Here is a 72089-nt window from a genome sequence, read left to right on the forward strand (position 1 = left end):
TTCGACCTAGCAAGCATCAGTCGTCAGTCTGAATCTCAGCTGTTAACATGGTGAGACTGTTATCATTGCAACACCGTATTTCCGCATATGAAATTTATTTTAATTACGAGTCGGCTTGACGGGGACGCAATGAATTTGTTCAAAAATTTCCTGGTGAAGTGTCATCTTCATGAGCACAGATTCACGTCATCATCATCATCATCATTGATGGTCTGCCTATCGGCAGCTCTTCGATGAATTCTCCTCGCAGTTCTGTCTTCAGCCATTCTCTTTATAGCTTCTATTTACCTTCACACTGTCTACTAACTGATACCCCTTCCTTCCTCTCTTCAGTTTTCCTTATCTCTTCCCTTCCAATGCTTCAGTTATTAAACAATTTCGTCGCAAACAGTGTCCTAACCAGTTTTTCTTCCGTCTTTGAATGCATTCCAATATCGTTCTCCTTCCTTCACCCACTCTTTTTAATACTTCCTCATTCCTTACTTTTTCCTGCCAGCTCATTTTCTTCATTTTCCGCCAGATCCACATTTCAAATGCTTCAAGTATATTCATGTTATTGTAAATAAATTTGAAACTATTGGCGCAGTGGTCAATAAAAAGAAAATACATAAGGGCCGACGAGCAGTTTTAACAGAGCTAACGCTAGGTGGCATTGGTGCGAATCTTGAGCGGTAACCGAATAAATCACTCACAAAATCAGTACAGTAGAAGTCTGATAGTCCGGCACGTTCGCGACCGGCCCGGTGCCGGACTATCGGGCGGTACCTCTTACTAGTATATAGGTTAAGGCGTAACACTGTAGCTGTAACACGGCGTTTTGCAGTAAAATCTTTTTTGTTTTTTATGTCGTAAATGGTCGACGAGCCAATTTAAAATTCATTCAACAAAATATTTCTATTCTCACCTTCCTCCAGGCATTTGATGATTTCCAGTTTCTGGTTGATGGCCAGAGTTACGTGCTTACGTTTCTCTCCTGATTTGGAACTTGAAGAAGGTTTCGGTTTCGAGTACATTGTCACTGCTTAAATACCAAGAAAACTTCCACAACGCACTTTGATATGTAGGGATGTTCACTAAACTACTGCACTACTGTAATACGGATCCTAGATCGCAAGAAAAAACACTGTAGCTAAAAGTGCACGCAATCAAAACAATGTACTGAACCTGTGTGTTGTGACAGCCAACAATGCAGATTGTGTCTAACAATAGCAGACGCGTAGTGGGCACTTCCTTGTGATTTCGAACCGCGCCGTGCGCTTTAACCGTCACAAACTTAAAAAAAAATAACATAAAAAAATCCTGGTATGGTGCCGGACCATCGGGCGTTCCGAACTGCTGGATGCCAGACTAATGGAATTCTACTGTATAACAAGTAGGTGTTTCGGTTTCTTCTATACACAGAGCTACAAAGCTATTCCACATCAAACTGTACAGGTTTACACGAGCCCATTGTTTAAAACCTACTGATCCAGCCATAAGAGTGAGATATTGTGAGTGGCATCTTGCATCAATGAATGGTTGTTTATTCGAGCCTCAGCTTGTGTTTTTTTCGGATGAGGCCTGCTTTCATCTTAATGGTCGTGTGAACAGTCATAAGTAATACTAACGTTGTTTATTAAATCCCTCATCATGAAGGATGACACTTCCAGCATCTTTAATAAGGGATGATTTCATAAAGTTCGCATACACGCTTAAAGCAGGGCGGCTACGCGCGACGTGACTTGGGCTGAGGCAGCTGTTGTAGCCCAGAGTACAAACACCGTACGCTCGGTCTGGGTTTATAAGGGAGACCCTGTACTTTTTACCGAATAAGCATACAATGAATGTGAGTATTAAGATTGTTTTCCTCTTCCCCCTTCAACCGTAATTCCATTAGCAAAACAACTTCCAGGAAAAAAGCTACCCTCGGCTGTCTTGTTGACCTTTCCTCAGACCAAAATACCAAAATTATTATCAGTCCAAATTGCATGCAGGACCAAATTACACGGACTTCTCCTAATTGGTACCCCACTTCCCTCCGCAAATTGGAATATTTTTTTCCGTCCCTATTTAATTATGTGTCTGACTTGGATTCTAAAATACAGGGTGTTTCAAAAATTAGGGGCATAATTGACATGGATCGAATGTTTCCTGATCGACGGATAGGTAGAGGTGGCCCGATTGCTTGGTCTCCAGGCTCACCTGATCTGAACCCTCTCGTTTTCTAGTTGTAGGGCCATTTAAAATCATCGGTGTATTCGTCTCCGGTTCCTGCTGTGGAAATCAATCGGAATCGAACTGTGGCATCGCGTGGGGACATACGCAATACTCCTGAAGTTTGGGATCGTGTTCGCAGATCAATGAGACATCGATGTGAGGTCTGTATTCAAGAAGGAGGTGGGCATTTTGAACTTCTTCTGTAATGACAATGAGTTGCGGAAGAAAAACTTTCCGGCGAAGTTCAGTGTTGTGAACTCCATAACTCGGAAATGAAGCATTTCCGGACACATGTTGTAATGCACTATTTTGATTGTCTACATGTAACAAATACACACCTGAAATTATGCCCCCTATTTTTGAAACACCCTGTATATCATACGCAACGACATTCTATTCCTTCTGGTGTGAGAATTATATTCTTGGGGGAGATTCATAAAGGTTTTGCTTGTTTTGCCACGTGCTTTTCGCCAAACAATTATTTATAATTGTATTGAACAGTCTCTTCGTTGACCCTCCTTCAAAATACGTCTCTTACAAAAAAGAATATGCGCACAAAACCATATAAAAATGGAATTCGCTATATTTTTTTTCAAGAAATCTGTTACGGCGACTACACTTCTGTAGAAGCTGACGGATCAAAAGTTATTGAACTACAAACCAGAATTTTAGCACATGGTATCGTGATTGAAATTTATAGCTTTTATTATAGGCTAACTTTTATTTCTGCGAGACGTGACATAATTATCCCGAAAGTTTCCATTCTTAATTAATTTGGCCTTATACCCGGTAGCTCAAAACAATACACTAGCGCCATCAGATTAATGCATCTTTTAAAAAATAATATCGTTCCTTTCTCCTGTCACTGTCGGAATTTAGACATATTTCAGGTAAATCATATATCGGTATTTTTACCGCAAAATTATAATTTATTGATCAAATAAGTGAAAATTAACATGAAGTAAACTAAATCAATTATTTTACTACCTGATAACCTTTCTTTCTTTAATCTGTTAACCGTCCAGGGTCGTTTATTCCCGTAGACTCAGCGAGAGATTCCACCTCTACCGCCTCAAAGGCAGTGTCCTGAGGCGTGAAACTTTGTGTCTGAGGAATACAACTGAGGAGGAGGACCATTATCTCGTCCATGCGGCCGCACCTGCTATACTGAACAGGGGCCTTGCGGGGCCGTGCTAAGATTGAAAGTGATAGTCAGGAAAGAGAAATGGAAGCGGCCGTGGTCTTAAGTTAGGTACCATCCTGGCATTTGCCTGGAGAAGTGGGAAACCACGGAAAACCACTTCGAGGATGGATAATGTCGGAATCGAAACACTCTCTACTTTGTTGACCACCCGACGGTGAGTTGATCCGGTTCCTACCCTCCTACCACTTTTCAAATTTCGAGGCAGGACCGTAAATTGAACCCAAGCCTGCGGGATTTGCAGCTTATCACACTAATCACTACACGACAGAGGCGAACTACATGATAATCACCCGAATTTAAACGAAATTACACCATAGGAAAAATTTAAATGTTTTTACGATGCTAAGTGTTCTTTAGAAGAATAGTCTTGTTTCAGAACATGTTCTCATCACTTGACCACACGACTGAATCATCACTGCTTCAGTACCTCCTGGTAAAAGACACGTGCGTCTTATCCTTAATCAATCTGCGAATATGTTCCATTTTATTTCTGCTTATCTTCACTTTTCCTTCTTTGTAAACCGTGTTCATGGTTTTAGGAAATTCCGGTACCATACGTCATTTCTTGTTGTATGTTGGGTATTCAGCTCAAAGGATGGTCTGATCTTTCACAGCTCTAGAAAAAGTTGTCATAGACAGCCTAGACGTCACTGAAGAGGCATAAGAGGGAAATGAGGAGTGAAGTAGTTCCCCGTTGTTTTCCTCACCCAGCCAGATGTTGTTATTAAATATAAGTGTGCCACGCCCACTGAAATGCTTGCACCAACCGACCCTATGAGCGATATTTTCACAACATTTAGAACTACCTGCATAAGGAACGGCATTACTAGCATCACTCATACCTCGGTCACTTTCGTACTTTCAAAGGCAAGGTTGAGACTGAGACAGGGCAATGAAAGTAACAAATTTATTCAAGCCCTCACCAGAAGACATAGCGCACTATAAACTCTACATCTCGCCAGCAAAGGCACCAAGTTAAATGAATAATTAATTCAACCGTATATGAAAGTGTAAGGTACGTACAATGTCAGGTTTTGTTGAGTCATACACGTGTTGTATGGAGAAGCTTTGCTTTACATTTCGGGGTACATCCCAGTGTGCTGTTTCTCTGGGCAGTAATTTTTTCTTGTAATAACAAGTGTCACAATCAGTCTTAGTTACCACCTTACGGTGGAGTCACTGAAAAAATTCCTTTCTCTTCATGTTGATGAAAGTTGATATGAATTTTCTTCCCTTAGAATACGACACACCGCCCGATTCAGTAATTCTCTTCTCAAAGTGTCCTGTTTCCCTTATCAATGGAATAGGCCATGAATTCTGCAGGGTGGTAGATGCGACTCTCGTAGTTGGTTTTAAATTAACAAACTACGCTACCTCACACTATACTAGTGGAAGCATGTGAAGCACTGTTTACCGCGTCAGTGTTGGAAATGCACGATTTATAATGTGTTCACATACCTGCAAGTTACCACATACTCGTATATCCTCACTGTTTGCCGTGGTTAGCGTCGGATTCGCCTAGAATTTAACAGCAGAAATAAAGCACAGTTTGCTATGTAGAGTTCAAACATTTCATCTCTGCTACATTACGAGCGCTAGGAAGTGCAAATAAGTGTCTGGGCTATGTTTGGTTTGCACTTCGTTCTTTCCGCTTGTTCGGTATGTTTCTTTTACGCAAATAACCTAAGATCCCATGGTTTATCTATAACTTATTACGATTAATGAAGACCATCCATGACAGATACACAACATCTACACTTCAGATTGACAATACATCGTATTGTAAAGTAAAATACATCTTTCCTCTGCATAGCATCACTGCTTATACATATTTACTGAACAAATCAACGACTTTCCGCAATAACGGATTGCCACAAAGGACAAAGTAAAGCGTATCAGGATACAGAATGTTTTATCGTATAGAAGTATAGCGGTAATAAAGTATTTTTAAAATTATGGAAGTCTGAACAAATGAGCTCTCAGGATGTGTACGGATCCACGTATGATGGTGGTAATGATTCTTTCTGTTACCGGAATATCATGGATTAGAGAGGTGTAAGAAGGTTCCAGGGTGAATGGGCGAATAAGGAAATGACCAGAGCATAAGTTAAAGCACTAAATTTTGAAATATTGTTTCTTTCCTTTTTTTTTTTTTTACAAGTTGCTTTACGTCACACCGACACAGATAGGTCTTACTCCGACGATGGGACAGGAAAGGGCTAGCAGTAGGAAGGAAGCGGCCGTGTCCTTAATTAACGTACAACCCCAGCATTTGCCTGGTGTGAAAGTGGGAAACCACGGAAAACCATCTACAGGGCCGCCGACAGTGGGGCTCGAACCCACTATCTCCCGAATACTGGATACTGGCCGCACTTAAGCGACTCCAGCTATCGAGCTCGGTATTATTTTAAAATTTGATTGATAGAAGATTAGAAACAAGTAACAGTTAAATAGAATAAGAAATCAGCTCGTCAGCTATGATAACAACAGCGGACTTAAAGTCCAAAAATCAGCTACAATAACTGGAAAGAGTTATCAACAAGATAATATACATGGTGTGAGCATAATAGCTCTGAACAGGTACACTATTATAAGAGCATGTTTGCTCCACTAATTTACATCCTAGGCGACTGAGCTCAAAAAGTTACTACAGTCCAGCTTCTCAGAGGCACAGACTTCTTTCAAAATTATGCCTGATAAACTTCAAATACTGTGTTCAGTTACTTCTGCTCACCAGTCTTACACACTCGTCTATCAATAGTTACGATTTAAACAGTGGGCAATGAGTGCCCATGCTAAATGGCTTTGATGTAAAAATAAAAGTTTTAACACGATCGGCCATGAACAAAGGCCAAGATGCGAAACATTTGCACTCCCTTCAGAAAAACTCTTAAAACCCTAAATGGGCTTATGGCCCGAATTTGCAGAGGCTAAGCCTGTACTACAGAGGGGTGACTAAACGAGGAAATTTAAATGCCGAAAGAGTGTGAAGAATTTAGGGGTTTAGAAAATTTTAGTCACCCCATACCAAGTTGAAAGGGAATCAAGAGAGGGTGATCGCTCTTTGTTTCCTTAATTTACATATTTCTCAGCAGGTATTTGGACCAAGTTCTCAGACTTGCCGAAAATCTACATTTAAAACCTTAAATTAGAACTTTACATAAAATTTAAAAAGTTTGAAACTTTCTCCTCAAGCTATCTGCCCGGAGCTATTACATGTTAAAGAAATGTTTGTCATTACGTTGAGTAGTTAGGCCTTCCGAACGCCACCCTGGATCCCCTGCCTCCTAATCACGCCGCACTCACTAGACTGGAGGGATGAAGACGACAATACGGCCCTAAAGCGCCGGTTTTTGTAGCATTTCTGAGGGGAAATTTCTAGAACTCTTTCCAGACAGGCAGGATGGCTGTACACACCCCCAGTTTTAATTGTCTACAGAAATATACACGAAATCCCTGATTGGTCAATAACTAAGAAAGAGGGAAGCCAGAGGAGTGTTGACAACTCTGGCACATGAACAAAACAATCTTCGCAAACTTATGGTCTGAGAGCTAATTCGAAGTCCACTCAGCCTACGTGATTATAATTGAGAAGCTGTCTGACGTTGAGATAGCGGCCCCGGTCTCGAAAGCCACCACACGACACCTCGACCCTTCCAGGCTGTAATGCCACGGGGTCGGTCCGTCGGTCGGTCGGTCGGTCGGTCGGTCGGTTGGTTGGTTGGTTGGTTGGTTGGTTGGTTGGTTGGTTGGTTGGTTGGTTGGTTGGTTGGTTGGTTGGTTGGTTGGTTGGTTGGTTGGTTGGTTGGTTGGTTGGTTGGTTGGTTGGTTGGTTGGTTGGTTGGTTGGTTGGTTGGTTGGTTGGTTGGTTGGTTGGTTGGTTGGTTGGTTGGTTGGTTGGTTGGTTGGTTGGTTGGTTGGTTGGTTGGTTGGTTGGTTGGTTGGTTGGTTGGTTGGTTGGTTGGTTGGTTGGTTGGTTGGTTGGTTGGTTGGTTGGTTGGTTGGTTGGTTGGTTGGTTGGTTGGTTGGTTGGTTGGTTGGTTGGTTGGTTGGTTGGTTGGTTGGTTGGTTGGTTGGTTGGTTGGTTGGTTGGTTGGTTGGTTGGTTGGTTGGTTGGTTGGTTGGTTGGTTGGTTGGTTGGTTGGTTGGTTGGTTGGTTGGTTGGTTGGTTGGTTGGTTGGTTGGTTGGTTGGTTGGTTGGTTGGTTGGTTGGTTGGTTGGTTGGTTGGTTGGTTGGTTGGTTGGTTGGTTGGTTGGTTGGTTGGTTGGTTGGTTGGTTGGTTGGTTGGTTGGTTGGTTGGTTGGTTGGTTGGTTGGTTGGTTGGTTGGTTGGTTGGTTGGTTGGTTGGTTGGTTGGTTGGTTGGTTGGTTGGTTGGTTGGTTGGTTGGTTGGTTGGTTGGTTGGTTGGTTGGTTGGTTGGTTGGTTGGTTGGTTGGTTGGTTGGTTGGTTGGTTGGTTGGTTGGTTGGTTGGTTGGTTGGTTGGTTGGTTGGTTGGTTGGTTGGTTGGTTGGTTGGTTGGTTGGTTGGTTGGTTGGTTGGTTGGTTGGTTGGTTGGTTGGTTGGTTGGTTGGTTGGTTGGTTGGTTGGTTGGTTGGTTGGTTGGTTGGTTGGTTGGTTGGTTGGTTGGTTGGTTGGTTGGTTGGTTGGTTGGTTGGTTGGTTGGTTGGTTGGTTGGTTGGTTGGTTGGTTGGTTGGTTGGTTGGTTGGTTGGTTGGTTGGTTGGTTGGTTGGTTGGTTGGTTGGTTGGTTGGTTGGTTGGTTGGTTGGTTGGTTGGTTGGTTGGTTGGTTGGTTGGTTGGTTGGTTGGTTGGTTGGTTGGTTGGTTGGTTGGTTGGTTGGTTGGTTGGTTGGTTGGTTGGTTGGTTGGTTGGTTGGTTGGTTGGTTGGTTGGTTGGTTGGTTGGTTGGTTGGTTGGTTGGTTGGTTGGTTGGTTGGTTGGTTGGTTGGTTGGTTGGTTGGTTGGTTGGTTGGTTGGTTGGTTGGTTGGTTGGTTGGTTGGTTGGTTGGTTGGTTGGTTGGTTGGTTGGTTGGTTGGTTGGTTGGTTGGTTGGTTGGTTGGTTGGTTGGTTGGTTGGTTGGTTCGTTGGTTGGTTGGTTGGTTGGTTGGTTGGTTGGTTGGTTGGTTGGTTGGTTGGTTGGTTGGTTGGTTGGTTGGTTGGTTTATAAAGTATGTATAACACGTTGGGAACGCTACCCGTGGAAGTACGAGCGTATTATTTCATTACTGCTGACGGAGTTGGGCGAAGCTACGATGTCACTGTAGCTAAACGTTGTAGCCGCCGTTTCGGCGTGCTGTGACTTCACCAGAGCACTGTTGGATGCTTCTATTAGCATGTCATGAGCATAAGTCGAGAGCTTTTTTTTGAAGGCATTGAAAACACAGCCACGTTCCTACATAGCCTGTGGCTGCATCATCTTTCACTCTCAGCTTTGAAATGACCGGGAAAGTACGTGAGTGCGGACAGGAAGAGGGTGTTTCCGAGAGGCAGGATTGTTTGTGTCTTTCTTGTGAACATTTAACATGTCTAATTTAAGTGTACGAAATGTACACAATGAACACATGTTGGACGGCGGGAAAGCATATTACTGGTTGTAAACAAGGATACCTGTGCGAATTGACCAATAAGGCTAGAGTCTGTATTAGTATACTTTAGTAGATACGCCCCGAGTATTTGTCATATTCCAAAATATTAACATAGCTGTGTCAGAATGTTTCACGTGCGTGAAAATTATCTTAATGCATTTGTATCGTCGGTGCAGGATATTTCGTGATTTCCTTACAAAGAATTGATTTTTGCAATTATTGTTAATCAATATAACCAATCTTTCTATTATCAGGAAATGGAAGAATATTTCACGTTCCACCATTTTTAAAGGCCGTACGAACATTTTAATGGGCTGCCATGCAGGTGTTTATGCCACGCCCACCTAACACTGATGGCACTTAATCGCACATTTTCGCGGTATTTGGTCCTTTCCGTTTGAATTTGGCAGTGCTATGGTGACAGCGCTTTACGATGTTCCATTGTCTACCTCATCTTATTTAAAAAATAACAGGTGCATCCGAAACTTCAGACGCCTTTTTCTGAGTACTTCGTTCCTGCGAAAAGCTCGATGTGTTGTCTGATTGATATGAACGTTTCTGGAGTTGTAGCAATATCTTCAAGTAATAAAACATACTTACTGTATAAAGAATTTTATTTATTGATTGTAAGTAACGTTACATGCATTTGATTACGACATTATATTACTTGTCTATGAAATTGGCAAACCAGTAATTCAAAAAATTCTAGTCTGATACATACTTGAGGGGAAATACATTTTAATTAAGTTATGTTTAGTCTATATATGTATGTAAATACCATTATTAAATTTTTAAGTCATAGAAACCAAAATTGTGTCTCAGGAAACGTTTTTTAGAGACTCATAACTAATTATCAATAAATAATAATTGATGAGGATTGAAACTTAGTATAATGGGTATAACGTTCTTCATGAATGTGATCACAAAATGACATGCTAATTTCTGCAAAATTGTAGAAGCTGAAAATTTCAGTCATCGATCCCCTTAATACTGATCACGTCTCCCAGCCACATATTGATATGCAACCCACCAGAACAATTTTCGTTGAGTTCATTTTCTTATGCGCCCGTGTAAAGTAAAATGAACCTTAAATACATCATACTCAGGGAGCGGGTAAATATGTTATGACCGGGCTAGTTGGCCGTGCGCGTAGAGGTGCGCGGCTGTAAGCTTGCATCCGGGAGATAGTAGGTTCGAATCCCACTATCGGCAGCCCTGAAGATGGTTTTCCGTGGTTTCCCATTTTCACACCAAGCAAATGCTGGGGATGTACCTTAATTAAGGCCACGGCCGCTTCCTTCCAACTCCTAGGCCTTTCCTATCCCATCGTCGCCATAAGACCTATCTGTGTCGGTGCGACGTTAAGCCCCTAGCAAAAAAAAAAATATGTTATGTAAACATTTATTCCTACTGTGCGGTACAATAAGATAGTGGGTTCGAACCCCACTCTCGGCAGCCCTGAGGGTGGTTTTTCGTGGTTTCCCATTTTCACACCAAGCAAATGCTGGGGCTGTAACTTAATTAAGGCCACGGCTCTTCCTTCCAACTCCTAGGCCTTTCCTACCCCATCGTCACCATAAGACCTATCTGTGTCGGTGCGACGTAACACAAGTTGATATTAGACAAAGGCACTCATTACTATTGGAGGCAAATTGTACCCAAAAATTCAATTGAAATAAAATATATAAATCTATTTTCGTAAGGCATATCGACACCAGTAACTTAGTATTCCGCCATATACGAGGAAAAACCACTTAGCAACTGGTGGATTACGAAATTGATGAGCTAAATTTAAAAAAAAAAAAAATAGATTCGAACAGAGCTGTATCGGCGACATGAAGTTGAGTTTTGATAATTATTGCCGAAATAATGTATCTAATTAGAATGGTTTTCAAATGTGTCCACCACTGAGCCAGTAAATATACTAGGTTGTGGCTAAAAATGGGCGGAACTTGCCTCACAATGCTCGTTCATCTTGACTTAGTGACGCTGTCTATAAGGTTTTGGAGACTCGGCATTTGTGAATTTGAAACTTTTAGGAATTCTGGCAAGGTGCTCTAAACTTTCAAATGTATTTTCGATCATTTTAATGCCATTCGTTGTTTTTATTTCGCGACATTTTGCGAAATAAATAATTTTTTAGTTTTGGCTTTTAGAAAATTCATGGAGACACTAGACGAAAATTGCAATAGAAGCAGAAGTCACGTCACGTGCCCGCGATCCAGCCGGTAGTTCCCCAGTCTCTCTTGCTTAGACCTTCCAGGAACTGTTGATGGGGGCCCCAAAGGAATTGATATCACATCATCACGATACTATAGGTTTGTACAGGGTGAAATTCTGAACGTGTTATCAAAATCTCATTTGGGTATAAAGTATTTTACATAACTTTGAACTATATCGTCTTTCCATCTGTCTTGGTTTGTTTACCCTCCAAGGTTGGTTTTCCCTCTGACTCGGCGAGGGATCCCACCTCTACCGCCTCAGGGGCAGTGTACTGGAGCGTGAGGCTTTGGGTCGGGGATATAACTGGAGAGTAGGACCAGTACGTCGCCCAGGCGGCCTCACCAGCTATGCTGAACAGAGGCCTTGTGGAGGAGATGGGAAGATTAGAAGGGACAGACAAGGAATAGGTAAGGATGCGGCCGTCGCCTTAAGTTAGGTACCATCCCGGCATTTGCCAGGTGATAAAGTGGGAAACCACGGAAAACCACTTTCCGAGGCTGAGTGGATCCCGTTCATGCTCTCGTACCACTGTTCAAATATCGTGGTATAGCCTGGAATCAAACCTGGGCTACGGGGGTGAGGCGGTGGCTGCTAATCGTATTAACCACTACACCACAGAGAACTATACATTTCGGTAGAATTCTACAGTGCATCTTCGGGTAAGTGGTGCGAGCAACTCAAGACATATTTCAGCAAATAAAATTGATCATACGTCAAACTGTTTAATTTTTTTTGTTCGGGTCTACAATGGACCACGTTGAGCGTCATCGATTTGTGGTTCTTCTCCTTTCGATCAGCCCAGAAATCCTTCATCCTTTCGGAATGGGCTTCTTTACGTTCTTGCGAACAGGTGTTGCGGTCCGTTTTCTATTCATGTGATCTTGGTTGATCTCGGAATCCAGTAATTTCGTTGATGGTTTTTCTATTATAATTTCTATTATATACTGCATCCTTCCGTATTGCCCCCATTTTTCCCGAGCTAAGCCCAGCCATCGAGCGAGGAATCCCAAGGTGGACCGTTCGATCGTTGGCTATCACTTTCTAGAGGCATTTAAGGGTTGTTAAGGATTGATGACCAAGCAGGATAAAAAGAAATATTAAAACAACACTCTGACATTTATTCACATAAGCAGACAAACAGATGAAATATTCTTGCTAGTTTCTTTTTAATACAACAGAGAACTTTCATAATATTGGATTTCTTCCTCGATTTAGAGTGACACGTGTTCATATCTCCAGCCTTACTGTGCTGTAATGAAACCAAAGAAGTAATTAGGCCACTTGCCTTTTCAAACCAAACATTTGACTGAAAGAATTAAATAAATTAACTTGGAACTTGAAAAAAGATGATTAACAGCAGTCTTGTTAGCGAAGGTTTTCAATAAATATGTTTAAAGCTTTGCCAATTTAAAGTAGTCTCAACACGTGGTTTTAAGATGTATTCAACTGAATTTGTCATTTACAGTATTTAATGTTAGTCAATGACACCAACATGAATTTCAGTAAAAAATGAAAATTGTTTCCAAAATTCTCAAAATTAATTAATTATTATTCTGATTATTATTATTATTATTATTATTTTCTTGTCATTCGATTAACCTGTTTCATTGTCACACGATCGTGTTCTTATTAATTTTCCATTGCATCATTTACCTAATGATCATCATTACCATTTCAGAGTAATTATTCTTAATTAATAATTAATGACTTATTTTCACAATGTTTCAAAGCAATCATGCGTCTAATGAATTTCTACCTCTGATCTTTGCATTTCATTCCTATTCAAATTAATCTTAAAGTATTTCAGATTTTTAGAAATTTACATTACCAACGTGTGAGCTAGTTAAATAAATTTTATTTACAAATCGAGTGCCTTCATAAAGTAACGAGATGATCTTTCCTTTTAAATCTCGCTAATTAAGAAAATAAATTCCTTCCTAGTCTTCCTTGACTTAACTTAATTAAACTTTCCCTTAAGGGCATAAAATTATTTCTTAAGGCGACCCACAACGATGAGTGTGATCTGCGTCACAGCGAGTGCGTGACCAGATCAAAATTAAATGAAATCAACATGGCACAAGAGAAATATACACATTTACACACACACATTCACACTAGGGAAACGCGTTTTTATGTACACTATTTACATCGAATCCTGATTTGGCAAATTTATTCATGATTTTTATTGGTGGTCGGGACGCGTAATGTCCAGCAGAAATAATCCGTGTACTGAAATTCTCCTTCATCACTGGTGGCTAGTGATCGAAGTCATGGGTATCACTTGGTAGAAACACATTTCACATATCAACGCAAGTTCATCTAATTCATGAAATTATAATGGAAGATTCTAGTAAAATCCATAAGCACTACCATCATGTGGGCTACAGGTTGAATTTACCGCAAGCGTGAGCCTTACTCGTATTATTTTTACTTCCTACTTGCGAAATACACTCGCAACACGTGCTCCAATAATTATAATCTATCTTGCGCTCCAAATACACAAGAATAAATCAAATATCACCACTAATTCATCATTTACTCAATTATACAACAAATATCCCTCAGGATTGGCCATATTCCAGACCCTTCATGAACAGAGCACATTCCATCTCACATTTAGGAACTCTACAGTAGTTTTACGGCTCACGAGCGTTTACTTCTGTTTTACCCGATCTTTAGTCAATATTATTATTATTTAAGTGATTATTACATCTACTGATCCTCATGGAATATCGTAAAATTAGACGACTTTATCATAAAAACAACAAGTGATCTTAAAAGACACTAGGTTCGACCCTATTCACTCAAAATGTACACGCAAATTTTCCGTCCGGTAGCTTTCAATATTACAAGTAAAGTAGATTTATCGTGTGGTCAGTGATTATTAAACATGAAGCTCCTTAAGCATGGGAAGTCATTCAAAGACAACCTACATGTCTACTCTAATAGATCCAAAATTTCATTCACACGTACCTAGTCTACCACGACACCTTAAGAAGTAGAAAAATGAAATATTTCTAACTACAGCAATCTAATAGATCTATGACTTAAGAAGAAAGACCTCTAGTTGTACAAAAGGTAAGACAGATAAATTAAATTAAAAAGGTACTCAAGTTTTGGTGGTGTTCGATTCCCGTCGACAGTCAATTATTTCAACATACTCCGGCCAGTCTCCTTCCAATTACCAGAGACGCCTTACATTTTTACAGCTCCATGGAGGCTCTGCGACAGGTGTTCCTCGATGAAATTGTGTTGCCGGTGGTTGAGGAATTCTTCATCTTGAAGCGTTCAATTCTAAGACGTCTTCCGTAGATTGCTGGTCACAAGCTGTAACTGAGATGACAAAATTAAGCATTTTGCACAAGCACACGCAGAATATAAACAGCTCGTCTACACTGTCACACTTAACTTGGCTCCTAGGCGTTTTTATTCCACAGAATTCACTAATTATCAGACTAAATTCTGGTAGAACGGGCGTCGACTTGACTTGAAAATTTTCCTTCCACGTGGTCCGGTAATGTGATGTCTCACACAGCGAAGAATATATTCAGAGAGCTTCAGAACAGGAGAACAAGCATTAAGAGAACAAGCATTAAGAGAACTATTCACTCGAAGCAAGGCCTTTTATCTAATTAGCCAGGGAGGCGTGTTCTTCAGCGAGAACGGTAATTGGCTGATGGTCTCCTTTAATTTGCGCAGACTATTCCAGAAACAAGCTGGGTTGTGCGCGTGCGAAGGCAGTCACGTGGTTTGATCCGACCTTGGCACAGTCTCGGTGACGTATCTCACCCCTCTGAACGACAAAAAAAACCTCGTTCTCGGCTCGCCACTACTTCCCAGATGACATGCTGCGGTTTTAAGCAGACAATAAAACTTTTGCTTTCCACTTGTTAAAATATTCGTAAGATCGCCAATTTTCACGGGGACAGTATGTCCTTTTCTTCCATGCCCTCCTTGAGTCCTATAAGCCAATTAACTTGTATCTTCCCGCTCTCCATGTAATACAGAATTCTCTTAGCTCTTCTCTCTGATGGCATTCCTTTAATGTGTCCGTAGACTCTAAGTCTTATCTTTTTAAACGAAGTTGTCGTTTTCTCTGTCTTTTTGTATATTTTCACAGTCGGACGCAGTAGAAATTCCTGTCCCACTTTCCTAGGCCCTAGCATTTTCCTCAAGATATTTTCTCCATGTTTTCTAGTGAGCCCTTCCTCTTCAGTGAAATGCATTCGATCGCATACAAACTTCCTGGCTTTATCACAGTGTTTTAATGCCTGAGTTATGCAGTGATTGAGATAGACTTTTTTGTATACAATTCGGCATAGCTGATATGTTCTTTCTATCTTTCTTTCCTTCTCCTGTAACATATGCCTGGTAGAACTGTTATGCACTCACCTAGATATTTAAACTTCTGTAATCTGTTAATTGATTCATGCTTAGTGACAATAATCTCTGTTAAGTATTATTATTATTATTATTGTTATTATTATTATTATTATTATTATTATTATTATTATTATTATTATTATTATTATAATCGAGCGAGTTGGCCATGCGGTTAGAGGTGCGAAGCTGTGAGTTTGCATTGTAGATATGGTGTTCCATGTTTTCCCATTTTCCCATTCCTTAACGCGAAGGCCATTTCCTTCCAACTTCTAGCCCTTTTCTATTCCATCGTCATCATTGGACCTATCTGTGTCGGTGTGACGTAAAGCAACTTGTAAAAGAAACATATTATTTTTATTACTACTATTATTATTATTATTATTACTATTACTATTACTATTATTATCACTACTATTATTAAATTTAAGATAACATAACTGATAACTCTTTCAACTTTCAACCAAATTCGTCTGATCCAACCCAAATAGGCAAATTATTTGACTACGCTAGACAAATACTTCCTACGTAACCCTGCGGTTAAGATAAGACCAGTTGGAAGGTTGGTAGGATAGACGAGCTTCCGTAGTAGTAGTAGTAGTAGTAGTAGTAGTAGTAGTAATTCGGCAGTTATCATTTAGCCATTAAAGCTTCCTTTAGGCATATGTCCTTTCTAAATATGTTCAATCAATCAATCAATCAATCAATCAATCAATCAATCAATCAATCAATCAATCAATCAATCAATCAATCAATCAATCAATCAATCAATCAATCAATCAATCAATCAATCAATCAATCAATCAATCAATCAATCAATCAATCACCACTGATCAGCACTTAGGACAGTCACCCAGGCCGCAGTTTTCCTATCCCTTGTGTTCCTAGTCTTAAATGACTGCAAACAATTTGAAAATTTATTTAAAATCTCTCTTGGTAAATTATTCCAATCCCTACCTTCCCTTCCTATAAACGAATATTCGCCCTCATTTTTTCTCTTGAATTTCAACTTTATTTTCATATTGTGATCATTCCTACATTTAAAATCATCATTCAAACTTATTCCTCCACTAATGTCATTCCATGCCATCTCTTCACTGACAGTTTGTAACATACCAACATACCACTTAATCGAGTAGCTCGTCTCCTTTCTCCAAAGTCTTCCCAGCCGAAGCTACAACCTTTTGCAACGCTACTCTCTTGTCGGAAATCACCCGGACCAAATCGAGCTTCTTTCCTTCGGTGTTATTCCAGTTCTCGAATCAAGTAATCCTGGTGAGGGTCCCATAAACTGGAACCATACTCTATTTGTTTGTGTTGAACGTGGTTTTATATAACTGCTCAGGAAAGAAAATAGACGCCTTCGAAATGTGGTGTTGTAGAAGAATGCTTGAGTTCAAATCGGATCACTTACGATGAGGTATTTTACCGAGTAGATGTGAAGAGAACGATTTGGTGGTATTTAGCTCGAGTTGGAGTTAGATTGGTTAGTAAGATCTGACACGTGAAAAACTTCTTCATTTAGCTTTCCAGGGAGACCTATGGGAAAATATTTCCCCAGGGAGACGAAGAGATCATTATGACAAGCAGAATAAGAAGGATATACTCTAGAACGTGCTACATCTATAGCGATGAAGAGTTTGGAGAACTGCAACAAAACAGGCCAACCGGCCAATACAACATGTTACTATTAGAAATTTATTTTGCATTATACACTTCTCCAAATTGATCTTCGCATATTTTCCAAATTTTTCCCATTGCGATTTTCTCATCGCAAGGATCCAAGATTTGCTGAACAAAACCTTGAGTTTTTCAACATCAGAACTAATCTCGTGTTGTTATCAAACTCATGTTCCTCCACGGTGCCACTAGATTCTATGGTTAGTTCCAAGATTTTGTCCCAAATGGAGGCAGCTGTTACTATTCAGCATTCAGAAGTTAAAAATCACTGTCCTTAATGCGAAACCTCATGAATTTGGGTTGTTGTCGGCATTGTTGGCTCCGAAAGACGGAAACCAAAGCAGCTGACTATTGCGTACTTGAAGCAATTGCTACTCTTCGCTAGAAAACGCAAGCAAAATCCAATTTTTAATATTCACATGTGTAGCTTTTGATTTTTCTTCAATCATTTGCTTCCTAGATATAGCTATTGCTGGAAGTCAGTTACCTCGAACAATTGGCTCATTTCTCTGGACATGATAATATGCTTTTGGGCTTTAGCAGTGTCAAGAAAAGGAGGTGAAATTCTTGACGTTTCTTGTTACATCGTATGTGCGTTGCGATTAAACATCTTAATTGGAGCTTAGAAGGTGTGGTCAGTTCCCGTTTGGAATTTCTAGCGCATGTGCCATCTGGTGGCGAAAGACACTTACTATAGACCACGGCCGACTGGATCCCTCACTGCTCTCGAGCGACGCATCAACGATATGTAGTTGGTCTTGGATAAAGTATTCTTAAATTCAGTCCTTCATTACTGGAGATGTCTTCCTCGTGAACAGTCGAGATATTCTTCTGAAGAGGCGGAGAAATGTTATCTGCTAAACGTAAAGGATTTCACCTTGTTATACTTTATTTTTCCTTCTTAATCTGCTTACTCTCCACGGTTGATTTTTCACTCGGACTCAGCAAGGGATCCCACCTCTTCCGCCACAGGGGCAGTATCCTGGAGTGCAAGACTGAGTCGGGAGGATACAACTGGAAAGGGAGTTAGTATCTCGCCCAGGCGGACTCACCTGCTACGGTGAACAGGGACCATGTGGAGCGGGATGAGAAGATTGGAAAGGATAGGCAATGAAGAGGGAAGGAAGAGGCCGTGGCCTTATGTTAGGTACCATCACGGCATTTACTGGAGGAGGAGTGGGAAACCACGGAAAACCAGTTCGAGGATGGCTAAGGTAGAAATCGAACCCCCATCTACTCAGTTGACCTCCCGAGGCTGAGTGGATCCCGTTCCAGCCATCACACCATTTCTCAAATTTCGGAGCACAGCCGAGAATCGAGCCCGAGCCTCCCAGGGTGACAGCCAATCACACTAACCACTACACCACAAAGGCGGGCCCTTGTTTTCTTGACATAGGAGAAGCCCAAAAGCTTATTTGGTATCTACAATTACGGAACGTGAAAGCGTCAATCTAAAAATGCTTCACTTTTATTCATCGGGAGCGGCATACATGAGTGTTTACCAAAATCATGCGCTTCTCTAAACGTTACCCCGTAGCGCTGCTTTGATATTCCTGGCCTTATGCCCCGCCAATGACATCTTCAATAGACCAGGGGGGGAAATGTCGCTCAAACCACACCAGCGAGAGTCGTGAGATTTCCAATGAAAACCTGAGAATTCTGTATTACAGTTTCTTGTGAACTCCACGTGGAGTGACATGCTGCGTTACCAAATCGTGTTGTCTTGTTTCATATTACTCTAATCATCCAATGAAAACCTGAGAACGCTGGATGACAGTTTCTTGTCAACTCCGCGTGGAGTGACACGCTGCGTTGCCAAAACTTTCTGTCTTGTTTCATATCGCTGTAATCATCCAGTAAAAACCTAGGAATGCTGGATGACAGTTTCTTGTCAACTCCACGTGGAGTGACACGCTGGGTTGCCAAATCTGTTGTCTTGTTTCATATCGCCATAATCATCCAGTGAAAACCAGGGAATGCTGGATGACAGTTTCTTGTCAACTCCGGGGGGAGTGATACGCTGGGTTGCCACATCGTGTTGTCTTGTTTCATACGGCTATAATCATCCAATGAAAACCTGAGAACGCTGGATGACAGTTTCTTGTCTACTCCGGGGGGAGTGATACGCTGGGTTGTCACATCGTGTTGTCTTGTTTCATACAGCTATTATCATCCAATGAAAACCTGAGAACGTTGTATGACAGTTTCTTGTGAACTCCGCGTGGAATGACACGCAGGGTTGCCAAATCTCGTTGTCTTGTTTCATATTGTGCTAGTTCACTTGAGAACATGAGTGGTGATTAGCTGCACTACTGAAAGAAAACTGACAACACCGCTTTCCATTCCACTCGCTTCTAGGCAGCCGTTTGAGGTGATGGTTGTTAACCCGTAGAGAAGCATGATAATACGGGATATCGTAGGTGAGTACAGACAGCTGGCATGATACACTCTGAAGACTGGCAAGTTGAGTCTGGAGGCCAGGCTGTCTGGATTGGGAATAATGGAGTGGATGGTTTGGAGGACTACCTCATACGTATCCACCAACTGATGACAACAAACACAAGTCCCCATGTCGGAGTTGCAGAATTATATTCCGTAGAGAAACAATGACTTAACTTCGACTTGCGGAGAGGGTGCTCTAACTCATCATGACTTTGAATATTTACTGATTAAACACAGACTGAAACTTCCGAAATTTTGACAAGTGCTTGAACGCTGTTGCCATTCAAGCCGACGTGGATGTTTTCGTTGTGTACATAGCAGCAGGCATTAACATCAGTGTAACAGGTCCCTGGTAGCCCATGTTGACATACCGTAGGCTCCACAGGGACATTATTAAACAAGATCTGCCCAGCAGCTCCAGTTTCTCTTCCTACAAACTTTCATTCCATTTGAACAATACGCGGGTTCATTCTCCATGTAAACTGAAACCAGAAAACTTACCGGAGGTAAAGTTTATAAGGTAAGAACCATTTTAGCCACACTTCCACTGATATATGATGATGATGCTTGTTGTTTCAAGGGGTCTAACATCGAAGGTCATCGGCGCCTAATCCACTGAGATAAACATGTGGTAAATTTGCTCTTTACAAACGACATTGAGCCTTTTACAAATGTAAAACAAGTTCATTTTCTCCTCACCAAACTTTACCTACGAGTGAAATTGAATTCGCTGCCCTATAAATGGGAACCTCAACAGCTTTATAAAATAACATCGCGAAAGAATTCACGACTTGAATTTAGCAACGGATAGTACAATAAAAATTAAATAATTCTGCTCATCATAAATAAAAAATACAAAAATTCTAGAGGAACATCGAAAACGAACAAATACTGATATAAAATTCATGATCTCTGAAGGAGAATATGTTGCTTTAGCTGAACGGCTTAAATGCCCAACTTCCACTAAATGCCGGTGAATCATTTGGACGATTTTCTTTTACAATTGTCTTTACGTCCCACCGATACAGAAGTTTTATGGCGACGATGGGATAGGAAAGGCCTAGGAGTGGGAAGGAAGCGGCCGTGTCCTTAATTAAGGTACAGCCCCACCATTTGCCTGGTTTGAAAATGGGAAACCACGGAAAACCATCTTCAGGGCTGCCGACAGTGGGGCTGGAACCCACTATCTCCCGGATGCAAGCTCACAGCTGCACGCCCCTAACCGCACGGTCAACTCGCCCGGTTGTCGAAATTTCTTCTCACCCGAAAAATCCCATGACGTCTGCAAGGGTCCAGCAAATTATAGTGGATTGAGTGGCTCATATGGTAGAGCGAGGGCTTTCTAACCTCAAATCAGTGGGCTCGATCCCAACTCAGACAGGTGGTATTATAAGGTGCTCAAATACGCCAGCCTTGTCTCATTAAAAGAACTCGTACGATATAAAATTCCGACACTTCAGCCTCTCCGAAAATCGTTAAAGTAGTGTGTGGGGCATAAGACAAGTATTCAACACAAAATCAAGAAGTTGGTCTCGATCGACGCCTTTTAACACCTGGAAATGCCGGTAATTTTAAATATGTTTTGGCTATGTGTGTAACGTAACGCGACAAAATGTGTAACGGAAGTGTAACCATCAACTGTGTACGTATTGATCTAAGGTATGGATGAATGATCAATGTTACCTAGCAACCGTGCTGGTTGCCATCTGAAATTAGCTGCCGTTGATGGATGGCCATGAACGGGAGACTTAATTATGATCATTTGATTTTCACAACGGGAAAAATGATTTCTCTTCACGAGGTATTTGACAAGCAACTGTGACATAACTGATCAATTTCTTTGCCTTTTACTTTTTGGCTGTTATGTCAATTTTTCTTTCTTTGACCTTGGCGGAGTCATTTTCCCGTAGTGCTCCCCCACAACAATCATGATCTGGCCAAAATGAGCTTTGATCATCTGTGCATTCATACAAAACTAAGGGAACAGAATGGAGAATGAAGTATTCTGCTAATTATCAGCACCTTCACCATCTAGGCTGCCTTATTAGAGAAGTTAGCCCATTAGCCTTACTCAAATTTGTGCGTGTTATGGAGAGGGATGTTTTATTGCACATAAAATGTACTTCGTACAATATTTCTTCGCAAGAAGGCATTGGATATTACAGTACTGGGACTTCTATGTTTCGTAAGAGAACAAAATCGGATAAAGAAAATGTAAAGCAATTTTTCTGGATAAAGAATTTAATTGCGTGAGAGCTGTAACCGGTTCCACCCTACTGCCGCTCCCTATGTGAAAACGAAACTCGGTAGCGCATTTTGCGACTCGCGATGCATTAGACAAGTTTAAAAGCTGTTATCTTCACACTGTTTGGGAAAAATGACGCCAGAAAACTTTTGTACAACTACATTAAGAAAAATAAAGTTGCTTAATTAAATGTGCTTGATATCCCAATATCCTTCTATTCTCAACATAGCGGGGTCGATCCGGCTTAAGTAGAGGGCAACTCCATATCAGTACCTAATGGAACGTTAAAGAATTCATGTGAGATAGTCCCGGCATCTCTTAAAACTACAACCATCGAAGAAATGTTACACAAGCAATATTGGTATAAAACAGTTCCGTCGGTAGAACATTGGTAGAGTGGTGAACTTTTTATTATTGTTAGATAACATTATGCATGGAACTTGTGCGGCGTGAACAGTTTTGCCAATGCTTCGTGTTTAAAGATTCTCACTCATGTAAACGAACTACACTTTCAACACATATAGCGTAAATTACTAGTATTTAGGTGCCAAAAATAATGCTATATGATTTATTCTCATAAACCAAGGGGAAGTTCGAAAATTCCTTAGTTAAACGATCTTAAATTTAATTTTCTCAAATTTGATCGCTGGGCTATGAGCATCTAATCAACTAAGGGGCTTATCGGAAAATCAAAGTTAGTAAAAAACTCAAGCTCTGTGGGAAACATAAAAAGCCTGTTTGCCACCTCCATACGGCAATAAAGAATCAATCAATCAATCAATCAATCAATCAATCAATCAATCAATCAATCAATCAATCAATGACCTGCATTTGCGGCTCTCGGTCAGGTGGCAGATTCCCTATCAATTGTTTACCTTGCCTTTCTTGAATATTTTCAAAAACTTGGACATTTTTTGAACATTTTTGTTGATAAATTTTTCCAACCCTTTATTCCTTGTTTTATAAATATACATACAATTTGCTCCAATTCATCCTCTTAAATTCCAATTCTTCATATTATGACCTTTCCGACGTTTAAAAGCTCTGTTCTGTTAGTGGCATTCCACGCCATTTCTCCACTGAGAGCTCGGAACATACCACTTAGTCTAGCAGCTTGTCTCCTTACTCCCAAGTCTTCCCAGCCCAACGTTTGCAACATTTTCGTAACACTACTTTTTTGTTAGAAAACACCGGAATAAGTCGTGCTGCTTTTCTTTGGATCATTTCCATTTATCGAATCAAGAAGTTCTGGTGTGGTCCCTTACACTAAAACAATACTCTAACTGTGGGCTTACCAGAGACTTACACGCCCTCTCCTTTACATTCTTACTACAGCCCCAAAATAACCTCATAACCATCCGTCTTTACAGTCAGTGTTCGTGCGTTCTTACATTTTGACACCATAGTTTCGCCCAACAGTGAATGTTGCATATAGGGCTGTAACACATGAGATAGCACGTTTGTTCAAGGATATATATTAAGCACTGCCCATGTAGTAATGCTGTTATTACAAAAAAAAATACTTTGAATAAAAGGAGAAAGAAAGGAAACACTTTTCCATTTGCAAAAATCAAACGATCATGGCCATCCATCAACGGCTGCTAATTTCAGATGGCCACCGGCCTTAAGACATGGCCTGCACGGCTGCTAGGCAACACTGTCTAACTATCCATCTGTACCTTACATCACCGCCTGCACGGATGCTATGGTTACGCTTCCATCACACATTTTGTCGCGTCACTATACAAAAAGTTTTGGATGAGCCCCAGTCCCAGCCATAAAGAATATTTATGTCAAAATGCCATTTTCTTGATCTGTCTATAGTTTAATTTGCGTTTTGCCGGATGATGGTGGTGGTGATCACTGCCTTAAGAGGAATTACAACTGAGCAACCATACTCGCTTAACACTAATCAGAAGGAAAGTTGAAAAGGTCTGACACTTGGAAGAAATAAGTTATCGGGAAAATGAAGAGAAAGGCCACGAAGGGCGTGAAAGTAAAAAGGGCCTCACTAATCTAATGCCACTGTGGTCGCAAGAGAACAAGAGTTGACCAACGGAGGTCACGAAAGAAAGAAAAATATGAGGAACATGACACAAGTGGAAGCAATGCCAGACTCAGCTAGGGGAACTGTGGTCGCCAGCCAACGCTCTCACGTTCAGAGCCGGTGGTCCCCCTTTTACGAAGGGCAAGGGATACGTGGATGTATTCTACCAGCCCCACCCACGAGATATTTTTTGCCGGAATTCTATTATTCCTCCAAGTGTGCGGCTTTACGCTACTAGGTGGCAGCACTAACTAACCCTCGATTCTGCTTATAATCTAGATACTGTCCTGGAATGATGTGCCGTATCTCGGCAGACGTCACGTTACTAGGCAATAATTGAGGAGTGTCTCTTCAAACGTTGCTATTTCCACCTTAAGGTAGTTGTGGTAAAAGCGCAAGAAATATAAAATAAAAGCTACATGGAACGTACCCATGATCGGGTTTCGTACAACTTTTAAGGAAATAGAGTCGATATTGGTTATAACGACACTGAAGGGATAGTCAATCAACGGTTATTATAGCCGATAGTCGCACAAACCGGGATTTTTGTTCTGTTGCTAAATTTATCATATCTGTAAATTGCACGCTGCAGATTTACATGGTTAATTAACAGAATTAAGTTAAATCTTTAAAAAACGTAACTGAAAGAAGTACTTTATTTATAGAACAGTATTCGTGAAGAGGGACTACGAGGAACTTCACTTGAAGAAGGGCCGGCTCCATGGCTGAGTGGTTAGCATTCTGGCCTTTGGTCAAAGGGGTCCCGGGTTGGATTCCAGGCAGGGTCGGGAATTCTAACGATAATGGGTTAATTCCCCTGGCACGGGGAATAGGTACATGTGCCGTCTTTGCCAACATTTCATCCTGATTACGACGTGCAGGTCGCCTAATTGTGTCAAATTAAAAAGACCTGCAACACGCCTCTCCGGAGGCCACACGGCATTTATTTACTTGAAGAGTAGGTCCATTGATCGGCACATAATTAGTTCTTTGCTGCTTAAATAACGTAAGTTTAGGTTCTTCAATATCTTTGTGCTCAGATATTGTGGCACGCTTGATTTTAAAATAATTTTACTTGAAAAGAGACTGGAGTTTCTCTCTGACCTTTCAGATTATAGAAATCATTCAATGTGATACTTACGTTTGTTTCCCAACTTTTGAAACGCATTATTATGTGTGACTTTTTTTTACAATATTAAAACACTTTCCTTTTACTTTGCGACTTCTTCACAGCGATGCTTGCCCTGACTATTGAACAGGCAAGAGTGATTTTAAGCCTGCAATACTAAGCGTTGGTAAAGCCTCCGTGGCTCAGGCGGCAGCGTGCCGGCCTCCCACCGCTGGGTCCCGTGGTTCAAATCCCGGTCGCTCCATGTGATATTTGTGCTGGAAAAAGCGAAGGTAGGGCAGGTTTTCCTCGGGGTACTTCGGTTTTTTTTCTGTCATATGTAATTCCAGCAACACTCTCCAGTATCATCACGTTTCATCTGCCATTCATTAATTTCTCCCCCAGACGAGTGCGATAGGCTTCGGCAGCCGGCACATTTCCTATCCTTGCCGCTAGATGGGGCTTCATTCATTCGATTTCTGACCCGGTCGAATGACTGGAAACAGACTCTGTATTTTCAGAAATGAGCGTTATATTATGGTCAGCAATCCGCAAATACGTAACAAACAAAAATCAACAGTGGACATTATAGGCGACACATTTCTCCGTAAAAGTGATCAAAATACGTTTTATACGATGTTTTGTAATAAGCGATGTCGTATAAAGCGGGATTTTAAATACAGTGCTTATATAGGATTTAGACGGGACTGTTAGATTCCGCCGTTATATAGAATACGTCGTTAAAAGTGATGTCGCAATAAACGGTTTGAACTGTGCATCTTTCTGGTCCGAATTGCTCAATGCAATCGATAATATTCAACTACTGTAATGCATGTGGACGAATTACTGAACAGAAATTCCTCAATTTGAAACTTCTTGGAGAACTTGGCATGCACCGTATGAGACCACGGTACATACTTGAGAAGCTGTGAAGCGAGGTATCTAAGGACTTTCACCCAGTTCTCGGGCGTTACAATGGACCACCTGCTACCTACAAGAGTAGGACACTGCTAATTCTATTTGGAGCACACTTCCACTCCGACAAGAACTTCCTCGTGTCTCCGCACATAATCGAGTTAGAGCGGCGAGGCTAGTTACCGCCTGGACCGGGGAGACAAGTGACGGGAATCGGTAAGCGTGTTGTGATTTTATGGCTCAATATTGCTTTTCTTTAGCGCCACTGCAAATAGGGAATATAGCCACGCGAACGCACCTCAGAGAATCAATCCCCAACCTTGAAGATACATGAAATATAATAATCAATTTATCAGAAAATTAAAAAGGAATTTCACGTCCATAGAGTAACGTGAAGTTAGCCAAACTCATTGGCTGAATGGTCAGCGTTGAGGCCAGAAGGTACCGGGTTCGATTCCCGGCCGGGTTGGCAATTTTAATCTCGTCTGATTAATTCTTCTGCTACGGAGACTGGGTGTTTGTGTTTGCCCAACACTTTTCTCTTCACATTCAGACAACACGATACCAACCACCACAGATACACGCAACAGTAATTACATTCCTCCATATAGAGATGACGTCAGGAAGGGCATTCGTAAAACAGGGACAAATCCACATATGCGGCAAGTTTGCAACCGCAACCCCACAGATGTGGGAAAAGCGGTAAATGAAATGGCGTATGGCTTTTAGTGCCGGGAGTGTCCGAGGACAAGCTCGGCTCGCCAGGTACAGGTCTTTCGATTTGACACCCGTAGGTGACCTGCGCGTCGTGATGAGGATGAAATGATGATGAAAGCGACACATACACCCAGCCCTAGTGCCAGTGAAATTAACCAATGATGGTTAAAATTCCCGACCCTGCCGGGAATCGAACCCGGGACCACTGTGACCAAAGGCCAGCACGCTAACTATTTAGCCATGGAGCCGGACGGAAAAGCAGTAGAAGAAAAAGAGTAATGTGAATCTGTCTGAAGGTCTCATTTTACATTTCTAGGATGAATGCAGGTTTTTCAGTCACTCAAGGAAAGAATAAGCGCAATTTAGTGTATAAATTACTCCTAGGTGTACTTTTCTTAGAAATAACTGAACCTTGTTATGGTTATCTACAGGGTTTGTGTATAATAATAATAATAATAATAATAATAATAATAATAATAATAATAATAATAATAATAATAATAATAATAATAATATTGATTTCACGACACACTAACTACTCTTACGGTTTCAATGATGAAAACACTTCAAAACAGACAAATAATACGAAACGCGTAAAATTAAGCAATTTTCTCAATATAGCCGAAAGTCGAATGGCTAAAGGGCCTAGAAAGGTTTCAAATTTTGATTCTTGGATGGCTCTATCAAAGTATAAAAACAAATTTCGAAAATCACTCCCGGCCTAAATGCAGTTCCGGAAAATTCGCCTGTTTCTTCACTCGTTTCCTTCTTGATTCAAATCCTAGCCACAGTAACTTATTTACATAATTTTGTCTGCACTGCGTTCCTTGGTTCAATACCCTCAGGTGTTCTTTGATTTTTACAAATGCCCACACCGAATGTAGTGAAAAGGGCTTTCTGCATTGACCAACATTAGCGCTCATAGTGGAAGAAAAAGGCAAACTGCTAATCTAAAAGACCGAATAACAAAGGAATAAATATAGAAAATATTCTCGCACTTAATTTTAATTATTTAAAATTCGTAGCTCTTATTCCTAGGACGTTTTCAATACTGAGTTCCATGCATGAACAGCTAGAGCTGTGAATTTTTTTGGAGACGCCGAAGTGCCGGAATTTTGTATCGCAGGAGTTCTTTAACGTGCCAGTAAATCTACCGAAATGAGGCTGACGCATTTGAGCACCTCCAAATACCGCCGGACCGAGCCAAGCTGAGGTCAGAAGGCCAGCTCTCTACTGGCAGAGCCACTCAGCGCGGTACAAACGGTAGGGAGGATACCAAGGTATGAATAGCCTATGACAAACAGAGTAGAGTAGATGTTGGATGTTGTAGATACGTAGAAATTAAAAGGTTGACACAGGTTAGGGTGGCATTGCCGGCTGCTTCAAACCACTCTATGGGCTGATGACTCAAACAACATTATTGAAAGACATTTATGATCATTTGATCTCCCCAAAGGGAAATTTGATACCATTTTATTTCGTACTTATACCCAGCGAGTTGGCCGTGCAGTTATGGTTCACAGCTATGAGTTTACATTCGGAAGATACTGTGTTCGAACCCCACTGTCGGCACTCCTGAAGATGGTTTTCCGTGGTTTCCCATTTTCACACCAGGCATATGCGGGAGCTGTACGTTAATTAAGGCCGCGGCCGCTTCCTTCCCACTCCTGGCCCTTTCCTATCCCATCTTCGCCGTAAACCTACTTGTGTCGTTGCGATGTAAAGCCAATTGTAAAAAGATATCGTATATTATGTGAATATTGAATAAAATGAAGGAAAGAAGAACGAGGTACTTAATAGAATAAACTCCAGCTCCTTGGCTGGAGATTTTGAGATGCCTACTTGATTCCTCCGCGATTGGGGATTCCTTGACACGGCATAAACCCAAAAGCGCATATCATGTCTACAAGAACGGGCCGTGAAAGCGTCAATGTCAATATTATCTTCTATTTTCTAGGAGAAACTATATCGTCTACTAAAATAATACATAGTTCTGCCAAGGCAATATTACTAACTCATACATCTAAACGCCCTTTTCCTACGTCATTGTCACCGTTATCGCATATTCTGAGCCGCAGGTCACTTTTTGGTGGCAAATAGAAATACCTGCACCAGGCGAGCACAAACATGTCCTTGAACACTTCTTATTTTCCTTTTTCTACCACTTTTCCACACACCTGTGGGGTTACGGGTGCGAACTGTACCACACATGTAGATTTGGTCATGTTTAACGGCCGGATGCCCCTTCCGACGCCAAACCTATATGGAGGGATGTAATCACTATTGCGTGTTTCTGTGGTTGTTGGCAGTGCAGTGTGTTGTCTGAATATGAAGAGGAAAGTGTTGGGACAAACACAAACTCTTAGTCCCCGGGCCAGAAGAATTAATCAGGGGCGATTAAAATTCCCGACCCGGCCGGGAATCGAACCCGGGACCCTCTGAACTGATGTCCTCAATGCTGCGCGTTCAGCCAATGAGTCAAACGTGTCCTTGAATACTCCCGGCGATAAAACCAACACCCCTCTACCGGCGCAACAGCCCCGAAGGGCCTTGGCCTACCAAGCGACTGCTGCACAATCCAGCGGCCTGCAGATTATGAGGTGTCGTGTGGTCAACACGACGGGTCCTAGACCGGGGCCCCTATCTCACAGTAAGATAGCTCCTCAACTGTAATCTGGTAGGCTGAGTGGACCTCAGAATGAGGTGAAGTTCCCTTACCTGGCCGAGAATTGAACCTGGGGCCTCCGGGTAACAGGAAGACACATTACCCGTACAGCGCGGGGCCAAACACCGTACGATATAATACCATGAAAAGCACTGAAAAAGACTGAAGAGATTATGAGAGTGTTGAGCTTGGTTCCAGGGCAGTTATACACATAGCCGTTCACTTCATTTGATTACGAGTCAGCTCGGTGGATGACAAGATAAAGTACCTGCATTGAGAAAGAGTGAAGGAAGCAGTAACACAAGAAGTGTAAATGAAAGTTCAATGAGACAGAGATAGATTGGAGCTTGTATATCGGAAACGTTCTCCCAAATCAGAACATTGGTCTCTAAGATATTAGAATTCTCACTCCTACGCGTGCATTATTCACGATATTGGATGCCGGTGATGCATGAGCAATATTCGGTCAGCGCAGATTTCACCAATAAAACGAGACGAGAAAAATGAGAGCGCGTCATTTCCAGATCGAGGCACAATATACCGAACGTAAATGGTCCTACATAAACATACGCGAATTCAAAAAAAAAAAAAAAAAAAGTTCAAATTCGAAACTCAAAGAATATGTCGAAATAAGTAAAAACTGTCCGCCTCTGTGGTGTAGTGGTTAGCGTGATTAGCTGCCACCCCCGGAGGTCCGGGTTCGATTCCAGGCTCTGCCACGAAAATTTGAAAAGTGGTACGAGGGCTGGAACGGGGTCCACTCAGCCTCGGGAGGTCAACTGAGTAGAGGTGGGTTCGATTCCCACCTCAGCCATCCTGGAAGTGGTTTTCTGTGCTTTCCCACTTCTCCTCCAGGCGAATGCCGGGATGGTACCTAACTTAAGGCCACGGCCGCTTCCTTCCCTCTTCCTTGTCTATCCCTTCCAATCTTCCCATCCCTCCACAAGGCCCCTGTTCAGCATAGCAGGTGAGGCCGCCTGGGCGAGGTGCTGGTCATTCTCCCCAGTTGTATCCCCCGACCAAGAGTCTGAAGCTCCAGGACACTGCCCTTGAGGCGGTAGAGGTGGGATCCCTCGCTGAGTCCGAGGGAAAAGCCGAACCTGGAGGGTAAACAGATGATGATGATGATGATGATGATGAAGTAAAAACTACCGTGATTCGGAATATTTGACACTTCTCCATTTACAATAAATAAAGTTGATGCCTCGCGTAATAAGAACTCGGCACTGAATAAGTTGAACCGGAACGTTTTCGTTTGTGTACTTGGGGGAGATTGGTGACAAAGAACGAACGTGCTGAATAAGACGTCAAAAGGTGACTTAAAACATTGCGTTACGGATAGGTTTTAATGCGATGATGTAATAGGAAAGGACTATGAGTGGAAAGGACAGGACTGCGCCCTTAATTAATGCACAGCCCTAACGTTTTCTGGTGTTGAATTGGGAAAACACGGAAAATTATCTTCAGGGCTGCTACAGTGGGGTTCGAACCCACCATCTCCCTAATGCAAGAGGTTAGTTAAAGTAGTTAATGAAGATTTTTTCAGCCTTATCATTACGACTGTTGTGATTTTTGAGTACCCTAGAACCACGACAGGACCGATGACCTAGATGGTAAGCCCCTTTAAAAAACAATCATCATCATTATCATCATCATCAGAACCACGACAGAGTCATATACAACCCATCTCTCAATATTTTGTGATACTAATGGACGGATAAGTGGCTGCCTGGCCGAGGCGGTAAAGGCGTACTCGGTTCGCCAGGAAGGACGTGGGTTCGAATCCCCGTCCGGAAGTCGTAAAATATAAGACATTAGATTTCCACTTCCGGAGGTGCATGTGGCCCTGATGTTCACTCAGCCTGCACGAAAAATGAGTACCAGGTTAATTCCTGGGGGCAAAGGCGGCCGGGCGTAGAGCTAACCACTCTACCCCATCAAGTGCCGAGGTTACGAACAGTGGAAGCCTTTACCTTCCACCACTCCCAGGGCCTTTATGGCCTGTACGGAGATGGCTTTGCTTTTAATGGACGGGTAATGACGGTGGTAACCAACTAATAGACAGTTACATTTACAGCAAGTTTTATTTTAAATTGAACACAGAGGGTATTATTATATCCTTAATGTAATGTTTCCCGCTTCTGACACTGTAAATAAATAAATATTGCTTAATGTCACTTGAAATTCACACATAATAAACTTTGGCTGTGCGTATCACTTGGGATAATGGTGCGCATGTTTGCTACCCTCAATGCTGAATTCAATCAATCAATCAATCAATCAATCAATCAATCAATCAATCAATCAATCAATCAATCAATCAATCAATCAATCAATCAATCAATACTGCTCTGCATTTAGGGAAGTCGCCCAGGTGGCAGATTCCCTATCTGTTGCTTTCCTAGCCTTTTCCTAAATGATTTCAAAGAAATTGGAAATTTATTGAACGTCTCCCTTGGTAAGTTATTCCAATCCCTAACTCCCATTCCTATAAATGAATATTTGCCCCAGTTTGTCCTCTTGAATTCCAACTTTATCTTCATATTGTGATCTTTCCTACTTTTATAAACGCCATTCAAACTTATTCGTCTACTAATGTCATTCCACGCCATCTCTCCGCTGACAGCTTGGAACATACCACTTAGTCGAGCAGATCTTCTTCTTTCTCTCAATTCTTCCCAACCCAAACTTTGCAACATTTTTGTAACGCTACTCTTTTGTCGGAAATCATCCAGAACAAATCGAGCTGCTTTTCTTTGGATTTTTTCCAGTTCTTGAATCAGGTAATCCTGGTGAGGGTCCCATACACTGGAACCATACTCTAGTTGGGGTCTAACCAGAGACTTATATGCCCTCTCCTTTACATCCTTACTACAACCCCTAAACACCCTCATAACCATGTGCAGATCTCTGTACCCTTTATTTACAATCACATTTATGTGATTACCCCAATGAAGATCTTTCCTTATATTAACACCTAGATACTTACAATGATCCCCAAAAGGAACTTTCACCCCATCAACGCAGTAATTAAAACTGAGAGGACTTTTCCTATTTGTGAAACTCACAACCTGACTTTTAACCCCGTTTATCAACATACCATTGCCTGCTGTCCATCTCACAACATTTTCGAGGTCACGTTGCAGTTGCTCACAATCTTGTAACTTATTTATCACTCTGTAGAGAATAACATCATCCGCAAGAAGCCTTACCTCCGATTACACTCCTTTACTCATATCATTTATATATATAAGAAAACATAAAGGTCCGATAATACTGCCTTGAGGAATTCCCCTCTTAATTATTACAGGGTCAGATAAAGCTTCACCTACTCTAATTCTCTGAGATCTATTTTCTAGAAATATAGCAACCCATTAAGTCACTCTTTTGTCTAGTCCGATTGCACTCATTTTTGCCAGTACTCTCCCATGATCCATCCTATCAAATGCTTTAGACAGGTCAATCGCGATACAGTCCATTTGACCTCCAGAATCCAAGATATCTGCTGTATCTTGCTGGAATCCTACAAGTTGAGCTTCAGTGGAATAACCTTTCCTAAAACCGAATTGCCTTCGATCGAACCAGTTATAAATTTCACAAATATGTCTAATATAATCAGAAAGAATGCCTTCCCAAAGCTTATATACAATGCATGTCAAACTTACTGGCCTGTAATTTTCAGCTTTATGTCCATCACCCTTTCCGTGATACACAGGAGCTACTATAGCAACTCTCCATTCATCCGGTATAGCTCCTCCGACCAAACAATAATCAAATAAGTACTTCAGATATGGTACTATATCCCAACCCATTGTCTTTGGTATATCCCCAGAAATCTGATCAATTCCAGCCGCTTTTCTAGTTTTCAACTTTTGTAACTTATTGTAAATGTCATCGTTATCATATGTAAATTTTATTACTTCTTTTTCCTTAGTCTCCTCCTCTATCTGGACATTATCCTTGTAACCAACGATCTTTACATACTGCTGACTGAATACTTCTGCCTTTTGAAGATCCTCACATACACACTCCCCTTCTTCATTAATGATTCCTGAAATGTCCTTCTTGGAACCTGTTTCTGCCTTAAAATACCTATACATACCCTTCCGTTTTTCACTAACATTTGTATGACTGCCAATTATGCTTGCCATCATGTTATCCTTAGCTGCCTTCTTTGCTAGATTCAATTTTCTAGTAAGTTGCTTCAATTTCTCCTTACTTCCACAGCCATTTCTAACCCTATTTCTTTCCAGTCTGCACCTCCTTCTTAGTTTCTTTATTTCTCTATATAATAAGGTGGATCTTTACCATACCTTACCACCCTTAACCTGTTTTCGCAATCCTCAACAATTTCTTTAACCCCATCCCAGTGTCTGTTTACATTTTTATTTACCGAAGATGGAAGGCCATTGCCATCTATTCACACGATTGTACACAACGATACCGCAAGACTGAATACCTGTTACATCAAAAAATGTTCAAGTAGCATCCACCTAGCACACCCGTTCAGACTGTCCGACTAGTTGCCTGAACGGTCAGCGTACTGGCCTCCGGTTCACAGGGTCCCGGGTTCGATTCCCGGCCGGGTCGGCGATTTTAACCTTGGTTAATTCCAACGGCACGGGGGCTGGGTGTATGTGTTGTCTTCATCATCATTTCATTCTCATCACGACGCGCAGGTCGCCTACGGGAGTCAAATAGAAAGACCTGCATCTGGCGAGCCGAACCTGTCCTGGGATATCCCGGCACTAAAAGCCATACGACATATCATTTTTTTTTTCACCTGTTCAGACTTAACTAAGAAGTGTCGCAAATCTCCCAGGGACATTGTTGTCAGCAGAACACATGAATGAGGTTTTAGAATTCCAGTGAATCAAGGATAAACAAAAGCTTGAACTTACACTGAAGTGCTCTAATACGAAAGGGATGTAAAATTTGGTCCAGTCTACGTTCTTATACTGAGAGTCAACTCAAGACCTTAGCGGTCCCTTTGATGTTAGTCAGACTTCTGGTTGGTGAAAAGGCTTCCGCAGCGCCAAATAGTTCCCTAGGTTTGTTACTTGTTCCTGAAGTCAGGAGCTTTCTTCAGTTTGGTTAGATATTCTGGTGAACTGACTTGATGAATTAAAATTTTTGCCCTGTATAAATATGGAAAATATGTCACAGGTTGCATGTTATTCGTGTTCGTTACCAACTCTTATGTTTCATACGTAGATGGCTATGAATAGTTATTATTCTCAGTGGTGTATGTAGCAAAATAATAATTATTTAATATGATATTGATATCTTATTGCACTGTGAACTTAGTAAGTATGTTCGAGTTCATTCCACTGCTGATAAGTTCGCATAATATGTGCGACGTTGAAGATGGATCCAAGAAAACTGTTGGCAATACTGGCTGCAATAGCGTATTCAGTATTCATAATGGCTGCCAGCTGTGAGTAAGACGTGTGTGATGCTGTGACGCTTGAGTCTCCTGTGAAATACTTTAAAGCTAACAAAAGTGGAGAAAAATAAAGTAGAAAATCTAAACCAAATTGTTTTAAACGTTTACAGTAGCCTACGAGGTTAGAATCCACTGTGGACTGTGGAAGACGTGAAAAACACCGCGCAGCTGATCGGCGTTTCTGTGTACAGTGTTTACGCCGCTCACTTGGAATTTAAACTCCACGGAAAATCCAAGTCTCCAGCGAAAGATCGATGTGTCAGCTTAGCACTCGCCGTAGATAAAACAGGAAGGGCCTTAACACGGTATGGGATTAGGATCCTTGGCTTATTCGGTGATAATAATAATAATAATAATAATAATAATAATAATAATAATAATAATAATAATAATAATAATAATAATAATAATAATAATAATAATAATAATAATAATAATAATAATGTGTACTTTATATTTGTAACCGCCCTCTACCTGCAGAAATGTTGTCATGAGAGGATCATGAGTTCGTTTTTACCTTCCGAATGACGAGACTACAATATTTATAACATTCCTGGAAGCACTGTATTCTGAAATCCCACTCACGGGTGGGTTTTTGAGCATTTTTAACTGAGAAACTGCCACTGACAGTCGTTGCACGAGAGCGGAATCGTATACTTATGTTGTAAGTCTCCATGTGCCTCACACAAATTGCATTATGAAATAAAAATAAATCTTGCTTTTCTTGCCTCGGTATTCGTCAGTAATCTGTAGGTTTTACATGGTCAATAAAGGAATAAATAGGTACAGCTATGTGCAAGGAAGTGATTTCGTTTGATGCTTCTCTATTTCAGAATGAAGTACTGTACTTGTCAGATGGACGCACGGCGTTAATGATAAGCTGGTTGTGGCGGAGATGGAAAACGTTGACGAGACGGGAAGGGGGAACAGCGGACGTGCTCACATGCGGAAGGATACTTTTCCTAAGCTCTTGACTTGAATTTCAGTATAGTACATTTAGACATTTTCGTGAGATATTCATCTCATGAAAAAAACAAAAATACTTGTCTTTGGCCTTTATATAAAAATTAAGTTATCAGAAGGAAATCATACTTGAGGGGTTCGGCCGTGAAACCTGTTAACTGATGAAATTAAAAATGGTAGAAATGAGCAATTCAAAGTTTACGAAATTATATTATAAATTCAAAATAATTACACAGTAAAAGGAACCCAATACTATTTTAAGTACGCACAAATAAAATTTCTGAGATGTTCGTATTGTGTTAAATATTTTTTCAGAGATTTTAGAGATACATTTTCAAGATAGATTTGTTTCTTAATAACTTTTACACGAATACAACATTTCCTCTTTTTCACATAACATTATAATATGAGGTTGATGCAATATGTAGTGGGATACAAAAATAAGATGATTTTGTCATTGAGGTAATGCAAATTCGGTATAATTAAGCTAGTGCTTGTATCTTTATTCACTATCACTAGAGTCTTCATTGTCTACACTGCTGGAACACTTCAGGTTGTAATAGTACTGGTGATGAACAGGAGGAATCCATTGCGGGCATGACCTGACGTCTTTAAGCTTCATGGCATTAATGGAACCAGGATCTGTATATTTGTGAGGTAATTCACTTGTAGGAAATTTTACACTGGAAGGACGACCTCACTAAAATAGGTACTTTATGCAGAGAGGGTCAGTGGATCATTAACATCCAGTACTAATTTTACAGCAGTACTGATAGTAAATGAAAGGCTTTCTGTAGTTACTTGTCCTTGATGAAATTGCCCTCCCAAAGATGCAAATAACTTGAAATTTTCTCTTTCCATTCCTTTGACAATAAATGGGGGTTTCATTTGCGATTTTTGGAGATATGTTATCCACTCATCTGGAGAGTACACGTTATTCACTCGTGATCAAACGAATTTCTCTATGATGCCGAAGTCTCGGTCACATGGTAGCATAGTATGACCTACATGAGGAAACACATCTATATATATAAAATAAGAGTTTTGTCTGTGCATAACTCAGAATTTAAAAAGGATGGTATTTCTGTATCAGTCGTGTCCATAGTAACAAGGAAATGCACTTTTTAATTTTCCGTAATGTCTGTCTGTCTGTCTGTCTGTCTGTCTGTCTGTCTGTCTGTCTGTCTGTCTGTCTGTCTGTTTGTCTGTCTGTCTGTCTGTCTGTCTGTCTGTCTGTCTGTCTGTCTGTACACGCATCACGAGAAAACTGCTGAGGGGAATTTAATGAAAATCGGTATGCAAAGTCGGGGAATAGGTCGCTACAATTTAGGTCATAAATAATTTTATTCGCGCTGAGCGAAATGGTAGTTTAGGGGAAGGCATAAAATTTAATTCTCAAATATTTATGTTATTAATGGCCGTATCTTAATAAAAATTGGTATGCAAAGTCGGGAAATAGGTCGCTACAATCTAGGTCATAAATAATTTTATTCGCGCTGAGAGAAATGGTAGTTTAGGGGAAGGCCTGAAATTTAATTCTCAAATATTTATGTCATTAGTAGTCATATCTTAATGAAAATTGGTACCCAAAGTCGGAGGCTAAGTCGCTACAATCTAGGCTATAAATAATTGTATTCACGCTGAGAGAAATGGTAGTTCAGGGAAGGCCTAACATTTCATTCTCAAATATTTATGTTATTAGTGGTCCTATCTTAATGAGAATCAGTATTCGAAGTCGAGGAATAAGACGTTATAATCTAGGCCATAAATAATTTTCTTCGCGCTGAAAGAAATGGTAGTTTAGGGGAAACCCTAAAATTGAATTCTCAAATATTTTTGTTATCAGAGGTCGTATCGATAAATACCACATAAATAAAGTCATATGGTATTAATTTGACGATCATTTATGTCTTATAAATTGTTACTGACTATGATCACAGAGATATTCATGAATTTGGATTTTTGTTACTAAGTCCATATCAGCGCCGAGTCACGAGAACATGGATAAGCAGAATTTAATGAAAATCGGCGTGTTAAGTCGGAGAATTAGGAACTACTCTCTACGCTATAATAATTTTATAAATCGTCGCCATAAGACCTATCTGTGTCGGTGCGACGTAAAACAAATAGCAAAAAAAAAAATATTATAAGACGTCCTAATTTCACAGATGCCTTTGCTGGCGAGATGTGGTGTTTACAGTGCACTATGTATTTTGGTATGGGCTATATCAAATTTGTTACTTTCATTGACCTGTCACAGTCTCATCCTTGGCTTTGACGATATGAAAGTGACTGAGGTATGAGTGATGCTAGTAATACCATTCCTTATGCAGCCAGTCCCTGTTATGAATGGTGTGAAAATATCGCTCATAGGGTCAGTTGGTGCATACATTTCAGTGGGCTTGGCAGACTGATATGTAAGAGCAACTGCTGGCTCGGTGAGGAAAGCAACGGGAAACTACCTCACTCCTCGTTTCCCTAGTACGCCTCTTCAGTGACGCCTAGGCTATTTATGACAGCTGTTGGCGAAGCTGCAGAGGATCAAACCAGCCTTCGGGCTGATTACCCAACATACATACATACATACATACAATTTCACAGAGTCGAAAGAAATCTAAATATGAAGGCCTGCAATAGAGAAAGCTCATAAAATTGATCAACAATAACATTACATTGAACAGTGTTTGTTGTGATGTGCTTTGTGCCTTCTGTTGCCACTCATCTCCGATAGATAGGATTACTGCTGCACATCGAGTATTTCTTTTATTCGCTTTACAGCTGGTGTGAAAATGGGAAACCAAGGAATATCATCTTCAGGGCTGCCGACAGTGGAGTTTGAATCCACTATCTCCTGGATGCAAGCTCACATCTGCGTGCCCCGAAACACACGGCCAACTCGCCCAGTCGTACCGAGTGTAACAGCGTGCCTGAATATTGGCGGGGAGTTAGATAACTTTCTTCTTTAGCATGCCATTCCTCTGGTTCATAAATTTTCTGATACTACTTGTACTAACACACTGGTTATTCATAGCATTCGAGCTATTCAATCCCTACCCTGAGGCACTGATTGGAATGAACAGAGTGCATATTTCACGGAACAATAGCACAGGAGTGTTCGCGGCAGTCGGCGGCCTGGTCATTCCAGCTCTGGAACTTTGGACTGTTAGATCGGCACTGTAGTACTGTTCGTTAAAAGTGAGAAACTGTGCTGTTTTTCATTTTATCGAGAATTTTATATAACATTGCTTTTAATCGCTACGTTCCTACTGAAGTTTTTGTAATGACCTATGCTGACTTTAGTTAGGAAATTCCGTAGCGAAGCACGGGTACATCAGCTAGTGTTCTATACAAGTGAAACGCCCTTTTGACAGTAATTGCATCCAAAAGGCTACGATTGTCCAGTATTTTCTGGCTGCAGCAGTTGTCTGATACATAAAAACGTGTGTCACCTTTGATATCATACACTTCAGAATATTTATTTAGCCCACTAGCTATCTCACCAGCACAACGCTTTGCTGTTGATACATCCGACGGGAAGAAATATCCCTGTTGAGGATTGCAGTTATGAACACTCAAGTTTGTAGCACCAGAGTTTACGCTTGTATAAGCAAGGCACAGTTGTTAATTGTGGAGTGGGTACGGCTTGCTAGAGATCAAACGTTATCACGTGGGTACCACTGTCGGTATTCAAACGTTTCACAGCTTCTTTCAATGCATTCTGCCCGGCCTGTGCCTTCCTAGATGCAACTCATGTAGTCTGGTAACAGAGGTAATCTCTTCTCCATTACTATGAAGGTGTGCTTCTTTCAAGGAAATATTGTACTTGTCACAAATTGCACATGCATCACTTTCTGAACTCGGAAAATTGATGTTGTATTCCTGATTGAAAATTCTGCGAAAATTATCACTAGATACAAAATTAGTACGCTTTGTGGTACATGACTGCGACATTCTTTATAGAGGGATTCTATTGAGTATTCAATGCTAGTGTACTCGCGATCATAGGTGTCCCTCCTACTGTAATGTCTTTTGTAGCGTGGAATTTTGTCAATCAAGTTCTACACGTTCTCAATATTTTCAATATTGTATTTACGAATATGAAATTAATGCCTTCCCTTCATGTCATTAGCGGAACTTAAATCACCTCAGTAACTGTTTTACAATGTATTCAATGTGTCCTCTACTTGATGAGAGACCATGCACTGAAAGAAATGCTTTCTTGCATATGCAAATATCAGTACCTCAATATTATAATAATTTCGTGTGGCTATTTCTAGCCGAGTGCAGCCCTTGTAAGGCAGACCCTCCGATGAGGGTGGTGGCATCTGCCATGGGTAGGTAACTGCGTGTTATTGTGGTGCAGGATAGTGTTATGTGTGGTGTGTGAGTTGCAGGGATGTTGGAGACGGCACAAACACCCAGCCCCCGGGCCATTGGAATTAACCAATGATGGTTAAAATCCCCGACCCGGCCGGAAATCGAACCCGAGACCCTCTGAACCGAAGGTCAGTACGCTGACCGTTCAGCCAACGAGTCGGACAGTGCCTCAATATTGTACGGAGCACACTAATGTTTAAGTGTGTCTAGATTGAATCTTCTTGAATCAATCAATCAATCAATCAATCAATCAATCAATCAATCAATCAATCAATCAATCAATCAATCAATCAATCAATCAATCAATCAATAGTGATCTGCATTTAGGGCAGCTGCCCAGGTGGCAGATTCTCTATCTGTTGTTTCCTAGCCTTTTCTTAAATGATTTCCAAGAAATTGGGAATTTATTGAACATCTCCCATGGTAAGTTATTCCAATCCCTAACTCCCCTTCCTATAAACGAATATTTGCCCCAATTTGTCCTCTTGAATTCAAACTTCATCTTCATATTGTTATCTTTCCTACTTTTAAAGACATTACTCAAACTTATTCGTGTACTAATGACATTCCACGCCACATCTCCACTGACAGATCGGAACATACCACTTAGTCGAGTAGCTCATCTTCTTTCTCTCAAGTCTTCCGAGCCCAAACTTTGCAACATTTTTGTAACGCTATTCTTTTGTCAGAAATCACCCAGAACAAATCGAGCTGCTTTTCTTTGGATTTTTTCCAGTTCATGCATCAAGTAATCCTGGTGAGGGTCCCATACACTGGAATCATACTCTAGTTGGGGTCTTACCAGAGACGTAGTATATATGCCATCTCCTTTACATCCTTACTACAACCCCTATACACCCTCATAGCCATGTGCAGAGATCTTTACCCTTTATTTACAATCCCATTAATGTGATTACCCCAATGAAGATCTTTCCTTATATAACACATTTCATATTTTTGAAACTCTCAACCTGACTTCTAACTCCATTTATCATCATACCATTGCCTGTTGTCCATATCACAACATTTTCGAGGTCATTTTTCAGTTGCTCACAATCTTGTAACTTATTTATTACTTTATACATAATAACATCATCTGCAAAAAGCCTTATCTCTGATTCCACTTCTTTAATCATATCATTTATATATACAAGAAAATATAAAGGTCCAAAAATACTGCCTTGAGGAATTTCCCTCTTAATTATTACAGGGTCAGACAAAGCTTCGCTTACTCTCATTCTCTGAGTTCTATTTCCTAGGAATATAGCAACCCATTCAGTCACTCTTTTGTCTAGTCCAACTGCACTCATTTTTGCCCGTAGTCTCCCATGATCCACCCTATCAAATGCTTTAGACAGTTCAATCTCGGTACAGTCCATTTGTCCTCCTGAATCCAAGATATATGCAACAACTTGCTGGAAACCTACAAGTTGAGCTTCAGTGGAATAACCTTTCCTGAACCCGAACTGCCTTCTATTGAACCAATTATTTGGCAAACATATCTAATATAATCAGAAAGAACGCCTTCCCAAAGCATACATGTAACGCATGTCAAACTTACTGGCCTGAAATTTTCAGCTTTATGTCTATCACTCTTTTCTTTATACACAGGGGCTACTATAGAAAGTCTCCATTCTTTGTTTTGCGCGACAAATTTTGAGTGCGAAGGCGCCCTGTTATGTAAGAATTTTGAATATCATTACTTTGAAGATTACAGAAGGTATTAAACAGTTTTTGACGATGTCTTTCTGGGATTCATACAAAGAATTTTTTGAGGATAATGCCAGTCTGGTCCCAGTGCTCTTAGGCACTACATCACCCTTCCATCTGTATTTCTTGTAACATTTTCCCAGAACCTTCCGTTCTTTAGTAATATGCTGAAAGGTTTTTGCCTGTCTTTTTCTTCCTACTCTTCTTTCTGTTCAACTGACCCCGGAGACACTAAAAATGAGTAAGGAAAAATTTCCATTATTATTATTATTATTATTGGAGACACAGGGAGGGGCCAAGAGAAAATTCCTGCTAATTCCCGACTACCCCCTTTACAGTATATTGACATCGTTATCACGTTTTCATTCCCCACCCTGAAGGGGTGGGGCGGGCCCCTTAGAGAGTAACGCTCTCGCTCGGGCCGGGAGATGCGAAGAGAGCGGTGCGATGTGTCTGAATGAAGAGGGTGGGTAAAGCGATGTGAATATTTATTAGGAAGAGAAGATGGGTTCTCTTGGTTATGAAGATGGGAAGAAATGGACGTTTATACAGGAGTGCTTAAAGGGAAGTTGCGGGGAACGGTGAGGTGGTAAAGTGTGGAGGCGATTTGATACAGTATTGTTGTGAGTTGTCGGAGATGTTCAAGGGTTGGCGGCGGTAGGACGGAAATATTAAATGGGGGAGATGGTGGACGGACGTTGTGGGGTGGTTGGAAAGGAGGCTGGTCAGGCCGGGTGCGGCGACGTGGTGTGGTGAGGAGATGTCTTGATTGTGGAGGGGAACGAGAGGGTTCGACGTTATGGAGACGACCGTAGATGGGGGCACCGGTGGCGATGAGATGGTCGACGGCTGTTGCAGTGGGTAGCTGTAGGCGCACTAAGTATGTTGGGCCGGTGGAGTTGAAGATCCGAAACGCCCTCCGGACTGGTATGGCGTGAAGGCGTAGCTGACGTTGGACTTCTGTTACGGAGATGAGTGGGTCGACACCGCGAACGACGCAACTGAAGACTGTGTTGGTATCTGATGTTGATGTCGGTGATGCTGGTTGACGGGCGGCCAATGCTGATGCGGCTGGAGTTGACTGTGTCGTAGATGGTGGCTGTGCAGACGAAGAGACAGGTGGTGAACTGCGGCGCAAAAAGCGAGGAGGTGGCACACTGATCAGAGGAAAAGTTCGTGGCACGGAGAAAGATGAGGACATAAGTGGTGTAGGATGGGAACACGTGATAGTCGTCAGAGGGTGGGAGGAAAAGGTGAGGGCGGAAGTCGTTGTGGTGGTAGTGGTGGTGGTCGTCATTGTTGAGCGTAATAGGGAGGCTGACATCCAACTAGGAGTCGGCCGTTATGCTGATTCAGGTCGGCGGGCGCTGTTATTATAGATGTGAAGAAGCCACCCGGCCGATCAAAAGACACTGGAGGTGCTGCTACGAAGATACGTCCACTTACAGTGAGGTTTTGAGAGTTGCGCAGGTCTCCTATATTGACACACTGCCATCGCCGGTAATCAATCCTAGGTCCGCAGTCACGGTGGAGGAGTATCCAAGCAATTTTTACGTCAGCATGGTAAGACAGTCTCTACCATGTGTGAAACGTTTACTGTGTTCTATAATAATAATAATAATAATAATAATAATAATAATAATAATAATAATAATAATAATAATAATAATAATAATAATAATATATTTAGGATGAAAAGGTGTATTAACAGGTAATATACATTGACGTTTATGAAGTACCAGGAGAATGCATACGTCTTTCCCGGTTTCGCTAAGAGATGGTGCCAGTGAACAGTACGCAGCGTTTGAATTTGACACATATGCCAGTTTGTTTGTCTGATATTATCCTACCAACACACACTAGCTTCTGTGTTGTATCGTTCAGTGATCATGTTGACGTTTGTGCTTGAAAAGGAACATTCGCGGCACGTATTGCTTTTCTTATTTAATCAAAAGAAAGGCTGTGGAAAGTCATCTTTTGCTGGTAGAAACATATGGTAAACACGGTCCATCGATTAGAACATGTGAGACATGGTTTCGACAATTTACCCTGGGTCCCGGCTTGTTGTGACGGTGCCCTTACGCCAGATTCATTCACTCTTTTCCCCCTCTGGTGTGTACGACACACACCCCCTAGATTATAACTTTTCCACCACTTCTTTCCTCTATAAGGCCTAAGAGCTCCTTAGTTGAGCTGATGGCCCGCCCCTCCTCGTTTGAGGATAGGAATGAAATAACTTGTTTTCGCTTCGCTTCGACAATTTAAACATGGTGATTTCAATGTGAAAGTCAGTGAGCGTTCTAGTTGACCACAAAAGTGCAAAGACGAGCAATTTCGGCCGTTACTAGATGATGACCCAATTCAAACTTAAGAGCAATTGGCACAAGCATTAAATGTGTCACAAAAAACAATCATCAGACGTTTACGAGCAACGGTGAATGGATCCCACACGATTTGAATGAACGAACAAAGGAAAATCGCAAAGTCACTTGTGAAATGCTGCTTCAATGCCACGAAAGAAAATCTTTCTGTACCGAACTGTGACGGGCAACGAAAAATGGATTTATTTTGAAAATCTGAAGAGGGAAAAATCGTGGCTGTCACCTGGCGAAGCTGGGTCCTCATCTCCAAGGCCATATCGCATCGGCAAGAAGACCATGCTTGTGTATTATGAACCCTTGAAGTCCGACGAAACCGTTAAAGCACAACGCTATCGCCAAAAAAACATTAATTTAAATCGCACATTGATCGAACTACGACCGGAATGGGCCAGAAGACATGGCAAAGGCGATTTTGTTACACGACACAGCGATACCAGTGAAAGCCATCTTGAAATCGCTTGGATGGGACATCCTTCCGCACCCGCTGTAATGTCCCGACTTGGCGCCATCTGACTATCACCTGTTCGCATAAATTAGGCATGCGCTCGCAGTGCAGCACTTTAGCAATTTCGAGGAATTTGGAAAATGACTCGACAAACGGTTTGCCGCAAAAGACAAGCACTCTTTCCGGCATGGTATCCATAACTTACCTGAAAGTTTGACGAAGTGAGTAGAAGCCGATGGCCAATTTTTAAATAAAAAGTAAATGCATTTTCTTTGAAAATTACGTCTTTCTTTACCACAAAAACCGGGAAAAACGTATGCATACACCTGGTAAAACATGTTAAGAGCAGTATTTAACATTTTGTATTAATAAGAAGGTAATGCAGAAGGTAATGGAGGAGTTTTCCCCTAGAAGGTTTGATGAGACCCTTGTGTAGGAAATAACACATAAATTCATCAGCTGCTGCCTTGCAGTGAGGTAGGGGACTGCCAAAGGCTAAGGGAGAATACCCCTGACAGAAAATCCCCAGCAGTGTTAGGCTTAGCAAGTCAACTGAAGGGTTATATCGATTGCTTTCAACTACAAAACGAGCCTCGGAACGCAAAGAAAATACCGGATAGACACGTCTTCTCAAACATCTGCAACGTATGATGACCGTAAGGCTGATGTTCAAGTACGATGTTCTGAGAAGAAGCCAAAAACAGAGAGTCCTAAACACAGAATTGGAACATTAAATATTCTGACCCTGACTGGCAGAAGCAAGGAGCTGATGGATATGATGGAAAGGAGGAACCTCTGTATTCTTGGCCTGAGTGAGGCAAAGTGGAAGGGCAGAGGAACAAAAAAGCTAAGAAAAGGATACAAACTACATTGGAATGGAAATAAAACAGAAGCCAAAAATGGTGTAGGTTTTATATTAAGAGAGGACATTGATGTTATCAGTGAGGTAATATATTTTAATGAAAGGATTATTAAGTTGAACATCTCTCTTAACAAGAGTGTGCTGACAGTAGTCCAGGTGTATACCCCACAGACTGGCTGTAACGAAGAGGAAAAAGAACAATTCCGAACTGATTTAGAAGAAGCTATAGAAAGAGAGGAAAATATCATAATAATGGGAGATCTAAATGCTCAAGTTGGATCATACAGGCGTGGATATGAAAATGTACTAGGTCCACATGGTTATGGAGACAGGAACCTAGAAGGAGAAAGTCTTCTAGATCTATGTGTAAGGAATGGCTTGAGAATAAACAACAGTTGGTTTCAGAAGCAGCTAAGTCATAAACTAACAAGATACAGTTGGAATGGAGATACTAAAACTCTGATAGATTATTTTATATCTGACAGTGAAGCAGGAAAGACCATATGTGATGTCAGAGTTATACCAAGTGAAAGCCTGGACAGTGACCACAGACTTCTCCTCGCAACAATAAAGCACATTGAAATTTATAGACCTCAGAAATACAGGAAACCAAAAATTAAGACATGGGAGCTAAAGAAGACAGAGAAACAAGTTGAATACACAAAAAAAGTGACCAATAAATTACCATCAGATGCATTACAAGAAGGCAACATCGAGTGGACTAGATTCAAAGAAAGCATTGTCGGAGCTGCATTAGAAGTTTGTGGTAAAACTAATAGCAAAATTAAGGGAAAAGAAACTCCTTGGTGGAACGATCGGGTGAAGATTGCTGTGAAAGTGAAAAATGAAACCAGGAAAGCCAGAGAAAAAGAAATGCAAAAAGGAAGTCAAAGGAACGAATCTAGAGTAAACGAACTGCAGCAGAAATACAAAGATCAGAAGTTACAAGTAAAGAAAATTGTGGCCGAAGGAAAACAGAAAGCTTGGACTGATTTCACAGATAAACTAGAGCAAGACAGCAAAGCTAATTCTAAACTACTTTACCGAACAATACGAAATATAAGAAGAGACAATGAATACATAACAGCAATAGAGGAACCAGATGGTAACATAGTTAGGGAGGAGACAGAAATAAGGAAGATCATGACATCCTATTTTGATAATTTATACAACAGTACTGGGAAAGACTCCAATGATGTAACCACGCAGGTCAGCTTAAGCTGCAATGATGAGCCTGACCAAGAGAGTCCGCCAACATGGAAGGAAGTAGAGACGGCCCTTAATAGTATGCCCAAAGAAAGATCTACAGAATTTGATGAAGTCAGTGCAGATATGATCAAAGCAACTGGTGCAATAGGAATACAGTGGCTTCATAGAGTAATTAATGCAATATGGAAGGATAAGAAAGTCCCAGGTGATTGGAAAAAGGGAATAATAATACCTCTCTTCAAAAAAGGAAGCCGGAAGAAATGTAGCAATTATAGAGGGATCACTTTATTGTCTCATGGTTTGAAAATATTTGAGAAAATACTTGAAAAAAGGCTAAGGAAAATAATAGAACCACAACTACAGGAAGAACAATATGGATTCAGAGAACACCGATCAACTACCGATCTCATATTCTCACTTAGAATACTGTTAGAAAAGAATTGGGAGAAGGGCAAAGACTTAACACTAGTGTTTTTGGATCTCGAAAACGCATTTGATAGTGTTCCAAGGAAGACTATATGGGAATGTTTAAGAAAGAAGAATGTACCCAAAGGGCTTATCCAGAAAGTTAAAATGCTTTACGAAGACTGCTGCAGTTGCGTACAGATAGGAAACGGTAATTCTTATTGGTTCCAAACCACTAAAGGAGTGCAACAAGGCAGTACCCTTTCACCATTACTTTTTATCACTGTCATGGATGAAGTCATGAAAGAAATTAAGCAGAAGAACAATATGGACATCAATGCATTTGCATTTGCAGATGATGTAGTAATTTGGGGAAATACAGAGAAGGAAGTCCAAGAGAGGCTGAACACCTGGAATGAACATTTGAAAGCACACGGATTAACAATAAATAAATCGAAAACTGTTACTATGTCTGTCAACAGGCAGAAGAAGAAAGGAAAAATAATGCTGGAAGGTACACAACTGGAAACAGTAGACCAATATAAATATCTTGGGTGCATCATTTCAAGTGATAACAGAATACAGCATGAGATTAACAACCGCATTCAAAAATCAGCTCAGTTTTACCATCAAATTCGGAACCTCCTCTGGAGCGAACAAGTTCCCTTAAGATCAAAGCAGTTTCTATTCCAATCATACTTCACCCCCATAATAACATATGGCCTAGAAACCTGCACAAAAACCCAACAAGTGGACAGCAAACTACAAGCCGCAGAAATGAAGTTCCTACGAACTATGGTACAGAAGACAAAAAGGGACAGGGTAAGGAATGAAAGAATAAGGGAGCAAGCTGATGTGTACCCATCCCTGAATGAAAAAGTGACAAGGGCCAGTTTGAAATGGTTTGGCTATGTCAAACGAATGAACAATGGAAGGACAGCAAAACAATGGCTACACACAGTCGTGGCCGGAAAACGACCGGTAGGAAGACCTAGGAAGAGGTGGCTGGAACAAGTGAAAGAGGACATAGGAACAAGAGGAATCAGCTGGGATGTCGTCTTGAGAGAAGAGTGGTACATGGACAGACAGAAGTGGAGAGTGCTCGTAAACCACACCCGGGCAACTGGAGTGGAAAACTGATGATGATGATGATGAAGAAGGTAATGCAAGGAAAACCTGTTAAGTGCATTCAGTTAACTTGTTCTTAATGAAGCATATAGTATTCGTGTGATTTGTTTACTTTTTCTCCTACTTCACGTTCAGTTCTTTCATTACCATCGGATGAGCTGCAGACAAAATCTGGATTCTTATCACTGTCATTCCTTCATTTTAATCCAATAGCAACAGCTGCTTCTCATTGTATCCTTCATTTGGTGAAGAGTTTCCAGCAACGCGTTCACTACTCTCCGCCATTTAACCTCCACAAAACACATTTTACTTGAAACGAACTGAACATAGCAGTAAATAGCAAGCACCATTCCACTGCCATCTGTGGAGTTTCTGGTGTACTCAATTGTGCAAGCACCATTCCACTGCCATCTGTGGAGTTTCTGGTGTACTCAATTGTGCAAGCACCATTCCACTGCCATCTGTGGAGTTTCTGGTGTACGCAATTGTGCAAGCACCATTCCACTGCCATCTGTGGTGTTTCTGGTGTACTCAATTGTGCAAGCACCATTCCACTGCCATCTGTGGTATTTATTTATTTATCGTGTCAGAAGTACAAAGTAAGAGAGACAAAAATTAAACAAGGAAATTTTAAACATTGGTTGACCAAAAATTGGCCACGACAAGCGCATTTGGAGTTGCCCTGGGAGACCCTACTGAGTTTTAATTTTTCTACAATTCTTATCTGATTTTCACCAAATTTTGGTAGTACATTGAGATAAGTAAATTTAAGCTAATTATAACATTTGAATGAATTTGAATGGATATTTTTCAATTTATAACAATTTTTTTGAAAAAAGTACATCATTTTCAAAATGTCCCATGCACAATATTTTTGAAAATATTTCCTTGAAACTTTCTTACAATAGTCACAACACATATTTTAATAATAATTGGTATTCATTTCAAAAACAATCCATTGGTTATCCAATTATTTCCATTTTTCTCGCTACACCTCATAACCATGTTAAAACCTATGAAAATTTTGGATTTCACACCCAATATCTCTGAAAATTATAATTACATTTTAAAACGGATACTAAGTTTCATGAACCTTATAATGTAGAGTGTGTGGACACAGTTTGAAGGTAATCGTGTAAAAACTGTTGTGCAAGGAATGTTTTAAACATCTGAAATTGTTAGTTCTGAGAAAAAGATAGTTTTATAAATAAACATCTGTCAAGTAATAATACCTTCATCAGAACTTCCCAGCACCTATGTTTCTCCTTCCTTAGCCCTTTTTCTCTCTTCAGCAACTGATTTTGACAGCTTCTGCTTCTTGCTAACAGTTTTTTTTTGTCTTCTTTACTATTCATGGCACTTTTCTGCTTCCTGTCTCTGTCACGTTCATGACCCACTTTGTAAGTGGTTTCACTCAATTGTCTGCCATCAACTGCCATTTTGACCTTTTGACAGGCTACGGAACCCATATTGAACTGCCCCACAGCATTTACAACAGCCATGTCCACCCTTGCTTTGGAAACAAAGGTCTGTTTAGGGCATTTATGCCAAATAACAGATTGTAAACTCTCATTTGGATTTTGAGTTTTTTCCCTAATACACCTCTTCAACAAATCATCAAAAATAAGATAACAGATGGCAGCACTAGGCCATTCCTAAACATCATGCTCAAGAATCAAGTTGAAACACAAAATAATCTTTGAGCTATGCCACTTTATCTGCAGGGAAGTGGGCGTGTCCATTCAAACTTAAGTGCACGTGTCATTTTAACGCCCCCGCAGAGCATTTAAAAATGGCCGTACAAGCAAAAAAATTATATCACAATGCGCGGCAAGGAATGAAATATCATCTGATGGAAAAATCTCATTTTCGGTTTCTGGACCATTTTTGACTGAAAAACTCAGTAGGGTCTCCCCTTAATGGTACAAGTGGCTGGAGAAGATGGACACAGTAGAAGATGCTCGTTAGTGTGCTTAGTACCACACTTGCAGTAAACTGTCTCCACAGGAAGGCCCCATTTCTGTAGGTTGGTCTTGCATCTCGTGGTGCTGGAGCGTAATCGATTGAGAGCCTTCCATGTTGTCCACTGTTCAGAATATCCAGGAGGAAGTTCTTCCTTCGGAACCATCCATTCTCTCAAATGTTGACATTTTTCCCGCCACATTGAGATTCTTGCTTGTTGTGGTGTTCCTTTAAGAGCTTCAGTGGTTGTCAAGAAGCTCTTTCTTGATTTCAACCTAGGATGTGCTGGTTGACAGGCATACAAAGGATGGGCTTCCATAGTCATAGCCTTGCTTTTCTCATGCCTAGCAGCAATCTCACGTCGGATTTCGGGTGGTGCTATACCAGCGAGACAGTGGAGTTTATCTATGGGAGTAGGTCTTAAACAACCTGTGATAATACGGCAGGTGTCATTTAGTGCTACATCTATGTTTTTGGCATGGCTGGACTCATGCCACACGGAGCATGCATACTCAGCAGTGGAGTAGCACAGTGCTAACGCGCTTGCTCTCACAGTGCAAGGGTGAGCTCCCCAGGTGGTGCCTCGAAGTTTCCGCACTATGTTGTTTCTGGCAGACACTTTTTGTTTCACGTTTAGGCAATGTTTCTTATACGTAAGCGTACGGTCCAGAATCACTCCCAGATATTTTGGAGTCGAACAGTGTTGAAGAGGGATTCCTTCCCAGGTGATTTGTAAGGTTTCAGCTGCTTTTTTGTTATTGAGATGAAATACACAGCTATGAGTTTTGGCAGGATTTGGCTTCAAGTCATTTTCATTGTAGTAGTTCGTAAATTCTTTCAGAGCTTTGGATAAAGTCTGTTCTACCTTTTCAAAACAGTTGGCCTGAGCAGTGACTGCACAATCATCAGCATAGATAAAACTCTGGGTACCTTCAGGTAGAGGCTGATCGTTAGTATAGATGTTGAATAACAGTGGTGCGAGCACACTGCCTTGCGGTAACCCATTCTTCTGTGTTCTCCATCTGCTTCTTTTTCCCTGAAATTCCACAAAGAATCTTCGGTTTTGGAGAATATTTTTAATGTTGCACATTAGATGGAAGTCTTTGGTGATGTCATACAATTTTGTTAGAAGAAGCCGATGGTTGACTGTGTCATAAGCTGCAGAAAGATCAATGAAGACAGCGCCTGTAATGAGCCGATTCTCAAAGCCATCCTCAATATGCTGTGTCAAGTTTAATACCTGTGATGTGCAACTTTTTCCTTCTCGGAATCCAGCTTGCTGTGGAATAAGAGACGACTCCACCTTTCCTATCAGTCGCTCAAGAATGAGCCTCTCCAGGACCTTGTACAGGTGACAGAGCAAGGAAATAGGCCTATAGCTTTTGGGATCCAGCCGATCTTTGCCTGGTTTAGGGATAGCAATGACTCGAGCCTTCCGCCAGATTTTGGGAATCTTGCATTCTTGGACACAGATATTCATAAATTCCAGTAGCCATCGCCTCGTAACAGGACCAAAATTTTTGATCTGCTCTACTCGAATGTCGTCTAGTCCAGCTGCTTTTCCCAATTTGCACTTCCTCAGTGCTGATTCCAGTTCAGCTTCAGTAAATGGTGGAGATAGTATGTTGCTCTCTTGGTTTGGCTTCCGTGTTATTGGTTTCTTATCTAGCTTTCTAGATCGGGTTGATTTTCCATTTACTAGCAACTGATGGGCAATTTGATCTGCCTTTATATTAGCATATATTAGCCATCTGTGGTGTTTCTGGTGTACTCAATTGTGCAAGCACCATTCTACTGCCATCTGTGGTGTTACAAGGTGTACTCAATTGTGCAAGCACCATTCCACTGCCATCTGTGGAGTTCTGGTGTACGCAATTGTGCAAGCACCATTCCACTGCCATGTGTTGAGTTTCTGTTGTACTCAATTGTGCATCTAAATCTCCATACCAAAGAATATGTTCTACAGACAGAATCTAAATTCTCAAAAATTTCACTTTATATGTTTTACGGCTGAGCCCAGCAGTTTAATTTCATCGCTTGCTAATGTTAAAAACATTAGGCTCTTTCGCCTTTCGAATATTATCAACATTTGCAATCGATGGAATTAAATTGTGGTTTCCATCTGGGAACTTACTTTTTGATATAAAGGCCAAAGGCAGGCATTTATACAAGTGGAGGCACATGCTTCCCCTAGTGTACTGTCACTGCATTGTCCTACATAAGAGGCTTGTAGTGGTGTCTCATCGGGCACCATTTCGTCCCCAGCCATCGCCTTGACCGACACACCGTTCCCGGCCAGCCACTGCCGTCTTCGATTGATATTTCCTGCCCGGAACACATAGTCAGTTAGGAGGTATTCTACCTGGTTGTTAGGCTGGTTGCCTACCCCCCTCTGCTCTGCGGGCTATTTCTATAGCTGTACATCTCTACTGCGACTCGACTGCTCTCCTGCCTTTGACGGACACCTGAGCCACGCCTTGCGGGTTGCATACCCGCACCTGTCTTCGCCTGCTCCACGTCAACTCCGCAGCCTCCAGATCTTCATCAACCCTTCATCCTCGGCCTGTTTTCAGGCTATACTAGCAATATTTGTCATTATAGCGGACCTGGTTTAACCATAGTACAGCTATAGCCCTCCGGTCTCCGTAGCAGGACTATAGGACTGGTAGTGTAGGTGAGCTCCTAGCGTCCTGCTTCGGCATTAGGTCCCCGTTAAACTTTCTCTGCTGTACCGACAGCCATCGTACCTTCTGTCACCTGTTGACCGCAGCTCGCATCCTGTCAGTGGCCCCAACCACTACCAAAAAAACTCGCCCTGGTGCGACCTCGACATCAGGAAGACGCTTTTCTGACAGTCCACCTCTGGTGTTTGATACCCCTCCCATGTTGCTCACTCTTTTTCCACCCTGTCCGACTGCATAGTTGTTTTTCTGGCTGCCCCCTCAGTCCTAGTGATTAGGGCCCCTGCCTAGGCAGGGGCAAACTTTTTTCCCGCTACTTCAGTTAACAGTGACCAAAGTAGGCAAGAACCCTTCAGGTTCTTTGCAGTCTGATGCTACCTCAGGCCCCTCAGGCACTCATTCTCGAACTATTTTCAAGAGGAATACCCCTATCAGAAACAGCCCACGAGTGTTGTCCAATGCCAATCCTGCTGCAGTGAGCATCATGCCCGAGAGGACATCTAATTGTACCATATATGAGGTACCTCCAAGCATAACCCCGCCTTTTCTGCGCAAAACTCAGGCACATCCCCCTCCCCTCTGACACCCCTACATCCACGGTGGTCACCACTCCAGCTGTACCACAGGATTCTGAAACTGACCCGGAGTCGCCTCCAGCCAATAGCACGCGGATAAGATCATCTTCGCTACCACCACGTTTGTCAAGAGTCAGGTCTCCGACCACCCAGTCTGTAAGTCTGGACAACCTTACCCCAGATTCTGATGATTCTGCCTCCACCGATGGATCTTCAGACGCCTCGTATTCATCCCGTACGGGGCGCTCCCAAAGAAGAAGAATGAAATGCCACGATGTGAAACCCAGACCACTTGTTATATGAAACTAATTTGACATCTTCAACAAGCTTCCTGCTCCCCCTACTCCACCCTCCAAAACACAAACCCCCAAGCCCTCCACTTCCTCCCGTGCACCCCCCTACCTCCCCCCCCCACCAACAGTTCTGCCCAGCAATCAAAAACTTCTACCAACTCATCCCCTCCTGCGCAAAATTCACCCCCAGACTTCTCGTACGCCCAGAATTAAGATTCCCCCTGTCTACGTCAGGGATAGACATTAACCAGTTCACAGACCTCTTGAAGGCAAAATCGTGCGCTTCGCATGATCAGTAGTGCGCAATGGTATGAACGGAATCGCGATATACATAATAATCTGCAAATTGACGAAATATACACCAGAATTCTCATCTCCGCACAAAGATTCTACTACAATCTGAACTCAAATCCCAACCCACTTATATCCAATCTGGGAAACTATGACACTGACGGTCTTCTTCACAAGAGACCTAAGTCTCTCTTAAATTAAACCACCCTTCGGGGTGCAGGTCACATCCTGACCAGTGCGATTCCGTTTTCAAAAGTACCACCACTTATAACACCTATGCAGTCTAGTTAGAAACCCTATCGAAAGTTGCACTCAAGGCCCACAAGGCCGAAGGGCTAAAATTGCTCACGCGATTGGGTCTCGACCCTCTTATCCCACGAGATGCGTGGTCTACTCAACGGGCAAGATATCCCAAATTTTAAAATTTACCGCAACGATCGTTCTACCATAGACAAAGGAGGATCTGCTGTCCTCATCCGTCATACCCTCTCCCACCAAAGGATCCCCACCCTTCCCGATTTCACCTCCCTTGAAGCAACTACAGTCAAAGTCGACACTCAGAAAGGACCTCTCAGTCTCTCGGTCTGTTACACCTCCCCTTCAGCCATGTTCGATTCTGCTGACACGGATGAAGTCATTCAGGTTGGCACCCAAATTATTCTGGCAGAAGACTTCAACGCCAAAAACCTTGGTGGAGTTGTTGAACGACTAATCGTAGAGGAAATCTCCTTTCCAGACACTGTGACAGAAAACGTGTACTCACGCATGATCCCGATAAGATTACGTACTACTCCCACAACCCGAATGTTAGACCTGACACACTGGATATTGCCATTTCACACAGGATCAGACACCACGTCCAACTTAGACGCTCTCGATTCAGACCACCTCTTAGTATTGCACGTTAAAAATTTCATATTAGAGCCCATGTTGTCAAAGTATCAACTTGTGAAAATTTAGATTTTATAATTCCACCTTTAAAATACTGTAATTACAGTTACAATTACAATTAGAGTACATTACTGTAATTACAGTTACAATTACAATTACAGTATTGTAAAGGTGGAAATATAAAATCTAAATTTTCACAAGTTGATACTTTGACAATACGGGCTCTAATATGAAATTTATAACGTGCAATGTTGATGCCAACCAGGCAGGTACAGCTAACAAATATTTAAATCTTAAGACCAAAATTGCGAAAATAGGTAAGGATATTCTATTCCTGAAAAACTGTCTCAAGGAGGGACTTGTCCCTAATTTTTTGAAATCGTATCAAAACAAGAATGTATTGTCGTACTGGCATAGAAAGACACAAGATAAATCCAACATTCTATGGACCAGGAACGAATTGACAATTCGTTGTTTTGAACAACAGTTATAACATATGATTTTAATTGGACTTCATGCTTTATATCATGTTCACACCGCACCATTTTAACATTGAAGATTGACAAGACGCTATCACGCCGCGTAACAGTATACAAAGACTTTGCATTTACTTATTTGAATGTATCCTCGCCTTATTTTTAATGTTATGTATTTGTATTTGTGACTGAAGATGTCCTATAAGAGGACGAAACATGTTTCACGAGTGTAATTTAATGTAGTCTTTGTAATAAAGACAATTACAGTATTGTAAAGGTGGAATTATAAAATCTAAATTTTCACAAGTTCATCTACTCATGACCATTTCCTTTTCCCCTTCTATTACTCCCCTACACATCCCAAATTTAAATCGCAAAATTTTGTTAAATTTCAGAGAGTATATAAACAATCATATAAATGACAATCCCAGTGTGAAAGGTCTTGAAGAAATAGATACCCTATTGACCGAAATAACTAACATAATTATTTCGGCCGCTGAATCATCCGCCGTGAGACCAGCAGTTGTACAGTCCAGAAAGGATACACTGTCCAAAGAAATTCTGGACCAAATTAAAATTAAAAATAAGACCAGGAAACTCTGGCAAAATACCCGTGATCCCTACATCGAAGCCAGATGAAACAGGCAAAGGGAAACCTCCTTCAACTTATTAAACATCACAGGATTCATGCCTGGAAATCCGGACTAGCTAAGTTGAACGTGGCTAACAACTCTTTTCACAGAATGGCAAGGAATTTCACTAGAAAACGGACTGTCACATCCTATCAACACGGACTACGAGGATTGGCCTATACAGTCCTAGACAAAGCAAGTGCACTTGCTGACACACTAGAATACTCCTGCATTTCCAATGATGACGCTTCTGATGATGACTTCATCGATCAAGTCGAGGATGAGGTCGAAGAGCTAGGTGGCGCCGATCTCTCCCTAAACTTCAAATTCATCTCACCCCGTGAACTTTATTCAGCTATTTTTAAACTCAAAAATAGAAAAATAACAGGTCTAGATAACATCTCCGCAACCTTTCTGAAAAACCTTCCTAAAACGTCACTCACATTCATCACTGAACTCTTCAACGCCATATTCCGATATGGCCATTTTTCCACTTTATGTAAAATAGCCAAGGTCATTATGATACTGAAACCCCTCTCAGACGCCGCATTCCCACAAAACTACAGGGCAATCTCTCTACTATCCATTCTATCTAACTTATTTGAAGCACTTCTACTCACCATGTTAATCACCGTCATTGAAGATAATTCACGAAGAAAAATTTGGCTTCCGAAGTAAGCACTCAATGGTCCACTAACTCAGGAGACTTAGAGAGGAAATCTCCAAAAACTTCAATGATAGAAGGCACAGGGGAGAGTGTTTCATAGACATATGGCGTGCGTTCGACAAGGTATGGCATGAAGGTCTAATATTCAAACTTAACACTTTAAGTATCCCTTCTTACATGATTCAGATATTCAAAAACTACCTTTCGGACAAGAAATTTCAGGTCCAAGTCAACAAGACTCTGTCGAGCTATCTTGGCGGGTGTTCCCCAGGGTGAAGTCCTCTCCCCGATTCTTTTCAACTTGTAGATGGCCAACATACCTATGCCGACGCACACGAAGATCTACATATATGTTGATGATACGGCATTTTCCTCTGTCTATTGGCAACCACCTAGAATACTAAATTACATCCAAGATGCCCTGTCCACTCTTGAACTATGGCTTCGTAAGTGGAGAATCAAAATTAACGTTAATAAAAGTAATGCAACCCTATTTTCAAAACGTACTAATCCTCTCCTACTAGCCCTTTGGGCGAGGTGATCCGGTGGAGAAATGAAACTAAATACGTATGTGTTATCCTAGACAGAGGACTCACCTTCAAAGAACATATCAGTTCGATTTCGGCCCAAGCGAATAGACGCTTATCTGAAATTATCCCTCTTATAAAAGCCGATCAAGGCCTAAATTTAGAAAACAGCCTCACGCTGTACAAGACATCCTGTCGACCATTTCTAGAGTATGTCAGTCCGGTTTGGGGAATGGCTGTCGAAACCCACCTAGATAAGGTGTAGCGCATCCAAACCCGTGCGCTCCGTCTCATCTAAGGTGCATAATGGTTTGAACGGAATCTGGACATCCATAAATCCCTAAGGATTGATTAGATTAGAACCAGAATAAAAAGACGTCCCGGAAATTCTATTCTGGACTAATCCGCAGGCCCAATCCACTCATCACTACGTTGGGCAACTATGATACCCTTGGCCTCCGCTATAAGCGACCCAAGGTCATCCTAGATTAGTCGCCCACAAAAAGAGCGCAGGTCACATTCTGACCAGTTCCGATTCCATTGCAACAGATCTCCTCACCTCACATCAATGCAGCTTGAGACAATCATGTTATGAAATAGCACCCAAGACCTTCACAGGCCGGAGGGCTAAAATCCTCAACAGAATCGGCACGCCCAGATTCTGTCTCAGATTTGAGGCATGGAACGGGAAGGTCGGCGGGCGCAGAGTGGGCTTCGGGCTACAAGTAGCCACGGCTGGTCCGTGGTGCGATAGCTCTGCACTCTGACCGAGCAGAGGAGGGTGACCGTGGCTCCACTCCTCTGCATTCCGGACAACGGAGAGGGGCTTATCCCACTGTCGGCTGTCTTGAGAAAGGTTTTCTGTGGTTTTCCATTCTCCTGCACTAAGGCAAATGCCGGAACTGTTTCAAGTATAGGCCACGGCCGCAAAAACTCTCGCCCTCTCCGCACATTTCCTGCACCGATACAAATTTCCTGGCCAGAGAGACGGCGTCACCGTCTAGCACTCACCACCAGCGTCTTGCAAAAGTGTAGCAACAATTCAACTGATGAGCCCACTGCTACACAGGAGCGAAACGCTGGTAACTTCACGATTGAAGAAACCTAATAAGCTGAAATATTTTTAAAAATACTTGTGATTATAAATGAACCTCTTTTTATGAAGAGTCTGGCAAATCTGGCACTTTAGGGACAAAGCAAACACAACGAAGTGGAGAACTAATTAAGAATTTTAGTAAATAATGTGTCAACCGCTGTTCCAGTGATATCCACTTAGAAAAAATTGTAATATTTCACGGAAAAAATTAGTGTTTCAGTACCAATGTATAAGCAGTTTCTTATTTACATTAGAAACATAGAATGTTTCTGTTTTCATCGCCCGCCAGCACCACATCTTTGCCATCCGCTGTTTACATCGGATCTTGAACATAAGATGACCTGAAGTTATATCTAACAAAGAGCTGTGGGAATTAATGAACTGAGCCCGTATAGATATAGAGGTTATCTATAGGAAATGGAGTTAGATGAGAAATACGTGGCTAGAACCAGATCGAGGAATGGAGAAGGTAGCTTTAGACCAGAATCACAGGACGATCGAAGATGACGACGCTGATGAAGTACGAGGAGACGCGCGATTGAAGAAGAGGAAGTTAGGAAAGATGGAAGGTCGTTGTCGGAAGTGCAGAACATGGTCATGGATAGAGAATGACAGAGGTCAATTTTTGCATAGTAAATGTAGTTAATTCAAGTGAAGTAAGGCATGTTGCCTAATGCATACAAGCTGTACATTACATCTCATTATAGACTGTATGCCTATTATCCTACAGTCTGTAAACCTCTGTGATATTTGTAGTTTCGAACTCCACTTTCGGCAGTCCTAAAGGTGGCTTTCCGTGTTTTCACATTTTCACACAAGGCAAATACTGGGGATGTACCTTAATTAACGCCACTGTCAGTTCCTCCCCGTTTCTAGTCCTATTCTATCCCATCGTTGTCATAAAACCTATCTATGTCACTGCGAAGTAAAAAAAAAGTATAAACCTTTTTAAAAGCCGTTTCTTTGAAAAATAATTGAAATATAGACAAATTCCAATATCGCATAGGGTAAGCGAATACTCAAGCTGTCATGAAACTTTTCTCATCAACCTAATGAAAAACCATTTTCATTTAAATCATATGTCATTCATTCAATTTTAATATTTTTGGAAGTATCTATCCAAATCGATATATCTTCTAGAACTGGAAACGGAGAAATAAATGAGAGGTTAAATAAGGACCTTGGTACATTCTTTCATTTTCAAAAGAAATAATCCTAAAAGTTCGAAAAACTTCATCAAAATTGTCTGTTGTATCCCATACAGATGAGATAAAAACAGTAGGCCTACCACCTAAAGCAGTTATTAACAAAGGACTTACTGAAAATCCTTAGGTACGGTACAGATGACATGCGTGAACTCAGGCAACGTTGGAAGGTTTCTGTTCTCTGGATGCCATCAACACAAAAGTATTGAAGTGTTTTAAGTTCTGACGCCACATCAACAGGTGCATTTAAATCCGTATGAAATTCTACGCAGTCGTTTACAAGTGGTACTGTGACAAAGAGACAAAAATTAAGGATCGTTTGTGACTTGAAGAGCACATTAAACGTGAGGTGATTTAAACTAAAGTATTCGTTCAACATCCACTTGTATTTCAGTGGCTATTGCAAATAGTTTCCGAGCCTGTTACAGAGCTATCCATTGTTAATGTTTGGGTCGCGAGTTTCTGAGTGATTACACGTTATCTGCTGGCCATAGTGGTCTAGTTGCATTTGGGAGGAGAAATTTGAGGAGCAAAACAATTACAGTCATTAGCGCGGACTACACAGAACGCCAGGGCGGTTTGACTAGCGCCGGGCGCAAGTGAATTACTGAGTGATAACCTACACCCAAATGAACTCATACCGTAACGCACCATTTACGTATGATTATTGAGGAAATCTCCAGGTAACATTTTATCAAGAACTCGCATTTAGGATTTTGGACAATATCTTCCTGCAGAACAAGTACACACTTGCTCATAAAAAACAGAGCACTTTGAAAGACTAGAGATAGGAAGTTCATATTCACAGCCATGTTCATTAGTAAGTTCTGCAGAGACAATTAGCATTTCAGTCACCTAGGTTCAGCATGTGTCCTGTTGCCTAGTAGACACAGGGTCCACCATGGGTACTGACAACTTGATCCATGCTTGATGGCATCGACGCGTATAAGGCGCGAATGACATCCTGAGGTATAGCTATACATGCTGCGTTCACCTAATTCCACAGTTCATCTTTGGTGGTTGGCATTAAAGGTATGCAGAAAGGGTATGCCTACGGGTCACAGGATGTCATTCACGTAGATCAAACTGGTCACGATGCCTGGACCCGCACCAACTGTGATTTCTGTTTGTACCCACACAATAAGGCCTTAACTTGGTGCTGTATCTCTTGTGTGAATGCAGTCAATGTGATGACTGATGCCACCCCCTGCCTGCGGCGAGCCAAAATGCGGCCATCGTTTTCAAACGAACATAGTCTGGATTTGTCTGAAAACACTATCTGCTGCCATTCCTGTCCCAGTGACGTCGTTCCATACACCATTGCTGTCTAGCATGTTTATGCACATTAGTCAAACGTAGGCGGAGATGTGGGCGACGGACTATCACTCCTGATAGTGGACGGTATGTTACACTGTTCCACTGTTGCGCCAGAGCCCAGGAGGACGCAGCTCTACCATGCAATGCAATTCGGATAAGGTGTCGATCTTCTCAGGGAGTGGTCTCGGTTGTGCGACCAGACCCACCTCGTCGTATTTTACAGCCTTCTGTAAACCATTCTGTATACACCCATTGCACTGCCGATACACTTCGTCCCACGCGATCAGCAATTTCCCGGATGGATGCATTACGTTCTGTCATGCCAATATTGTGCCCTCTTTCAAACTCACTCGTATAAAGGCACGGTTCTCGCATACGTCTGCAAGGCATTCTGCACGTCTGTTCAGAACACCCTGATCCTTTACCTTCGGTTTATAGCGACATCGAGACCCGCAGGCACATTTTACCAGTTGGTGGTAGTGCACGGAGATATCGATGTGGACTTTGAATCTGAGGGCCGACATGGCTCAAATCCTAATCACTTCTAGTGCACATGTCCTGCGAATATGAACTTCCTATCTCTAGTCTTTCAAGGTGTTCTCGTTTTTATGAACATGAGTCTACATTTTATAAGCTTATTTAAAGATGAACGCACCTCTGCCGTTCCTCCTAATCTGTCAGTTAACAATAAACTTCTCAAGGTGGCTTTTTTAAACTTTCAGCCACACATTTGTTGGTAACCATGAGAGCTACACAATCAAACTCAGAAAACTTCTTTAACTAATTTCAAGTTTGGAGGAAGACTTGCAACAAACGTCATTGATTTGCAGAAAGTAATATGCCACTAAACTAAACCATACGCCAACAGTCCCGAAGTGCCAATGCCTACCAAGTGACCGCTGTTCAACCCAAAAGCCTAAAAATTACAAGGTGTTGTGTGGTCAGCATGACGAATCTTCTTGGTCGTTATTCTTGGCTTTCAAGACCGGGGCCGCTATACCACCATATATAGCTCTTCAGTTAATCATGCAAGCTGACTGAACCTTGGACCACTTCTCAGATCAAGGTAAAATTCCTGACCAGGCTGGGAGTCGAACCCGGCTCTTCGGGTAAGACCTCTACCCCTACACTGCGGAACCGCCGTATGCTACCAAACACCTCCAAATTATGTATGGAATAAATTATTTTTTCACAGCCATTGCAACAGCGTAAAGTTCTATTTGGAGACAGTACCGTAGTGTAGCAGAAGCGTTGCTACAATCATTTAAAAGTGCTAAAAGTACCAGAATGTCATATTATATACCCTCAATTTAGTCTTGTTGTTCTTGGGTCATCAGTCCCTAGACTGGTTTGATCTAATTCTCCTTGCCACCCTATCCTGTGCTAATCTTTTATTTCTACGTAACTATTACCTCGTACATCTGCTCGAATCTACTTGTCATATATTTACCTTGGTCTACCCCTATCGTTTTACGGCCTACACTTCTCTCATACACTAACTAAGCAAGATCTGGATGTCTTAAGATGTGTCCAAGCATTCTGTCCGTTCTTCTCGTCAAATTTAGCCAAATGGATCTCCTCACACCAGTTCGATTTATCTCTTCATTCGTGATTTGATCTATTCATTTGACCTTCAACATTCTTCTGTAACACCACATTTCAAAAGCTTCTATTCTCCTTCTTTCTGAACTAGTTATCGTCGATGTTTCACTTCCATACAATGCCACGCTTCAGACGAAAGTTTTCATTAACATGTTTCCAATTTCTATATCAATGTTTGAAGAGAGCAAATTTCTTTTCTTAAGGAAGCTCTTCCTTTCTTGTGCTAGTCTGCCTTTTATGTCCTCCTTACTTCTGCAATCGTTAGCGTTTTACTACCGAAATAACAATATGTTATTCATCTACTTCCTTTAAGACTTCATTTCCTAATCTATTATTAGCTGCCTCACCTGACTTCGTTCGACTGCACTCCAATACTATTGTTTTTGACTTATTTAGTTTCATCTTGTACTTCTTATCTAAGACTCCGTCCATAACATTCAGAAATTTCTCGAGATATTCTGCAGTCACAGATAAAATAACATCATGGCAAATGTCAGGGTTTTGATCAATGTAGTACGGTATATAAAGAAGTTCCTTGAAATGGGCAATGAATGTCATTGATACGAGATGCGCTACTGATCATTTACAGAAAAATAACTATTTTGAATTCCTAATATAACAAACATGCTGTTTATTTCTACAACTTCTGTCAAAGTTGAATTTCGACTAGGTCTGTTTTATTATTAATGTTATTATAATTAATAAAATAACAATGTCATTTGCTTTACGCCCCAGTAACTACTTTTACAGTTTTAGGAGACGTAGAGGTGCTGAATTTTGTCCTGTAGGAGTTTTTACGTGCCAGGAAATCTACCGACACGAGGCTGACGAATTTGAGCACCTTCCAATAACACCAGATTGAGCCGGGATCGAACCTGCCATGTTGGGATCAGAAAGCCAGTTTCTCAACCATCTGAGCCACTCAGTTCGGCTATTATTATTATTATTATTATTATTATTATTATTATTATTATTATTATTATTATTATTATTATTATTATTGTGCAACTCCTTAGCTAAATGATCAGCGTTCACGGGTTCTCAGTGTCTATTCCTGACCGAATCGGAGATTTCATTCGCGTATTTTATTTGCCTAAAATTCATAGCTCATATCCCTAGGATGTTCTCAATGTAGAGTTGCTTGCCTGAAGTGCTAAAAGTGTGGGGTTTTTTAGAAGAATTCTTATAATTCCTAGCATTAGGGGGCTAAAATGGAATAAAAATGTAACGTTTTCTGCACAAAGTGGGAGAGAGAAGATAGCACCACCTTCCCCCCACCACCACCACCAAATCATCACCGCTGTACCACGTAGCAACTCATTCGGTCGTAAGGCAGTTTGTAGTGCCATCACTATATTCTGCATGTCTGTCTTGCAGGCCAGTGTGATGATACTGTTGGAGCCCTCGAGAAAGTAAGACCGCAGATTCGCCAAAAAGTTGGAATCTGTGGTTGATTAAATCTCTCTGGCTTGAGTCCGCTCATTGGCTGTAATGGGCTGACGTCATTATCCAGTCTACCGCAGCCTCATGAAACATGCACAAGACCTAGCAAGGGGATGGCCCTTAAGTGGCTACTAAAAAGTTAATCTGTACCGAGCGCTGCCATGATTGGCTCCACTCAGCGCGGGCTTCAGTTACAGCAGAACGTCCGGCACTGAAAACACTGTGAAGTCAATCGCTTCCTCGAAAGTTATGAGAGACGCACTAATGAACCACAAATGTAGACTATCTATATATATATATATATATATATATATATATACAGGATGGTCTGAAACAACATGAACTGTGATTATGAGCGTTGGCCATACTGATAAATACGTTTAAAAATTAAATCAATATCTCGCGCCATTGTCATGCTTATCAGCTGCTGAAGTTAACCCATCAGATCGTTTCGCGAGCGAATTCAAATGGGTTTTATGAGGCGGTGTTGCTAAATCTGCAAGTGGCTTGGTCGGGCTGGAGAGCCATGCCGAGATATCAGTATAAAACCTAGATAAATTAACAATTTTATTATTAAGAATTTATCGTGGCCAGATGGCCATATAATGGGATACAACAATACGTTTCAAGGTTACAAAGTAAGCATGAAATATTGTCACACAACATACTGCGATTTACAGATGCTCAAGGCGGTTTGGTCTTTGCTACAGTCAACTATGCTCTTTTCTCTGCTACTACACAGTGTTATGTGGTATTTGTCGCATGGCTTCTCACACAGAGAACATATACATTCTTTGTTCGGTTCATGATTGAGACATTATTAAGTAATTTGAAATTCGTGTCATATTATGAATTGAAACGAGTGTGCATCGTTGCGCAACCTGTTGGCGTTCCTCGTTAAGAAATGCTCAGCCAGTTGGTGGCGCTCTTCGCGGCTGCCAGTCGGAACTCCGACTATGAGACAAATAGTTTAAATGGACAGGTGAATTTTGATCTTTGTAGTCGAGCAAGATGGTTTCTGAATCGGAAGCAAATTGGATTGTGTGGCAGAAAATAATGTATGTAAGAAGGATTTTTGATCCGGGATAAAAAACCCTGTGGGTTTTCGTCTTTCCAAGATGTTTTCTTCATGGCGGCACTAGCCGTTATTATTTGATTTACCACGAATATTTCCTTGTTTAGGGCAAAACAGTTTCACGTGCCCATGTGCTAAACTAGTTTATTTAATTTTCATTTATAATCAGGTAGTGTTGTAGTCCGAACCTCAAGGTAAATATGTAACTTTTGTGTGCTATGAGTTAGAATTTATGCGTGGAACTGATTCCAGTGGCCGTGTGATCGGCAGATGTGCTACACCTGTGATTCGCAATTTTCTGGTTGGAATCCTCAAAATGTACTAAAATGATAACCTTAATTCAATAATCACCCTTCTAGTAAGTTTTAAAAACTGTATAATGGTTCTAATTCGAGGTTAAAGATTATTCAAGGTGTTATGTGAACATCGCATGATGAGTGTAGGCCTAAAAATTTACAACTGCATTTCGTGGCATTCTTCTCTAATGTAAACGAAACCTCAAAATTATTGGTGACCGTAAGGCTAGATTTCTCTAAGCTTATTGCCTTGCCTATTATTATGGCTGGTTGCCCGGTTACGTGTTAGTTTGATGATGTTATTTTTTTGCCCTCCTTGTTGTTAAAAAATAGATGACTGTCTTCGAATATTACTCATGGATGGAATTGTGCTTAATGACTATGTCATTTATTCTATTAGCTAGTCAGTTATATGTGGATCATATTTATTGAATTAATTGTCCTAGTCATTTTTTAAATATTGCATGCTGATTTTGCATGTCAAGTACCAAAATTCATTTTTATTTTACAATATTCCTTGCCTAGTTAACCAAGGCTTGTTCTAATTCTGAGGTTCCGGAAACTGTACACACTCCAATGATAATAGTGATAATAATAATAGATTAGGGATATAGTTAAGGTTGTTTTGAGGTACCTCAACCTTTAATTTTGATCTTGATCTAAGAAATATTTCAACTTCTGATTTTAATTGTTTCACAATATTAATTTTTATTGACAAGATATTTCTTAATTTAGTAGAATTTTAATTGCATCTGTAGGTATGAATGTGTTGATTAATATCTTTTAACCTTAATGGTATGGCTCATTTCACATGACGTGGTAAGGAGGGTTAAAGCTTTAGGTGAATACTTGTTCCCGGCCTTTTGATGAATCTACTCTTGGAGAGGGTTTCTCCCTTCGACGTTAAATATTATAATTTTGTTCTGTGACAATGATATTTTATGTTTTTACAAATTTTGTGATGGAAGCCGTGTACAGCGAGTCTTGTGCCTACGTTTCTTAGTTCCTGATTTTCCTGTGTCCATCGTCTATCGGTCATTCCTTGCGTTGTGTAAAAATCCAGTGGTATGTCCTGTTGCTTCAGATGCTTCTACTGAAGTACGTTCTGCATTTGCAGGGTAGATGGCAGGTGTAGTTTGAATCGGAGGCCGTCGATATAGAAAGGTCCCCTTGCTAATTCATAGATTAGTCTGGACGGTGACGATCTTGCCACGCCCAGTGCTCTCTTAAGGAATCGTGCTTTCACTTTTTCTATCGTGGTGAGGTCTGTCGTGGTTAGCATTTCCCATATTAGCTCTAGGCCGTATGAGATTGTGGGAGTTATTTTGGCGTGGAATAGTGTCATTGCTGTTCCTAGTGAGAGTTTGGTTATGTTCTTCAGATCGTATATTCCTCTGATGGCAGCTGTTGCTCGTTCCGTTATGTGGTGTCTGAAAGAGTGGCACGTTGTTTGCAGGGTGACGCCGAGGTATTTATAGGTAGGTATTGACCGACGTGAGTTCGTCTTCGCCGAGAGTGATCTGATTGGTTAAATTCAGCAGCAGATAAAATAACAATGAGTGACATATCGAATTATTACATTTAAAATGATTTATGGGTGCAGTCAACCCTCCAGCAATCAGACGCCATAGATCTGCATTTAGGTCAGTCGCCACTCGCTAACAGTGACCACTACGACTTATAAATGTCTTTCTTAAGAAACGTAAGTTCAATAGTAGTACGGTGTAAGGGGCAACGTATCCGTCTGTCACCCGGTGGCCCCGGGTTCGATTCCAGGCCGGGTCAGGGGATTTTAATTGTAAATGATTAACATCCCTGGCCTGGGAACTGAGTGTTTGTGTCGTTCTTAATTTTCCGCACATTCAACACTCTACACTTCTGCAATTCCAATTACAGGCAGGTTAATATCATATGGTGCAAGTAGTGGCAAAAGATCCACAGGGTCGACGCCACGAACAAACAGCATTTAAAAATAGTAAGTTACTACTACAACTGTTTGAAAATACGCAAATAACGTCAAGAAATGGACACAAAGACTCAAGCCAAACAAGAGGCATAAAAAGAAAATAAATATATACACTGACTGACAGAGCAAATGCAACACCAAGAAGGAGTGGTTCGAAAGGGATGAAAGTTGGGGACAAAACAGAGACGGCACGGACGAATAATTGATGTTTATTTCAAAATGATATGCAGGTTACACAATGCGCACGGCATCGACTCAGTAGGATGTAGGACCACCGCGAGCGGCGATGCACGCAGAAACACGTCGAGGTACAGAGTCAATAAGAGTGCGGATGGTGTCCTGAGGGATGGTTCTCCATTCTCTGTCAACCATTTGCCACAGTTGGTCGTCCGTACGAGGCTGGGGCAGAGTTTGCAAACGGCGTCCAATGAGATCCCACACGTGTTCGATTGGTGAGAGATCCGGAGAGTACGCTGGCCACGGAAGCATCTGTACACCTCGTAGAGCCTGTTGGGAGATGCGAGCAGTGTGTGGGCGGGCATTATCCTGCTGAAACAGAGCATTGGGCAGCCCCTGAAAGTACGGGTACGGGAGTGCCTTCGGCCGCAGCACATGCTGTAGGTAGCGGTGGGCATTTAACGTGCCTTGAATACGCACTAGAGGTGACGTGGAATCATACGCAATAGTGCCCAAAACCATGATGCCGCGTTGTCTAGCGGTAGGGCGCTCCACAGTTACTGCCGGATTTGACCTTTCTCCACGCCGACGCCACACTTGTCTGCGGTGACTATCACTGACAGAACAGAAGCGTGACTCATCGGAGAACATTCCCTCATCCAAGTCGCTCTAGCCCGGCACCATGCCAGGCGTGCACGCCTATGCTGTCGAGTCAATGGTAGTCTTCTGAGCGGACGCCGGGAGTGCAGGCCTCCTTCAACTTATCGACGGGAAATTGTTCTGGTCGATATTGAACAGCCAGGGTGTCTTGCACATGCTGAAGAATGGCGGTTGACGTGGCGTGCGGGGCTGCCACCGCTTGGCGGCGGATGCGCCGATCCTCGCGTGCTGACGTCACTCGGGCTGCGCCTGGACCCCTCGCACGTGCCACATGTCCCTGCGCCAACCATCTTCGCCACAGGCGCTGCACCGTGGACACATCCCTATGGGTATCGGCTGCGATTTGACGAAGCGACCAACCTGCCCTTCTCAGCCCGATCACCATACCCCTCGTAAAGTCGTCTGTCTGCTGGAAATGCCTCCGTTGACGGCGGCCTGGCATTCTTAGCTATACACGTGTCCTGTGGCACACGACAACACGTTCTACAATGACTGTCGGCTGAGAAATCACGGTACGAAGTGGGCCATTCGCCAACGCCGTGTCCCATTTATCGTTCGCTACGTGCGCAGCACAGCGGCGCATTTCACATCATGAGCATACCTCAGTGACGTCAGTCTACCCTGCAATTGGCATAAAGTTCTGACCACTCTTTCTTGGTGTTGCATTTGCTCTGTCAGTCAGTGTAAAATGTATGTAAAATTATGTAAATACATGAGAAACTTACGCGAAACTCTACTAATCATTACCTTAAAATTAACCTCAACAAATGGACTCAAAGACTTAAGGCAAACAATGGGCATATAAAACCAATAAAAAATAAATTTATACAATGTAAATAACTCCATGTAAATTGCGTAATTACTAAATATTACCTCCTCTGCGAACCATGTGACCTTGCCGCGGTGGGGAGGCTTGCGTGTCTCAATGATGCAGATAGCCGAGCCGCAGGTGCAACCATATCGGATGGGTATCTGTTGAGAGACCAGACTAAGGAATGGTTCATCGAAAGGGGGGTAGCAGCCTTTCGGTAGTTGCAAGGGCGGCAGTCTAGATGATTGACTGATACGGCCTTGTAATAATACTCAACATGGCTTAGCTGTATTGATGCTGCTACACGGCTGAAAGCAACGGGAAACTACAGCCGGAACTAACTCCCGAGGACATGCAGCTCTCTCTGTATGAACGATGTACTGATGATGGCTTCCTCCCGGGTAAAATATTCCGGAGGTAAACTAGTCCCCCATTCGGGTCTCCGGGTGGGGACTACACGAGAGGGGGCGATCATCAGTAAGATGGTTACTGACATTCTGCGAGTCGGAGCGTGGAATGTTAGAAGTTTGGATCGTTGTGGTAGATTAGAGAATATGAAAAGGGAGATGGATAGGCTAAAGTTAGATGTAGTTGGTATAAGTGAAGTACGTTGGCAGGAAGAACAAGATTTTTGGTCAGGCGACTACCGAATTATCAACACGAAATCAAACAGGGGAAATGCAGGAGTTGGTTTAATAATGAATAAGAAAATTGGGCAGCGGGTAAGCTACTATGACCAGCATAGTGAAAGAATTATTGTTGTCAAGATAGACACCAAACCAATGCCCACCACAATAGTGCAGGTCTATATGCCTACTAGTTCAGCGGATGATGAAGAGATTGAAAGAATATATGAAGAGATAGAAGATTTAATACAATATGTAAAAGGTGACGAGAATCTAATTGTTATGGGAGACTGTAATGCAGTGGTAGGCCAAGCAAGAGAAGGTAGTACAGTAGGAGAATTTGGATTGGGACAAAGGAACGAAAGAGGAAGTCGGCTGGTTGAATTCTGCACTGATCATAATTTACTTCTTGCCAATACTTGGTTCAAACATCACAAACGACGGCCGTATACGTGGATGAGACCTGGAGACACTGGAAGGTATCAAATAGACTTCATTATGATTAGGCAGAGATTCAGAAACCAGGTGTTGGATTGCAAACCTTTCCCAGGAGCAGTCGTGGACTCTGACCACAACTTGTTGGTCATGAAATGCCATCTGAAGTTGAAGAAATTGAAGAAAGGAAAGAATGCAAAAAGATGGGATCTAGACAAGTTGAAAGAAAAGAATGTGAGGGATTGTTTTAAGGAACATCTTGCACAAGGACTAAATGAGAAGGCTGAAGGAAACACTATAGAGGAAGAGTGGAGAGTCATGAAAAATGAAGTCAGTCGGGCTGCTGAAGAAATGTTAGGAAGGAAGAAAAGATCAACTAAGAATCAGTGGATAACTCAGGAGATACTAGACCTGATTGATGAACGACGAAAATACAAGAATGCTAGAAATGAAGAGGGCAGAAAAGAATACATCCGATTAAAGAATCGAGTGGGTAGAAAGTGCAAGATAGCTAAGGAAGAATGGCTGAAGGAGAAGTGCAAGGATGTCGAAGGCTGTATGATCCTGGGAAAGTTAGATGCTGCATACAGAAAAATCAAGGAAACCTTTGGAGAAAGGAAATCTAGGTGTATGAATATTAAGAGCTCAGATGGAAAGCCACTTCTAGGGAAGGAAGACAAAGCAGAAAGATGCCAGGAGCATATCCAACAGTTGTATCAAGGTAAAGATGTAGATAATTTGGTCCTGGAACATGAAGAAGCTGTTGATGCTGATGAAATGGGAGACCCAATTTTGAGGTCAGAGTTTGACAGAGCTGTGAGTGACCTAAATAGGAACAAGGCACCTGGAATTGATGATATTCCCTCTGAATTACTGACTTCCTTAGGAGAAACCAGCATGGCAAGGTTATTTCATTTAGTGTGCAAGATGTATGAGACAGGAGAAGTCCCATCCGATTTTCGGCAGAATGTTGTTATACCTATTCCCAAGAAAGCCGGTGCTGACAGGTGTGAAAACTACCGCACCATTAGTTTAGTATCTCATGCCTGCAAAATTTTAACACGTATTATTTGCAGGAGAATGGAAAAACAAGTTGATGCTGAGTTGGGAGAAGATCAATTTGGCTTCAGAAGAAATGTAGGAACACGTGAAGCAATCCTGACTTTACGTCTGATCTTAGAGGATCGAATCAAGAAGGACAAGCCCACGTACATGGCATTCGTAGATCTAGAAAAGGCATTCGATAATGTTGATTGGACCAAGCTATTTATGATTCTGAAGATGATAGGGATCAGATACCGAGAACGAAGAATTATCTATAATCTGTATAAAAATCAGTCTGCAGTGATAAGAATCGAGGGCTTTGAAAAAGAAGCAGTAATCCAGAAAGGAGTGAGGCAAGGCTGCAGTTTGTCCCCTTTCCTCTTCAATGTTTACATAGAACAGGCAGTAAAGTAAATCAAAGAGAAATTTGGAAAGGGAATCACAGTCCAAGGGGAGGAAATCAAAACCTTGAGATTTGCCGATGATATTGTTATTTTATCTGAGACTGCAGAAGATCTCGAGAAGTTGCTGAATGGTATGGATGAAGTCTTGAGTAAAGAGTACAAGATGAAAATAAATAAGTCCAAAACAAATGTAATGAAGTGCAGTCGAACGAAGGCAGGTGATGTAGGAAATATTAGATTAGGAAACGAAGTCTTAAAGGAAGTATATGAATATTGTTACTTGAGTAGTAAAATAACTAACGATGGCAGAAGTAAGGAGGACATAAAGTGTAGACTAACACAAGCAAGGAAGAGCTTTCTTAAGAAAAGAAATTTGCTCACTTCAAACATTGATATCGGAATTAGAAAGATGTTTTTGAAGACTTTTGTGTGGAGCGTGGCATTGTATGGAAGTGAAACATGGATGATAACTAGCTCAGAAAGAAAGAGAATAGAAGCTTTCGAAATGTGGTGTTACAGAAGAATGCTGAAGGTGAGATGGATAGATCGAATTACGAATGAAGAGTTACTGAATCGAATTGGTGAGAGGAGATCAATTTGGCT

Source organism: Anabrus simplex, chromosome 5, assembly GCF_040414725.1.
Source record: "Anabrus simplex isolate iqAnaSimp1 chromosome 5, ASM4041472v1, whole genome shotgun sequence".
Lineage (NCBI taxonomy): Eukaryota > Metazoa > Arthropoda > Insecta > Orthoptera > Tettigoniidae > Anabrus > Anabrus simplex.